Source organism: Rhinolophus sinicus, linkage group LG03 (assembly GCF_036562045.2).
Source record: "Rhinolophus sinicus isolate RSC01 linkage group LG03, ASM3656204v1, whole genome shotgun sequence".
Lineage (NCBI taxonomy): Eukaryota > Metazoa > Chordata > Mammalia > Chiroptera > Rhinolophidae > Rhinolophus > Rhinolophus sinicus.
The window spans coordinates 109,844,794-109,916,817 of record NC_133753.1 but is presented as its reverse complement, the minus strand read 5'-3'; the positions used below and the strand labels follow the sequence as shown (position 1 = coordinate 109,916,817).

At 39.7% G+C, this 72,024-nt stretch overlaps 1 protein-coding gene across 2 annotated transcripts; it reads left to right on the top strand.

Annotated features, from left to right (window-relative positions):
• Window positions 1-14,894: 14,894 nt before the first annotated feature.
• LOC109438051 (cytochrome P450 3A12) lies at window positions 14,895-70,046 on the top strand. 2 transcript variants are annotated; one of them, XM_074328512.1, is made up of 13 exons: window positions 14,895-15,091; window positions 18,618-18,711; window positions 20,764-20,816; window positions 24,621-24,720; window positions 35,033-35,146; window positions 39,201-39,289; window positions 40,799-40,947; window positions 47,279-47,406; window positions 48,488-48,554; window positions 53,456-53,616; window positions 57,025-57,251; window positions 61,030-61,192; window positions 69,717-70,046. In XM_074328512.1, exons 1-13 carry the CDS (start codon window positions 15,015-15,017, stop codon window positions 69,810-69,812), a joined length of 1,518 nt encoding a protein of 505 aa, XP_074184613.1. In that variant the 5' UTR covers window positions 14,895-15,014; the 3' UTR covers window positions 69,813-70,046. The 2 variants fall into 2 exon arrangements, with proteins under 2 accessions (XP_074184613.1, XP_074184612.1); XM_074328511.1 differs by having other exon boundaries at window positions 48,488-48,563.
• Window positions 70,047-72,024: the final 1,978 nt, after the last annotated feature.

The window sequence follows — 72,024 nt, the reverse complement described above, 5'->3', positions numbered from 1 at the left end:
TTTGTAAACCATCTTCATCTCCCAACTGTCTTAACACAATGAACATGAGATAAAAGTTGGTTGATTAGTCAATTGATTGGACAGAAAAGCTGCAAGCATTCATCAGTTTCAATTGGCATCAGAAGCTGCACAGGTTCTTAATTTTCTTTCTCTGTCCCTTCCCTCCCATTTATGTCCCTTCCCTTTCCTTCTCCCCTATATTCTACCTGCCTTGCCTCGCCTTGCTTTGCCTTTCCTACCCTACCCCTTCCTTTCCCTTCCTGGATAATTCAGACCTAAAGCAAATCGCTGGGACAGCATTGTGGGTAAACATACACTGGTAGCGGGGAGACAGGGGCAGAGAAGGGTGTCACAGTGACTCCAAGTCAGAGACCAAGAAGGGTGGGAGGGTGTCCACATGGGGGAGCAGACTGACATGTGCCTGGGAACCCATGCAGAGCGTGTCATGGTGAGAGTGGCGAGAGCTTAATAGGGTTTGGAGAATCTAAGTAGAGCAAGGTGGGCACCCGTGTGTGTCAAGTGATGGTGCGGGGTTTGTCTATATTAAGGGGAAGTTGATCAAATAAGTAAATGTATTATGGATAATGGCAGCCAAGTTTCACACTGTTGGAGAAGGGAGTCATTCAGAAAGGGAGAAACTAGAATGAATCCTGTGGACTCAGCAATGGGAACAAAATGTATTGTGTAAATTCATGCTTTTGATGATAGCTAGCTAGGTGTGTGTGTGTTTGTGTGTGTGTCTGTGTGTTTGTGTGTGTGTACACATGTGATTTAAACTTAATTAACACTTTAAAGGCCCAATCTCCAACTGCAGTGCATTCTGAGGTGCTGGAAGTTAGGAACACAACATGAATTGGGGGTAGGGGGGCATAATTCAGCCTATAACAGGATTTGAGGAGAGCCCATGGGTCTGCACGTAGCTGACACAGGAGGGCTAAGGGCTCCTACACAGCACTGAACATGTACTCTCACCAAGTCTGGGTGGAGGCTGGGGGCAGAGCCTGGATGCCAGTGAGAAGTGCCCAGGGCAGACTCTCAGGTCTAATAGAGCCACGAATGCAGCAGCGGACCCTCTAGGAGCCTCTGCAGAAGACGGCAGGGAGCAGACGTGGCCTACCAGGCCCCGGGGGAGGGTGAAGGTCTGAGGCTCACTTTCCCATTCCATAGTTCATACCCCTCAATATCCTGACCTCATCCTGGAAGGAGCAAAAAAAGGAAGGGCTCGAAAGTCCAACTCAGAGAAGCTCTTTACGCAAATGAGACCGCAAAGTTGTTTTATGGTAACCAAAAAATTCTCCCTTCCCAATCCTGCCTCAGGTATGGTCCCATGGGGATGATGATCTCATTTATGAAAACTTAAAACACTGCATTTTCTTTGAGCATCTGTGTACATTTTCAAAAGTGCTATATCTCTCATTTCTACAGTTGGTACAATAACACAGATGATTCATAGACAAGGATGAAATGAAAGAATCAGATAGAAGTCATCTCAGAGGTCAAGCCAAAGCTTAAGTTTTACAGATTTCTCACTTATTCCTCCTAACAGCCCTCAGAGGAGACTGAGGCACAGAGAGATGAATGACTTGCCCAAGGTGAGAGCTGGGAAAGGCAGAGCCTTTCAGACCTGTGGCCTTAACCATATGCGGTGCTGTTGCCAAACAGCCTCCTGAGTCTCACTGCTGGGATAAACCCCAGGAGACCCCAAAGTTAGACTCATGAACAGATTAATTTACTATAGTGGGAGGTAAGCCTAGTGCTTTTGGAGCACAGAGAAGGGCACTTAGCCCCAGAGTAGGTTTGGAGGAGGTGACATCGGATCTGACACTTTTAAAAATTCATTTAAAAAATAAAATTTATAGATGTACATGCTTTAATTTTTCAATATTTTTATTAAACCATAGCTAACATACAATATTATATTATTTTCAGGTGTACACCATAGTTAGTCAACATTTATATACCTAAAGAAGTGATCACCGTGATAAGTCCAAAACCATCTGCCACCATAACACGCTATCACAATATTATTGATTGTTACACCACCATAACTTAATTGTTTTATACCTGGAAATTTGGACCTCTTATTCCCCTTCACCTTTCCCCCACTTTTTAATTTTCAATTACAGTTGACATTCAATGTTATTTTATATTAATTCCAGGTGTACAGCACAGTGGATACACATTTATATAATTTAAGAAATGATCCCTCTAACTAGTCTAGTACTCAGCTGGCACTATATATAGTTATTACCATATTATTGACGATATTCCCTGTGCTTTACTTTTTATCCCCATGACTACTGAATAACTACATATTTGTTCTTTTTAATCCCTTCCACTTTTCACCCTGTCCTCAACTCCTCTCTCATCTGGCAAGCATCAATATGATCTCTGTATCTATGAGTTTCTTTCTGTTTTGTTTGTTTATTTTGTTCTTTAGATTCCACATACTTATAAGGGAAATCATATTATATTTGTCTTTGTCTTACGCTCCACTTAGCACAGTATCCTCCAGATCGCTCTAAGCCCCTGCAGATGGCAAGAATCCATTCCGTTTCACGGCCAAGCAATATTCCATTGTATGTAAGTTCCACCTCCTCTTTATTCATTCTTCCATAGACGGAAACCCAGGTTGCCTCCACATCTTGGCCATTATAAGCAATGCTGCAATGAACATATAAATGCACATGTTCCCTTGTAATACCATTTGGTTTCTTCAGACAAATGCCCAGAAGTGGGATTACAGCGTCCTTCCTTGTCTCTTGTTATAGTCTTTGTCCTAAAGTCTATTTTGTCTCATAAGTACTAATATCCTGGCTTTTTTTTTTTTCCATTTCCATTTTCATGAAATATCTTTTTCCATCCCTTTACTTTTCATGTGTGTGTGTCTTTCAATCTGAAGTGATTCTCTTGTAGGCAGCATATGTAAGGGTTTTATTTTCTTATCCATTCAGCCCTCCTATGTTTTTTGATTGGAGCATTTAATCCATTTACATTGAAACTACTTGTTGATACATATGTAGCGATTGTCATTTTATTCATAGTAGTAATCTTTTTCCCCCCCTATCTTATAGAAGTTCCTATACTGGTTTGGTGGTGGTGAACTCCTTCAGCTTTTTCTTGTCTGGGAAGCTCTTTTTCTGTCCTTCAATTCTAAATGATAGCCTTGCTGGGTGGAGTAATCTTGGTTCTAGGCCCTTGCTTTCCATTACATTGAATATTTTATGCCAATCCCTTCTGGCCTGCAAAGTTTCTGTTGAGAAATCAGCTGACAATCTTATGAGCGCTCCCTTGTAAGTTACTAGTTGCCTTTCTCTTGCTGCTCTTAGGATTCTCTATTTGTCTTTAACTTTGCTATTCTAATTATAATGTGTAATGGTGTGGGCCTCTTTGGGTTCATCTTCCTTGGGACTCTCTGTGCTCCTGGATTTGTATGTCTATTACTTCACCAGGTTTGGCAAGGTTTCAGTTATGATTTCTTCAAATAGGTTCTCAATCCCTTGCTTTCTCTCTTCTCCTTATGATACCCCTATGATGTGAATGTTGCTATACTGGATATTGTCCCAGAGGTCACTTAAGCTATCCTCATTTTAAAATTCTTTTTGATGTTCTGACTGGGTGATCTCTGCTACCTTCTCTTCCAAATCACTGAATCGATCCTCTGCTTTATCTAGACTGCTAGTGATTCCTTCTAGTGCATTCTTCATTTCAGTTATTGTATTCTTCACTTCAGACTGGTTCTCATTTATGGTTTCTATGTACATTTTTATGCTTGCTATCTCTTTGTTGAAGTTCTCTAAGTTTCTTGAGCATCCTTATAACCATTGTTTTGAACTCTGTCTCTGGTAGTTTGCTTGCCTCTTTTTTGTTTAGTTCTGTTTCTGGAGTTTTTTCCTGTTCTTTCATTTGTGATGTGTTTCTTTGTTTTCTCATTTTTTTTTATGCCTCTCTGAGTGTTTTGATGTATTAGTTAGATCTGCTATGTCTCCTAGACTTAGCTGGGTGGCCTTATGTAGCAGGTGCCCTATGGGGCTGTGGGGACAGAGACAGGAGTGTAATTTCTAGGCTCTTGCCCTCACATGGAAAGGTGCTGGCTCAGGTAGTAAATGGCCATTAATTGTGGCTAGTTGGCCGTCAGCTATAACCAGTGAGTCATTGGCCACTAATATAACTGCCGTGGCTACGCTAGCAGAAAATGGGGGCTAGCAAGAAGATGGTGGCTGAGCTAGCAAGAGTGGAGTGCGACGGAGTGTGGATTGCAGATTCTGTGGCTCCTGCTTCCTGTGTCTCCAACCCAGCCGCCAGTGAAAATATAGTGGTATGACTCCCCTACCTGTGGCTCCGTGGGTGTTCCTTTTTGGCCTCACCATGTCCTGCATTCTTATGTGGGGAGTGGGAGCTGAGACCCCGCCTGGCACCCTGCACAACAGTGCTCCAGGAATGTCCCTTGTGGGGGGTTGTGTGTGCCCTCCTGTTATAGTAGAGCCTTTTTTGCTATTGGCATGTCAGTGGGTAGGATTGAACTTCAGGCTGATTGGCTGTGGGCTTTAACCATGTCCACAGCTTATGGGCTGCTGTGTGGGAGGCTGACTCCACTGAGTAAGATTTGCCCCAGTGGGCTCCGGTGCCTGTTGACACTGCCCTTTGTGTGCACTTGTGGGGATAATCAGGTGGTGCTCTACTGTGATCTGAAGCCAACCTCCAGGTACGTTGGTTTGGAGGTCTTTTTGGAGTGGCTTCAGTGCAGGCCCAGGTCACCCACTGACTGTGATTGGTCAGGGGCTACCTGGGAGGAGCTACAAAGTGATCCATGGTTGTTCACTGCCTGTGGTGCATGGGAGAGGTCACACTGCAAACCAAGGATGTCTGCCACCAGTACCAGGCCTGGGGTAGCTCTGCAAAATACCAGGATACCCTGAGATGTGCTGCCACCTGCCAGCTCCCATAAAGTTCAGCCACTGATAAAGCTTCATGTGGTATGCACTTTGGGTGATGCAGGGACTCAGGGAGTCATTAGAGTGGAAGAGTTTTTACCAGGTTAATGTATATTCTGGTTGTTACCAGTGCTGAGCCTGGAGCAACTCAGCAAAAGTCTCAGAGCACACCAGGGTCAATTGCTGTCTGCCTGGGGTCTGTTGGAATCTGATAGTTTTCCAAGAAAGAGTGCAATTCAAGCTGGGCAGGTTGCTCTCATCATTAAGGTAATTGGGTTGGGTAGGGTCCGAGTGAGTCAAAGGGCAGAGCTGTGGATCTCACCAGATGAATCCAATTCACATTTGGTCATAAGCATACAACATGGGCTCAACACAGGAAAGATGGTTCCAGACTACTGGACCCCACACAGGGTAGATGGCGACTGTCCTCCAGCCATCCCACTGAGCTCACACAACTCAGTCTGTCCCCTGTATGCCCCTGACACTCCTCGTGTCACGGTGCCTCCTCTGGAGCCCAAGGTAAGTGCCTGTAGTGAGTGAGTTTGTGCGCAAGCCCTTTAAGAGGACACCCGGGTTTCCCGCCGCCTGTGCATTCAGTTCCTGAGTCTTTGTGGGCCTGGTGGCCTCTTTCTGCTTTGTCTGGTCTCCCCAGTGTTGCGGGCTCAGCTCCAGCTTTCTGTTCTGCACAGTGAGTGACCTTTCATGGCAGAAATACAGTGGTCATGGGCGTAAATTTTGGAGCCAGAACCCCTAGGTTTAAATCCTGACTCTGTAGTTGTGTGACCTTGCAAAAGTGAGTTAACTTCTCTGTGCCTCAGTTTGCTCATTCATAAAAGGAGGTTGTTAATAAAAGTACCTACTGCATACAGTTATTCTGAGGAATAAGGGGAGTGTTTAGAAGGGTGTCCGGCAGGAAGAGCTTGTGATGATTCTTGGCTGCTTCTACTTCTAGGTTTCAAACATTTGGAGGCAGTTGTTTGCTCTGGTCTTCTTTGTCACTGTGGATTTATGTCTTTTAAGAAAGCACTTCAGTGTATTTTACGGGGCTTCTGGAAGCTTCAGAAGTAAATGCATGTGTTCAATCACCATGTTTAAGTTTCTGAGAGGAATCTTAAAGATGAGGAGGTGATTGAGAGAGAAGAGGCAAACGGAGTAATATGAGCAAATGTGAGGAGATGTGAGCACCAGGGCGTATGCAGGGACCTGTAACGACTCCAGGGTGACACAGCGTGAGGTCTGAGGACAGGCACTGGGAACACAGCAGGTGCAGTGAGTCACCTCTCACCTGGGCGTGGCACAGGCAGCGCCCAAGGTGAGGGATCAATTCTGGGAGCGCCCTGACTGATGTGCAAAGGTCACCCTCTGACAAGAGATCAGCCAGGAGGCTGTGGTTATGGTCTAGGCCAGAGATGACGATGTCTGACTAAGGCAGGGGGTGGGGAAGGAGAAAGGGGGAAGTTTGAAAGATATTTAAACTCTTAGAAAGTACTGCTAATAATGTCTTCCCGAATTTTTAGAATGATAATTTTCAAATACAGAAAATTTCAACAGAAAGATGGGGAAAAAATTGTGTAGTAAACCATCATATACCCACCACCTAGATTCTGCAATCAGCATTTCTTTACTTGGTTTGTCATTTATCTGTTCACGCCTCTATCCATTCATCAACCCTTTATTTTTTGATGCATTTCAATGTAAGTTGCAGAATGAGAACACTGTGCCCCTGAACACAGCAGCATGAGTGTAATTACCTACATGAACCTTGCTGTGTAAATAAAATTAACCTACTAATCCTCCCTTTATTGAAAATTTTGATATTTTGTTCCCCATGTTTTTTATATTACTATTGATTTTTTAAAATACTGCATTAAAATGTAATTAATAATTATTACTAAGGAGGCAATCTTGTACTGAAGTAGAATGATTCACTCGATTCATCCTCGTCTCAGCCCTGCCAAGAAGTCCCCACTGACTTTTATAGATACCCTGTGTTGGCAAAGACGGAATCAGCTCGCCCTATTCCTTTATATGGTTCCTTTGGGTTTTGCCTTTTCTCTGCCTACAAAGTAAAGTGCTCAACTTTGGGAACTGTTTAAAACAAGCTCTGCCACACCTGAGGAGGGTGAGAGGGATTTCAACCCATGGGGGCTTCAAGATCACACAAGAGTGGGAAAAGGTGGGGTGTCGTGGGCCTGCTCCAGGCCCGGTGCTCACATAGTTGGGCAGACAGTTCCAGCCCTAATTAGAATCCAGGAAATTGTCTCAACATTTGTGAGCTCAGCAGCTCCTCACCCAGCAAGTGGTAAAAAGAGCCATTTATTTTATTTATCTTTAAAATTAAATTTATCAGGTAACAGTGGTTAATAACATTATATAATTTTATCTAATTATATAATACAAGATCATAACTGGACATCTGCGTACCCTGTGGCATGCTCTGCAACCCCGGTCTAGTTTCCTTCTGTTAGCATGTACTGTCCTCCTTTGCTCACTTTTCCTGCCTCCCACTGTCTTTCCCCTGTGGTTACCACCATTCAGTTGTCTGCTATCATTTTTTGTTTGTTTGTTTTGTTATTTCATTACTTTTTGTTCTGTATTCCACATATGAGTGAATTCATATGGATTTTGTCCTTTTCCATCTGACTTATTCCACTTAGCACAATACCCTCCAGATTCATCCATGTTGTCAAAAATGACAATATTTTATTTTTTTTATGGCTGAGTAGTAGTCCATTGTATATATGTACCACAACTTCTTTATTCAATAATCTGTTAAGAAGCACTTAGGTTGTTTCCATGTCTTGGCTTTTGTAAATAATGCTGAAGTGAACATAGGGGCACAAATATCGTTAGGAATAAGTGTTTTCATATTTTGGGGATAAATACCTAGAAAAGGAATTGTCAGATCATATCGTAGTTTGATTTTTTTTTAAATTTTATTTTATTAAATTTATTGGGGTGACAATTGTTAGTAAAATTACATAGATTTCAGGTGTACAATTCTGTATTACATCATCTATAAATCCCATTGTGTGTTCATCACCCAGAGTCAGTTCTCCTTCCATCACCATATATTCGATCCCCCTTACCCTCATCTCCCACCCCCACCCCCCACCCCCCTTACCCTCTGGCAACCACCAAACCATTGTCTGTGTCTATGAGTTTCTGTTTCTCATTTGTTTGTCTTGTTCTTTTGTTGCTTTTGGTTTATATACCACATCATAGTTTGATTTTTAATCTTTTGAAAAACCACCATACTGTTTTCCATAGTGACTATACTAATTTGCACTCCTACCAACAGTGTGTGAAGGTTTCCCTTCCTTCACATCCTCTCCCACACTTGTTATTTTATGTCTTTTTGATGATAGCAATTCTAATGGGTGTGAGGTGGTATCTCATCATGATTTGATTTGTATTTCCCTAGTAACTAGTAACTAGATATTGAATATCTCTGCATATTTCTGTTGGCCATCTGTATGTCTTCCTTGGAAAAGTGTCTATTTAGGTCCTCTGCTCATTATTTAAATGAGATTGTTTGTTCATTTGTTTGTTTGTGTGTTGTTGAGTTGTGTAAGTTCTTTATATATTTTCAATATTAGCCCCTTATCAGAGGTATCACTTGCAAATATCTTCTACCATTTGGTAGGCTGTCTTTTTGTTTTGTTGATGGTTTCTTTTGCTGTGTAGTAGCTTTTTACTTTAATATAGTCGTATTGGTTTATTTTTTATTTTACTTCCCTTGTCTTTCGGGTCAAATTTACAAAAACACTTCTGACACCAAGATCCATAACTTTGGTACCTATGTTTTCTTCTAGGAGTTTTATGGTTTGGGGTCTTACATTTAAGTCTTTAATCCATTTTGAATTTATTCTTGTATATAATGTTAGATAGTAGTCTAGTTTCATTCTTTTACATGTTCTGCCCAATTATCCCAGGACTATTTATTGACAAAGCTGTTTTTCCCCCATTGTATATTCTTGCCTCCTTCGTCATAGATTAAATGACTATATAGGCATGGGTTTATTTCTGGGCTCTCTGTTCTGTTCCACTGATCTATATGTCTGTTTTTCTCCCAGTACCATGCTGTTTTGATTATGATGGACTTGTAGTATAGTTTGATATTCAGTATTGTGATACCTCCAACTTTGTTCTTCTTTCTCAAGATTGTTTTCTTTATCCAGGGGCTTTTTAAAAAGAGATTGTTATTGAAATATACCTAACATACAATATTATGTTAGTTTCAGGTGTACACCATAGTTATTCAACATTATATACCTAAAGAAGTGATCACCATGACAACTCTAGCACCCATCTGACACCATACCACACTATCACAATATGATTAATTATATTTCCTATACTGTACTTATATACCCATGACTTATTTGTTTTATACCTGGAAATTTAAACCTCTTATTCCCCTTCACCTTCCCCCTCCCCATTTTTAAGTTTTCAATTACTGTTGATATTCAATACTATTTTACATTAATTTCAGGTGTACAGCATAGTGGTTAAACAGTTACATAATTTAAGGAGAGATCCCCCTGACTAGCCTAGTACCCACCTGGCACTATACGTAGTTATTATCATATCATTGACTATACTCTCTATGCTTTACTTTATATCCCCATGACTGCTTTGTAACTATCAATTTGTACTTAATACCTTCACTTTTTTCACTCCCACCAATTCTGCTCCCATCTATCACCCTGATAAATCTAGTACTTATCTGACACCATACATAGTTACTACAATATAATTGACTCGATTTTTTTTGTGCTATACCCTACCTCATCATGACTGCTTTGTGACAACCAATTTGTACTTCTTAATCCCTCCCCTTTTCCAAACACCCACCAAATGCTCCCATCTGGCAACTATCAAAGTGTTCTCTGTATCTATGACTTTGTTTCTGTTTTGTTTGTTTGTTTAATTTGTTCTTTAGATTTCACATATAAGTGAAATCACATTACATCTGTCTTCCTCTCTCTGACATACTTACACGGTCATCTATTGATGGGCACTTAGGTTGCTTCAATATCTTGGCTATTTTAAGCAGTGAACATAGGGGTGCATATATCTTACAAAAGAAAAAAATAAACAAATAGACATACATCAAGCTAAAATTTTTTGCAAAGGAAACAAAACCATTCACAAGGTGAAGACATCTTACTGAATGGGAGAAGATATTTGTCAAGGATACATTTGCTAAGGATTTGATATCCGAAATTTATAAAGAACTCATAGAATTCAATACCAAAAAAATAAACAATCCAATTAGACCTGAATAGACACTTCTTCAAAGAGGACATAATGATGGCCAATAGACATATGAAAAGAAGCACAATATCACTAATCATCAGAAAATGCAAATTAAAACCACAAAAGCTATCACCTCACACCTGTCATAATGGCTATCATCAATAAATAAAAAAACAGCAAGCGCAGGAGAGGATGTGGAGAAAAGGGAAATTTATACACTGTTGGTGGGGCTGCAAATTTGTGCAGCCACTATGGAAAACAGTTTGGAAGTTCCTCAAAAAATTTAAAAGAGAACTATCTTATGACCCAGCAATTCCACTTCCACTTCTGGGTATTTATCCGAAGAAATCCAAAATACTAATTCGAAGCTTCCTCGCCTGCCTGGGGAGATACATAGGAAAAAAATTACTAAGAACCATGTCAGAGTATTTACTACCTATATTTTCTCTTAGGAGTTTAATGGTTTCAGATCTTACATTTAAGTCTTTAATCCATTTTGAGTTTATTCTTGTATATGATGTTAGATAGTAGTCTAGCTTCATTCTTTTGCATGTTATCTGTCCAGTTTTCCCAAAACCATTTATTGAATAGACTGTCTTAATCCCATTGTATATTCTAAAGCTGATATTTCCCTATTGACTTTCTTTCTGTCTGGATGATATATCCATTGCTGCAAGTTGGGTGTTCAAATCCCTTCATGTAATAATATTTTTGTCATTTTCTCCCTTCAGGTCTGTTATTAATTGCTTTATATACTAGGTGCTCACAGATTGGCTGTGTATATATTAATAAATCTTTTGATGAATTTTCCCCTTTATCATAAAATGTCCATCTTAGTCTCTTTTTACCGTTTTGGTCTTGAAATCCATTTTGTCTAATGTAAGTACTGATACACCAACTTTTCTCTGAATGTCATCAGCAGTATCATCTTCTATCCCTTCTCTTTAAGCCTATGTTTGCCTTTGGATCTCAGATGAGTCTCCTGAAAGCAGTATATAGCATTACCCTACATAACAGCACCCAGTGTGAACACCAAGAGGGGGAAGAAGTATGTTGGAATTCCTGGGACTTTCTATCCTACTTTTCCTAGGGATCATCTTTAACTTCCCCTGTCTGCCTTTTCTTGGTATTCAAGCTTGCAGCCCCTTCTTACTGACCTCTCTGTAGAGCTCCATTATCCCACACCTTGCAGAGGTAAGCACTTTCTCAGCAACATAATGTGTCTCTCTCCCTCCACTGGAGGCCACTCCCAAGGATGGGGACTGTATGGCTTGTAGCCCACAGCCTGGCACGATATGACACATAACACTGACCCACTTGTCCTTGCATTCCAAATAGGTTTATTCACTCATTACACTTTCCAGTGGCAGCTATGGAATTTGACATGTCCTCCTGGAGAAAACCTTAACCCAAAGGTGACAAACCATAATGGTAGAAATTTCAGCTGTATGACAAGCTTCCAAGTAAATGAAAGGAAGTGGGTAAGATAGTTGGGACTCACTGCACTTACCAATGAGACGTCCACCTACTCAGTCCAGTGTCAGGGAGCCCTGGGGACTTTCAGGCCAGAGGAACCTAAAGAATTGGTGACGGATGAGTATCACTTTCTGCAGAAGGGCTGAAAGTGACAAAGGATGAAAAGAGAAGGAAGTTCACAAACACAATTTAAGTGTCTCCTCTTTCTTTGTGTATTAAGAAACTTTGAGGTTTTTTTGTGATATAATCCACAGGGTCTCAGTCCAAGCAGACACAGAACGTGCATCTGAGTGATGATAATGAGCCCGTGGAAATTCCAGATGCTCAGGCCTCACATTTCTCCCATCAGGAATGTGGCAGAGGCAGAGGGGCGGCGGGGGTCTGGAGGGTGTCACAGGTGACACTGATTGCTGCTACAGGCCTTTCCTGACCAGCTCCTCAGTGTCCAGTAAAAAAGCACCCACAGGTCTGAAAGCAGGAAGCCACCTCTGCTATGACCCCTTTGCCCCAGAAAAAAATCTCATGTCATCTTTCTGGAGTCCTGTATACTGTGTGTACTACCTGTAGTGACATTTGCCATGTCAGCTGTGGCTTAGGTGATCGGGGTCCACTTGGCCATCCAGGCTGCTGTTCTCCTCTTCACACCCATTGTTCTCGGACTTGTGGTCTTTCCAGAGAGAGGGAGCCACTCTTTTGTCATGAACCTGTCTGTTTTTCTACTGTAGGACCCTCTGAGGGGCAGGAAAGGAAGCAGCATGAATTGATAAGCTTGGTGTAGACATCACCCTCTTGACCACGTGCTGCCGCTCCTTCAGGGGCCCCTTGACAATGAAATCCTAATGCATCGGCCGGAACTTGAAGTGATGGTGGCTGAGGCACAACCAGGCCTTCTTGTTGTGGTAACAGTCTAGGAAGATGGTGTAGTCACCAAAGAGCCATAAGGAAAGAATGCACAGGGCACACAGTAGCCTCACCTCTACCAAATCAACTCCACTGCTCTGTATAAAGTGCTCTTCTAGGGACTAGAAACATAATGGTAATTAATACCCAGACTGTGTCCTTGACAAGCTCTCAATGTGTTAAAGGAACTTGGTGGGAAGATCAATAGTGGTGCTGGAGGGTAGAAAGGACAAGACTTATGTACAGAGAACAGAAGTTGTCCAGAGGAGGAAGTGATTTTATCTGTTCAAGGAGTTTGGTTAAGAAAGACTCTATTTTTTCTGTCTGACTTACTTCACTTAGCATGATAATCTCAAGATCCACCCATGTTGCCGCAAATGGCAGGATTTCATCTTTGCTTATAGCCGAGTAATATTCCATTTTGTATATGTACCACTTCTTTATCCAATCATCTATTGAAGGACATTTTGGGTTTTTTCATGTCTTGGCCACCATGAATAATGCTGCAATAAACATAGGAGTACATATATCTTTACGGATAAATGTTTTCTGATTTTTTGATAGATACCCAGATTGCTGGGTCATATGGTAATTCTATTCTCAAGTTTCTGAGAAACCTCCATACTGTTTTCCATAGTGGTTGTACCAATTTATATTCTCACCAATAGATATGAGGGTTCATTTTTCTCCACAACCTCTTCAACACTTGTTATTACTTGTCTTCTTGGTAATAGCAATTTTAGCGTTTGTGAGGTAATGTCTCATTGTGGTTTTGATTTGCATTTCCCTAATAGCTGATGAGACAGAAAATATCAAGAACCATCTGACTTCATTCATATGTGGGATATAAAACTGAAAACAAGAAACAAATAAGTCAAAAATAACAAAAACTCATAGACACAGACAACAGTTTAGTGGATACCAGAGGGTAAGGGGAGAGTAGGGGTGGTAGAAGAAGGTAATATATGGTGAAGGAAGGAGAGCTGACTCTGGGTAGTGAACACATAATGCAACATATAAATGATGTATTGTAGAATTGTACACATGATACATATCTAATTTTATTAAGCAATGTCACCCCAATAAACTTGATTTTAAAAAAAGCAAAGAAAAGGGGAAGCCAGTTGGCTCAGTTGGTTAGAGTTCAGTGCTCATAACACCAACGTAGCTGTTCGATTCTCACATGGGCCAGTGAGCTGTGCCTTCCACAGCTACATTGAAAACGACTCCACAACTAGATTGAAAACAAAAACAACAACAACGACTTGACTTGGAGCTGATGGGTTCTAGAAAAACACACTGTTCCCCAATATTCCTCAATAAAAATTTTTTAAAAAAGAAAGAAAAAGAAAAGGAAAGAAAGACTTTAACAGAGAAGGTTCTGTCTGACCTGAGTTTTGAAGGATGAGTAGGAGCCTTCTAGGGGCCACACAGACATTGCTTGGCAGAGGGCACTGCATGGGTAAAGACTTGTAGACCTACCTTTTTTGAAGGAATTCAAGTATTTTTTTAATCTTTTAAGTCATGTTTATCAATGCATAAAAATGTAAGTGCCACCAACAAGAACATATACATATCCAGAGCAATCAACAACATCATCTTTATATATAATCAAAATGCAGAAAGCAAGCTACAAGTTGTCATGGGTTACTTGATTTATACTGAATAGACTCTACCTTCTCATTTTCCCTTCTTCCTGACCAACAGCTCAGTTATTGATATCTGATTTTGATGATGAAGATTATTTATTTAGTCTTCCAATATTATGAGCAATTCATCCCCATTATCATGTTTGGTCACCTAATGAGACATTTGGCTATGCAATATTTGACATGTCCTCTGAATCCTTTGAGCTTTAAAATATAGTGGGAAAGACACTCATTCAGCAATTTAAGCACCTGCCATGCAGTAGAAAATATGTTAGACACTAGGGGCATAGTTATAAGCAGTGGGTTTTGTCTTTTTTTTTTTTTCGTTGTGTAAAAAAAAACTAATGTTTTACAATATTTGTTAGAAAAGTGACAGTATTAAAGGTTATAGAAACATTTAACATTAATTCAAGTATTTTTTAGAGCAGGCAGCCATGGAGTCAAGGGCAGATGAGAGATTTTAGGCCAGTTGCTTTACTAGAGTTTCTGTAACCTTTGGACATGCTGATAAAATGGAGTGAGTTGTTTATTGATTTCCCACAGAATATGAACTCAAAGGTGGTCAAAGTGGGAGTGTCCATGATGCTTTGCCAACTTTCAAAGTGGAGAGGGCGGGTGCAGCACAGATGACCCTTCTGCTGACTGCAGCTCAAGCCCCACCCCCTTTCCCAGCACATAAACATCCAGTCTCACTGAATATCCACTGAGGAAGGGAAGCTCCGCACGCACAGGCTGGCAAAGACTAGCACACACTGCTGAAAGGGAGCCTCAGAGTGGAGGATCTTAGAAGAAAATGTCAATGGACCTGATCCCAAGCTTTTCCACAGAGACCTGGCTTCTCCTGGCTACCAGCCTGGTGCTCCTCTATCTGTGAGTAACTGTCCAAATATGTGTCCTCTGTAACCTTGGACTTGGGGAGCTAAGCAGGCCCCCCTTCCCCTTATCTGTTTTGAAGAGCAAACATTTAATAAAGGGGTAGCTGCATACATATTGGGCACACAAACACCAAGGGGGTTATTCTTGATTTTACTCTAATCTGTTGAAGGAGTGTCACCCCGCGAACCCCCAGCTCCTAATTTCTATAACACAGAAGGTTTAGTGACGTTATTTGCTCCTGGGGATGATCTTTTGATTGACTGCCAGTTTGGATGGAGCTACACTAATCAACCAGAATTCAGCAGACACAGATAAAATCACCTGGCCTCTGTTCAGTGGGCTCCTCACTCCTTTCCCAGCTTGGGGATCCTGGAGGCAGAAGGGAGTGAACAGGGCTTGTGTCCCATTACATTGACTTTCCAAGTTCTGTGTCTACTGTAGGAGATGTGTAGGGGGATTAGCGCTTGAGCAACTAGGTTGTTTCCTGCTCCCCGCCCTCCCACTGCCTGGCATCATTTATGCAAAGTACCAGAGTGCAGCCCACACTTCGTGGGGGTTGCAGACTACCCCACCATTCTCTTCACACTGGCTCTTCCCTCTTTTCTGTGTCCCTTCCCTGGCTCTCCCCTCCTAGGATTCATTCCCCCATTATGTAATAGGCAGAACTAACTATCCTTAAATGAGAAATCTTTACAGCAGTACAAACTTGGCAGAAATCTTGAAATCATATTCTTTTCTTTCACCATTTCCTTCCTGGTTTGGGGAGGGTCAGCATCAAAATAGTGATTTATGTTCCCGCAATATAAAATCTGCTAACTGCCTATTAAGCCACAAACCTACAAACCAATTGGGATTTAAATACTTTATTTCCTTTGACGTTAGAGTACAGGAGGATGAATCAAATCACCTAGCGGAGGAATTCCTTTCAAGGGTGGGATTCCGGGCATCATGGAGCAGGTTGGGAGAGGAGTTATTTTTCATGTATGGGTAGAGAAGGCCCCCTTCATTTCCCATTTTCACTTTCATGCAGAGTAGGAAATCATGATGACTTGAGTATAGAAAATATAAACTTTGTTTCATTCTTTAAATGAAATGTTATGACAACAGGGTATTGTAGCAACACATTTTGCATCTGATCACATTTTTAAATTAATTGATAATATTTAATTTTATTCTATTTAATACTAGATTATTTTACTGAGATAAAACTATTCCCAGGATGTTCTTTCTGGAGGATAAAACAGGGCTGTTGATTCAGGATCTGTGGCTACAAAAGTGTATAAATAAACTTACCCTTCTAGAATAATGACAGGAAATGAGTCTAGTGTACAAAATATACTTCTATGATACAGATTGTGTATGTGTTTTTAAATATACCTGCCCAGCTGGTTATTTTAATCTCACAGTGCAGGTGATTAAACAAGATTGTTAGCTACTGATGGTAAAAGGACATCCAGGCAGCATCTGGATGAAGTGGGAGAATATTTCCCCCATATACCCTGGGTCCTGGCCCACAGGAGGTCACTCACAGGGCAGCAGGGTAGGCATCTCATCTGCTTAAAGTCTGGGGACAGGGACACCACCTAAATCATATTATGTGACAGTATCCACTACTGTCACCAGTGGATACACAGCACTCTAGACTTAAGTAACACTGGTACAGGCAAGGGTTGGTGGCTGTAGAGAGTATCCTCTTATATCCACACAGTGTAAATGCAACAGAAATGATTGGCTTTATGTTAGCCCCTTCATTTGTACCAAAGCAGTATTACTCTACCAAAAAGAAGGAAGCTGGAAAGAAGAGTGCCCCCAGCCCACCCTCTGCCTTGATATGGAACCATGTAAGTTTAAACATTAGATCTTCCCTTGGGATCAATGTTGCTGATACTTTCATTCAATTGCTTCGCCTCACTTGAGAGTTTATGTAACATGTTGAAAGTTCAGAAGCAGAAACTGGTTTAATTGATTTGCCATGGTTGTCATGGTATAGGAAGGAACTAGGATAGCAGGAACCAAGAGTACCCCGGTTTTGACAGTCAGGCCTCACATTTCTACCAACTTTCTGTAGGAAGGATCTAAACACCCAGCTGTACTCGGCCGTACTGCCTCCATTATGCCCTTCAGCACAAGTCGTTTCATGGGATTTGGGGGGTTTGTTTAATCACATATTATAAGATTACCTAAATTTGTACAGAATTTTAGGAACCCATACTTTCTTAAAGGGTAACCACAAAAAGAAGAGGACACAATTCAACTCTCTGGAACATTTTATATTACTAATCTTATGTTTTATAACACATCTTTTGCTATCAACAGGAAGGTACCCTGTTTGCAAGGCCATCTATCCTTCAGCTGAAAGCGTTTGTAGAGTACGTAGGACCATTATACAGAGCCTGCTTTTCAGCCATAATTCCCTAATTTGCCTCTATGGGCTTAGTCTTGTAGGCCTAGAAGCTTCATGGTTGAAATGGTTGCCAACGGCCTCTTTCCTCAGCCTCTCTTCCTCCTCCCCTCTGACCTCTCTCAGTAACCCTGGAGTGGGAAAGCTTGCAAGGATCCAGAGCCCCCAGCTGAGGGACTCCACATATGACACATGAAGATCAATTTCAGGCAGGCCTGCCGGAGGAAGCACCAGCCTTAATGGGATTTTGAGATGGTTGACACACAGAGCCAGTAAACCAACTGCGTGGTGACTGGCCATCATGACAAACGGCGTGAGCCTGGCACTGCTTAGCAGGTGACCATCACAGGCTGGAGAACCAGATACCACTAAGGGAAGAATGGTCTGGAAATGGATTATTTAGTCATTGGTTCCTTCATACAGCTTCATTCAGGGCACATGTGGGACAATCACTCTTCTCTAGAGCACACGGCACCAAATTTCCTGAGAACGTGGACTTGGGTGTAGCTGAAAGGCTACGAGGACAATGGAGGCCTTGAGCCCAGTTTCATGCTATAGAGATAAGAACACTGTGGCTAGTCAAGGCCTCTCTGTGATGATATATTTAAGAAGATCCAGATCTTAAAGCAGGGTCAGGGGCTAGAGGGAAGGCAAAGCATAAAGTCACAGAGCAAACTGTAAGAACTCTATCTCTGTGGGCGCTCACTAACCCTCAGTCACTGATGGACCCAGTTATGCAAAATTCATCATTCGGAGCAGAAAAACCTTCTTCCTTTTTCTGCCTAGAATTAGAATCGCCAAAATCATAGAAGTGTCCTCTTACTAAATAGAATTCCAACCTGAGCCTCTCAGGAGCGCTCCAATCTGGAAACATTTATCAATCATTCACTCTAGGATTGGGGCCCTGAAGTCTTCAGCTCTGTTAGCTGATCACCATTAGATTTTGTGACTCTCACAGTGGCAGTGAGAAAGGAGATGACGAGTGGATGGAATTAGTGCTGTTGGAATTGCTGTTATTACTTATCGCCTACATGTTACCTCCCTAGCTTGACTCCAGTTCCAAGTCAGAGATTCGCCATCACTTATTCTATATCCCTGGCGTTCTCTTTTACTTTATAGATATGGGACCTCTACACATGGACTTTTTAAGAAGCTGGGGATTCCTGGGCCGAAACCTCTGCCTTTTTTTGGAACTGTTCTGGGTTACCGTAAGGTGAGTGGTGTTTGGGCTCCCTCTTTCTCTCTTTTATTTTAGAGTATCACCTTTGTTTATATTCTTTTTTTAAAATTAGTTTCAGGTGTACAAAACATTGTAATAGTTAGACATTTACATCCCTCACGATGCTAACCCCCCTCCCCCAATCTACTACCCCTCTGACATCTTATATTTCGGTTACAATTCCATTGACTCTGTCCCAGCTGAGTTCCATAGTCAAAGTGCCCTCCTCATGAGGATGTTCTGAGGTTTCACACTTTCCGGAAAGGGTGTCATATGCCCCACCCAGCACTGGGCCAGGTTTACCCCAAGGCCCTGTTGTCAGCTGTTAGGAGTCTCAGGTTTTGCCTCAGTCGGACAGCATCCCGCTCTGGCTGGTTCAGCACAGGACTTGCTGTTCCAGCTTGTGAGCATCGTGAGAAGCATTTTCTTGCAGCCAGGTGAAGATTCCCAGAAAGGTATAATCGTACTTAGTATTAGGTGAAAAGCATGAAGGAGGTGAGTGGCACTGCCTCATTACGGGTATACGCTAGAGTCAGACTTCCTGCTCGTAGCATAAGCTCCTGGTAGCTCTAGCTTCCGTCCTCCTGGAGAGCTTGGAAACTTCAGTGTATTTGGCAGCCCCAGTGTTCACCATCGGGGAATCCGCGTACATGCATTCTCTAAGAACTACTAAATGCCTGTAGTTATATCCATGGCCCCTACTCACGCTTTGCTCGCCTTGACGATTTTGGGGGACAAGAGAGATGGAACAAGAGCTTTCTGCTTTACTTCTCTGCCCTCAGAGGAGGCACCTATGGGTGAGTCTGAGCAGGTATAACTGAGGCAGGATGGGGGCTGTCTATCAACTTCAGATATTTAATCATTTATCTAAATGAGTTGTGTGGGGTTTTTGTAAAGGAGAGAGAATTATTTGTAAAAAAAAAAATCACTAGTAGGAGATTGTTTGACAAAATTATGAACAATTGAATTTAATGGAATGGAATATACTAGTTGACATATGGACTGTGGATTTTGGTGCGGCCTTTGTGATATATCCTGACCTTATGCTTCAACCAGGGCGTGGCCCCTGGGCAAAAGATTACCAGCTCACATCCTTAGGCCAGAAGGCAGAGCCTTGCATGCAGGCTGCTGTCTGCCAGATTTCCTTTCTCACAGACCAGAGGCTTGTTTCTCAGATCCTAATTCTCCCAACTGAGGTCTTCAGTGTTTCTATTAGTCTAAGAACTTCCCATACTTTTTCTGTCTGAAAAAACAATAATTTCCTTTCTACCTTACCCAGATCAACTCGTTATAGATACACCCTTAAACCCATACTTCTGGGAACTTCTTTTACATACGTAAAACATCTAATATCACAGTTGAAACTTAGTAATAATAGGAAGATTTGTATTTAAGTGACAGAAGTAAAAACTCAGAACAAGTGTGTTGATTTGCTCAGGCCTGGTGGAATGGTGCCATCTCCCCAGCTTTTCCCTGTTGAGCTGGAAAACCAGAGGCAAATCTACTTTGTCATTCATTCATTCATTCCCTCAGTCAGTTTCTCACTCAACAAACGTGTCTTACATTTATTCAAATCTGCTAGAATAAAAGAGTCACTGGTGTGTCAAACGTCCTAATTCTGCTGGAATTCTAGAGAGGGCTCATGAGATAAATGAAAATAATGCTTAACCAGGAGGTCAAAGAGTGCGCAGGCCACTCTTACTTTCCCTCAGCTTCAGTTCTCAGTGTCCATGGCGGTAATAATTCTGGATATTTGAGAGGTGACACATGCACAACAGAAACTTGCATAAGACAAGGAGTTAGTTAATATAGAAAAGGTCAGTCATTCAGTATGTATACTAGTCACAGAAGTTTCAAGAGTGATTTTAAATTCTCCACTTCAAATATCTCTTTCATTTTTCCTCCATTCCCCAAGCCACCTCTGAGTAAGAGCTTTCCCCTATCTGCCAGTAAGCCTGATTTCAAGGAATCCGGGCCGTTTTTGTCCCAATTAGAGATAGGGTTCAGTACATTTGGATTAATAATCTAATTTTGTTTCTCCTATAGGGTGTATGGGATTTTGACAAGAAATGTTTTAAGAAGTATGGAAATATATGGGGGTGAGTATACTGGAAACTTCCATCAGATAGCCTTGCTGATATAATGAGACCCCACCCCCACCCCATGGTGTTGAAGACAGTCTCAGCCTATAGTGTTATTGTACAGCTTTGGAGGCTTGTTCTACCAGGGATCCGCTATGTCACCAGGTGTCCAGGGCTACATTCTGAACCAGCTAGAGAGGTGCAGGTTATCACTAGTCTCCAGATTTGATGGCTTGGGGACTCCTGACATCTCTCTCTGTCCAGTGTTTTATAATTCCCATCTTCTCCATTTTTCCTTTCTTAGATTACCTTTAATCAGATAATGCATTATTTCTGAGCTTTCTAACATATGCTCATAAATGCATGTCATTCCCCCTTTCACACATGATTAATTAAAATCCAAACATTTTAAAATTTGGATTTATCTTGTCATTTTTAAAAAGGGCTGTGGGTATAGGTACACAGACAGAATGGAAAACTATCTCTGTTCAGTGTTTTTTACTTTCTCCACAAGTATGGAGTTTGGGATTTTAAATGAATTCTAAGCCAAGACTTTTCAATAGAAGTTTAGACTATACAAGTATTGCTTTATCTATCCTATTCTCCTACTTCGAGAAGATGTAGCATATTTCCAAACCATGCTGTTTCCTGGTGGGCTGGTGGACTTGAGGATTGTATAGAGTGGCCTCGGCCAGTTCCAGCAGCTGTTCCTCTTCAGAGCTGGTGAGAGCAGTGGGAGAGGTGTAACATGGTGCTTGCATGCTAGAAGCAAGTGGAAGAAGGCTTTATCTCTCTGTACTGGCATCTTCTCTCAAGTCAACAGAAACCATACAGTTCTACTGAGTTTGCGTGGCCCAGAATGTCTGCGTGATGGAGTAGAATGAATGCACAGCACTGGATCACCACTGGTCCAGCTCAAACTGCCCCTTCCAACATTTACTACTTGTGTTCTCTGGGTGGAGTCACTTTCTTTCTTTAGAAAATGGTTCTCATGCTTGGGTGTATATAAGAAGCACCTGGGAGAGCTTGTTAATAATGCAGATTCTTGGGGCCCATGCCCTAGCAACACTGAATCTGGAGGATCTGGAATGGGGCCCAAGAATCTGAATGTTAATTAGTAGTGGAAGAAATAGTAAGGCTGGTATGAGATCACGGATATAAAGGGTGACCGAAAACCACTGTCTCTCCACCCAGGTATTTTTGTAAAAATATGATGGGGAAGGGGACTTATCCAAGAAATATGATCAATTTGATCGACCCAAGTGCCACCACAATCACTTATGTCACTGCTTCAACACTAAATGTATTCAACACCTACTTAAACCTTCTGAGTTTTAGAACATTTTTTTTTTCCGGAAATTGGCAGCATTAAGGGCAGTGGTTCTCAATCATTTTTCTATTTGATCACTGTCATGCAGGAGACCCTGCTCGCTGCGCCATTTGTCGTGGAGGGAGGCCTGCGGGGTCTCTGCTCCCGCTCCCCACACAAGAACGCAGGATATGGTGAGGCCAAAAAGGAACACCCACGGAGCCATAGGTAGGGGAGTCACACCACTATATTCTCTTTGGCGGCACTATACTCTCACTGGAGGCTGGATCCACACTGTCCGCAAACCGCCATCCACACTTGCCAGCCCAGCCACCATCTTCTTGCTAGCCCCCATTCTTTCTCTCTCTTCCTCTGCTAGCGTAGCCACAGCAGTTATATTGTGGCCAATGGCTCACTGGTTACAGCTGACGGCCAATTAGCCACAGCTGATGGCCATGCAATCACAGTTGGCCATTTACTACCTGAGCCAGCACCTGTCTATGTGAGGCCGAGAGCCTGGAAACTGCTTTCTGGGGCTCTGCCCCCACAATCACAAAACCATTTGAAATTCCTCCATGAAGTCAAAGAAAGAATAGGTGAGTGTTGTGGAAAATCTTCCATTTTGTTCTAGCTAATGCAACTGATTTATTATAAACAATAAAATGCCAGAGGATGGTGTCATTAAACTTACAGCAAACCAGTCAGGAGATCAGGCCAAATCAGAGTGTATCACACAGAAAGAGTCCACTTTGCGTGGTACATATGTCAAAAGTGGGCTTGCCATGCTGCTAACAGATGTCACCTACACTGAGCTGAGGGCCCCGTTGGACCCACATATAGAATAAATATAAGCAATGAAAAGAAAATATGTTTAAATTAATTGTACATGCTCCTCTGTATTTTTTTATTCTTTGTCCTTTTGTTTTAAAATTTTCTAATCATCATTCTAACCAGGACTCCTCTTTAATAGTTAAAATAATATTTCCTTAAAGAAATTGTAAACAACTAAACAAATTTTGGAAAATAGGGTAAAGAAATCATTCATATTCCTACTAGATCTTTTTGAGTGTTTCAAGTCTTTTTCATTTGCAGACACATTTTTACATATTTGTGATCAGCATGTCTGTACTTTTCATCTAATATGATGTTATATGCATTTTGCATGCTTTTGATGTATCTTCAAAAGTATATTTTTAAATGACTGAGTGGGTGGACTCTCATTTTTTCTTCTCTTCCCAGATAATTTACTTTCCTTCAACTATTTACTAGCCTAACTTCCTTTTTTACTAGTAAAAGTAATTAACACCCTCTTGCTATGTCCCATTCACTGTTCTAAGTGCTTTAGACACCAACTCACGTGTTGAATAACACACTTCTTTGTGTATAATAGGATAATAAAGTGATCACACTCTCATATGTTGCTAGTGGATATGTAAAGTGGATATAATTCCTAAAGAGGGCAATATGGTAATATCTAGTAAGATTACAAATGTAGATACCCTTTGATCCAGGAGGAACATTTCTGAGAATTCATTATTCAAATATGCTTGTACACAGGCAAAATAATGTGACTAAAAGGTTAATCATTGTCTCATTGTTTGCTTTAGTAAAAGATTGAGGATAAATCTAAATGTCCATCAGTAGCTAAATACATTGCAGTAAATTTATACCAAGAAATATTTTGCAGCTGTAAAAATAATGAGAAAATTCTCTGTGCTGATATAGAAAGATTTCCAAAATACAAATAAAAAGAGCAAGATTTTTTTTAAAAGAAATATTTTAAACATACAAAAAATTATGGAGAATTGTATAGAAAATAACCATGTACACACCACCCGGATTTAACAAGTGCTCTTATGTTATTTCTAACCATGATCTCTAGGAATATGGATTATGTAACATCAAAGGAAAAGCTGGACTTCCAGGAGTGGAATTTAATCTGTAATACATAATCTATATATTTTTATCTGTAATACATCATCTATATAAATTTAATCTGTATGAGAAAAAAAACTCATAGACATAGACAATAGTTTAGTGGTTACCAGAGGCTAAGGGGGGTGGGGGTGGAAGATGAGGGTAAGGGGGATCAAATATATGGTGATGAAAGGAGAACTGACTCTGGGTGGTGAACACACAATGGGATTTATAGATGATGTAATACAGAATTGTACACCTGAAATCTATGTAATTTTACTAACAATTGTCACCCAATAAATTTAAAAAAATGTTTACAATAAAAAAGAAAAAATATTTAATCTGTAATACATCCTCTATATATTAGAGAGTTGATTAAATTTTACAAGACAATGTCTGCAGACGGAACCACTCCTGGAAGCCCAGACTGTCCTTTGATGTTAGGTACTCTGTATTACAGAATTGTACACTTGAAACCTATGTAATTTTACTAACCATTGTCACCCAATAAAGTTTTTTTTTTCAATAAATTTTAATTAAAAAAAAAGTAACTCCACTAAAAAGAAAAATTAATTAACTCTATTTTCCCCACACAGGTTTTATGATGGTCAACAGCCTGTGTTGGCTATCACAGATCCAGATATGATCAAAACAGTACTTGTGAAAGAATGTTATTCTGTGTTCACAAACCGGCGGGTAGGCATCCATTATTTTTTTTACTTTAAATTTTATTTATTAAATTTTAATTTTGAAATAATAATGGATAAACAGAAAATTGCCTAAAAATCCAGGAAGGTCCCATGTCACGTACCCTTCATTCTGTCTCCCCCATTGGTAATATCTTGTATGACTATAGTACAATATCAAAGCACGAAATTGAAATTTGTACTAGCCATAGAGCTTATTCAGATTCATCAGTTTCTATACTTTATTTGTGTAGTTGTTTGTGTCTCTATAAAAATTTTCATATGTGAAGATTTGTGTAACCACCACCACAATGAAGATACAAAACTGTTCCATCACCATAAGTTTCCCTCTTACTATTTTTTTTGGTCACAGTGTGTAGCTTATCTTTTCCTCTTATCAGGGTCTTTAGCAGAGCAAACATTGATTTTGGTGAAACCAATTTATCAGTTTTTCCTTTTATGGGCTGTGCCTTTGGTGCCAAGTCTGAAAACTCTTCACTGAGCCCTGGGTCCTGAATAATTTCTCCTACTTTTTTCTAAATGTTATAAAGTTTTATGGTTTACATTTAAATCTATGATCCATTTAATTCTAATTTTTATATAAGGTATGAAGTTTAGGTCAAAGTTTGTTTGTTTGTTTGTTTGTTTGTTTGTTTATTCATTGCCTATGGGTGCCTAATTGCTGCAGCACCATTTGTGAAAAGGCTAGCCTTCCTCCTTGAATGGCTTTTGCACTATTGTCAAAAATCATTGGGCCTATTTGTGTGGGTCTGTTTCTCATTCTCTGCTCTGCTCATTGATCTATGTATCTACACTCTACCAGTTCCACACAATCTTGATTACTGTACCTATGTAGTAAGTCTCAGCATGGAAAATGAATTATCGTCCCACCTTTTTTTCAGAATTGTTTTAACTATTCTATGTCTTTGCCTTTCCATACAAAGTTAAACTAAGCTAATCTATGTTTACAAAGAAAACAATTGCTGAGATTTTCATAAGAATTGAAAGTAATCACATAGATCAATTTGGAGAAAATCTATATCGTTACAAGGTCAAGTCTTTCAATCCATGAAAACACAGTATGTCTCTCGATTTATTTAGGCTTTCTTTGATCCCTTTCTCCAATAGAAATTCTATCCATGTTTTGTTAAATTTACACCTAAAGTATTTCATTTTCTTTGGATTGTAAATGGTAGTGTTTTCCGATATCATTGTTATTATATAGAAATGGGGTTGATTTTTCTGTTGATCTCGTATCCTACAATCTTGCTGAGCTCATTTATTAGTTCTAGAGGTTTTCTTTTTATATTTTTTGAGATTTTCACGTTGACAATTATGTTACCTGAAAACAGGGATGCTTCAATTTTTTGCTTTCCAATCTGTATGCCTTTTATTTCTTCTTTTTGTCTTACTGCCCTAGCTAGGACTTCCAGTATGATATTATATAATAGTGCTTTGAGTGGACATTTTTGCCTTGTTCCTAATCTAAGGGGGAAGCATTCTGTTTTCACCATTTTTAAATTTTTATATATTTATTTTGACAAATAAAAATGTATGTATTGAAGACATGCAGTGTGATATTTTGATATATGCATACATTGTAAAATGATTACCACAAATGAATTAACATATCCATCACTTCTCATAATTAGCTTTTTTGGTGTGTGGTAAGAACACTTAAGATCTACTATTCTTAGCAAATTTCAAGTATACAATACAGAATTGTTAACTATATTCACCATGCCGTACATTGGGTCTCCAGAACTTTTTCATCTTATAACTAAAAGTTTGTATCCTTTGATCAATATCTTTCCTTCCCCTCACACTCAGATAATCACCATTCTATTCTGTTACTATGAGTTTTGTTATTTTTTTCTCTTTTTTCAGATTCTGTATGTGAGATTATGTGATATATGTCCTTCTGTATCTGACTTAATTCACTTAGCATATTCTCCAGGTTTATCCATGTTGTCCCAAATGGCAGGATTTCCTTCTTTTTAAGCTTGAATTAAATTCCAGTGGGTGTGCCATATATACAAGTGAGTGTGTGTGTGTGTGTGTGTGTGTACACACACACAATTGTATATATGAGCGTGCAGGCACACACACACACACATACACACTACATTTTCTTTATCCATTCATCTCTCCACTTATATAGAAAGTGATTATTGATAGATAATGACTTACTATTGCCATTTTGTTAATCCAGGTGTGTCATAGATCCCTGTTCCTTCTTCCTATTGTCTTGTTTTCTTTTGGGATTTCATAATTTTCTATAGTAGTGTGCTTTGATTCATTTTTCTTTTCTGTATCTACTACAGATTTTTGCTTTGTAGTTACCAGGGACTTACATGAAATATTTCATAGATATAACAGTCTATTTTAAGCTGATAACAATTTGTTCCCATTTTATGTTTTGATGTTATTCTTACATCTTTTTCTATTAGATATCCATTAACAAATTATTTTAGCTATAGTCATTTTTAACCTTTGCACTAGAGTTATAGTTGATTGCCCACCACCATTATAATATTACTGTATTTTGAATTTGACTATATATTTACACTTGCCAGTGAGTTTTATACTTTGATATGATTTTATCTTATTTATTAGTGTCCTTTCTTTCCATCTTAAGATCTTCCTTTAGTGTTTCTTATAAGGCAGTTCCGGTGGTGATGAACTCTTTCCACATTTGTTTGTCTGGAAATGTCTTTATCTCTCACTTATTGCTGAAGGACCACTTTTCTGGGCTAAGTGTTCTTGGTTGGTAGGGGTTTTATTGTTTTTGTTTTTATCTTTCAGCTTTATTTATTTATTTATTTATTTATTTATTTTAGTTTCAGCTGTACAAGACAATGTAATAGATATTTACACCCTTCACAAAGTGATAACCCCCCTCCCCCAATCTACTACCCCTCTGGCATTGTATATAGCTGTTACAATTCCATTGATTCTATGCTGTACTCCACATCCTGTGACTATATACATACATATATTAAATTATAGTTGACATTCATTATTATTCAGCTTCAGCTTCAGGTGTACACTGCAGTAGACAGGCACCTACACCATCCCTGAGGTGGTCTCCCTAATAAGACAAGTGTCCATCGGATACCCTACAAAATCTTTACAACATTATTGATTATATTCCCCAAACTGTCTTTCGTATCCCCGTGGTAATCTTGTGGTTAAAAATTTGTGCTTTCTAATCTCCTCACCTTCTCCCTCATCCCCAACCTCCTCCTATCTAGCAACCCTTAGTTTGTTTCTCTATGTCTCTGAGACTGTTTCTGATTAGTTTGCTCATTTATGCTATTCTTTAGATTCCATATATAAGTGAGATCAAATAAGTCTGTCTGACTTATTTCACTTAGCATAATGTTCTCTAGGTCCATCCATATCTTTGCAAATGGTAAGATTTCCTTCTTCTTTATGGCCCAGTAATACTCCATTGTACCATGGTTTCTTAATCCAGTTGTCTAGTGGACATTTAGCTGATGGACATTTAGTTGATGTCCATCCAGTTGATGGACATATTGGTTTTTTCCATTTCTTGGCTATTGTGAATAGTGCTGCAATAAACATATGTGATTGCATCAAATTGAAAAGTTTTTTCACAGCAAAGGAAACCATCAATAAAACAAAAAGACATCCTACTAAATGGGAGAAGATATTTGTCAGTGATACATCAGATAAGGGGTTAATATCAAATTAAAAAAAAAAACCACCTCATTCAACTCAACACCAAAGAAACAAACAATCCAATTAAAAACGGGCAAACGACATGAGACATTTTTCTAAACAGGACATACAGATGGGCAGTAGACATATGAAAACATGCTGAACCTCACTAATCATTAGAGAAATGTAAATAAAAACCACAATGAGATACCACCTCACCCCAGTCAGAATGGCTGTCACCAATAAATCAATAAACAACAAGTGCTTGCGAAGATGTGGAGAAAAAGGAACCCTTGTGCACTGTTGGTGGGATTGCAGATTGGTGCAGCCACTACGGAAATCACTATGGAGGTATCTCAAAAACCTGGAAATGGAACTATCTTATGACCCTGCAATTCCACTCTTAGGTATCTATCCAGAGAAATCCAAAACGCTAATTCAAAAAAAACATATGCACCCCTGTGTTTACTTCAGCACTTTGAATATATCATCTTACTGTCTCTGGCCTTGAAGATTTCTTCTGAGAAATCTGCTAATAGCCTTATGAGGGTTCCCTTGTACGTGATGAGCTCCTTTTCTCTTGCTGTTTTCAAGGTTCTCTGTCTTTGATTTTTGACAGTTTTATTATAATGTGTCTGAGTAAGGTATTTTTAGATCAATCTGTTCATGAAATAACTTTTTCCATCCCTTTACTTTTCATCTGTGTGTGTCTTTCAATCTGAAGTGCATCTCTTGTAAGCAGCATATGTAAGCGTTTTGTTTTTTTATCCATTCAGCATTTCTGTGTCTTTTGATGAGAGCATTTAATTCATTTACATTTTTAAAAATTGTTAATAGATATGTTGCTATTGCCATTTTATTATTCATAATTTTGATCATTTTTCCCCTATCTTCAAGAAGTCCCTCTAAGACTTTATGTAATACTGGCTTGGTGGTGATGAACACTTTCAGCTTTTTCTTGTATAGGAAGCTCTGTATCCCTCCTTCAATTTTAAATGATAGCTTTGCTGGATAGAGTAGTCTTAGTTGGAGGCCCTTATTTTTCATCACTTTGAGTATTTCCTGCCACTTCCTTCTGGCCTGCAAAGTTTCTATGGAGAAATTAGCTGATAGACTTATGGGAGCTAACTTGTAAGTAACTACTTGTCTTTCTCTTGCTGTTTTTTGGATTTTCTCTTTGTCTTTAACCTTTGCCATTCTAATTATGATGTGTCGCAGTGTTGGCCTGTTTGGGTTCATCTTGTTTGAGACTCTCTGCACTTCCTGGGCTTGTATGTCTACTTCCTTCACCAGGTTAGGGAAGTTTTTGGTCATTATTTCTTGAAATAGGTTCCCAATCCTTTGCTCCCTCTCTTCTCCTTATGGTACTCCTATGATGTGAATGTTGTTATGCTTGATGTTGTCCCACAGGTCCCTTAAATTATCTTGTTTTTTCATTCTTTTTTCTTTTTGTTGTTCTGATTGGTTGTTTTCTGCTACCTTGCTTCTGAATCACTTATTCAACACTATGTGTCATCAAATCTGTTGTTGATTCCTTCTAGTGTATTCTTCATTTCAGTTTTTGTATTCTTTGTTGTATTCAGTTATTGTATGCTTACTATCTCTTTGTTGAAATTTTCACTAAGTGAAATTTTCTTATAATCAGTATTTTAAACTCTGTCTCTAGTAGGTTGGTCTCTAGTAGGTTGGTTGCCTCCATTTCATTTAGTTCTATTTCTGGAGATTTCTCCCTTCTTTGATTTGGGACATGTTCTTTGTTTCCTCATTCTGTTTGTCTCTCTGTATTTACTTCTATGTATTCTGTAGATCTCCTATGTCTCTCAGTCTTTGCCAGGTGACTTTATATAGTAGGTGTCCTGTGTGGTCCAATGGCACAGTCTCCCTGACCTCCTGTGCGTATGTTCCAGGAATGTCCCTTGTGTGTGTTGTGTGTATTCTCCTGTTGTAATTGAGCGTTGATTGTTTTTGGTATGTCAGTGGGCGGGATTGACTCCCAGGCTGACTGACTGTGAGGATTGGCTACACCAACAGTGTACAAGCTGCTGTGTGGGGGCTGACCCTTCAGAGGGGTATTCGCTCCTGTGGAATTTTGTGCCTCTTGAGACCACTTTTGGGGTATGCTGCTTGTAAGGGTAACCAGGTAGTGCTCTGGTATGGTCTGAAGCCAGCCTCTGGGTGTGTTGTTTCTGGTGTCTCTTGGGAGGGGCTCCCCTGAAGGCCACTTTCAGCTTTGCCTGTGACCGGCCAAGGGCTACCTCGGAGGTACATCATATGTGCTTGGTTGCTGTTTGTACTAGACCTGGAGACCTAGACTGTAATGAGGCCAGCTGCCACCAGTATTGGGCCCGGGGTAGCTTGGCCAAAGGCCCAGAGCCCCATAGGTTTGTTGCCATCTGCTGGCTGCCTGTAAGGCCCAGCCATTGAAAGAGTATCCTTAGATGTGTGGGCTGGGTTGGTTGGCGCAGTATGCAAGTGGCACCAGCAATGTGGCACTAGGTGGGCAGGGTAGTGTCTAGGGATTTCCAAGGCATGACTGGTGGTTTTTACAAAGTTAATGCAGATTCAGTTTTTGCACCAGTGCCTGGACTGTGACCACTCTGCAAAATGTCCCAAGCTACTGCTGGCCTGGGCCCACAGATCCCTGGGGGCTGCCCAAGAGTGGCTGCAGCACAAGTTGTAGCTCACTGCTCACCACCAAAAGTTCCCTGAGGAGCTGTGGGCCACCCACTGCTGTAAAAGGCTACTGCAGTTTGTGGCATGCAGCTGGCCACCCAAAGGCTGAGAGGGCCCATGGAAATGCAGCCCTACATGGATAGGGTGGGGTTTCAGAGAGCCTGGGGTATGGGAAGTGGTTTCTACAAAATTAATGCAGTTTTGGTTCTTGCACCAGTACCAGGCCAGTGACCAATTTGCAAAAATACTCTGAGAACACCACAACTAGTCACCACTGGGTCAGGCCCACAGATTCCCAAGAGCCACCCCAGAGAGGCTGCAGTGTATGTTGTGGCTCAGTGCCCACCACCAAAAGTTCTCCAGGCCTCCACAGACTCTCCACTGCTGTAAAACTCTTCTGCAGCTTGTGGGGCAGGGCAGGCCACTCAAAAGCCAAGAGTGTCCCAGGTGATGCAGTATTAGCTGTGTGGGGTTGGGACCCAGGGCATCACCAAAGTGGTGTGCATGCATAGATTTTACCAGACCAATGTGGTCTTAGATTTGGCCCTTCAGGGGAGAGTTCAACATACGCATGATGGATCCCTGCTGTAGGCTACCTGTGAAGCAAGCTACACACAGAAAAAATGGCAGCTGTCCCTCCAGCCCTCACCCAAAAGCCATACAACTCAGTCTTTCCCCATATGTCTCTGGCACCTCTTGCATTGCCACCCCCCCACCAGACACCAGGTGAGTGTTTGCAAGTGAATGATTCTATGTGCTGGGACTTTAAGAGGGCATCAGGGTTTCCAGCTGCCTTCTGTCCCACCGGGACAAACAGATAGAGTCCTCACTGATTTTCACTGCCAGACATTTTGGGAACTCCTCTTCCCAGCACAGGACACCTGGGGAGCCTGATATGGGGCTGACACCCCTCCCTCTTCTGGGGGGATATCTACTACTGAGATGTCCCTCCCAGTGTGCAACCACTACCTGTGGGTTTGGGGTCAGCCCATTTTGCATCTCTGCCCCTCCTACCAATCTCAATATGGTTTGTTCATTATATCTTTAATTATATGTGTTGTGTTCAGCTAGTCTTCAAATGATTCTTGAGGTTGATTGTTCTATAATTTAGCTGTAATTTTGGTGTGAACCCTGGAGGTAATAGGCATAGCATTTACCTCACCCACCATCTTCCCAAAATCCTTTGGCAGTTGTCTCAGCCATTATTTTTTAAAATAAGCTTTCTGTCCCTTTGTCTCTTCTCCTTCTAGGACTCCAATAATGAGAATATTGTTTCATTTAATGATATCCCATAATCCTGTAAGCTTTCTTCATTCCTTTGCATTCTAAAAAAAGATCTGTCTTTGAGTTCACTGACTGTTGTTCTGCTTGATTGAATGTGCTCTTGCAGCTCTCTGTTGCATTTATTAAATTCAATCATATAGTCTTCAGCATCAAAATATCTTTTTGTAATTTTTTATGTTTCATATCTCTTTGTAGTACTTCTTATTGTGTTTCTGTAATTTTCCTATTTTGTTAAATTTTTTAAATTAAGTTTATTGAAGTAACATTGATTAATACTTATGCACAGACACCATTGCAACATATAGGGGTCACAAACAATCACAGAAAATGACACCAAATGATCTTGTTAAATTTTTGTTAATCTGTGTTTCTTGTACCTCTCTGAGCTTCTTTGGAACAATTATTTTGAATCCCTTTCAGGCAATTTGTGATCTCCATTTTTTTGAGGTCAGTTACTATAAATATATTGTTTTCCTTTGGTGGTATCATCTCTTGCTGATTCTTCATGATCCCTGTATCTTGAAATAATGTCTGTTCATTTGAAGAAGCAGTCACCTTTTCCAGACTTTATGAACTAACTTCAGTAATGAAAGACCTTTACTTTTGGGTTGGGGCACAATCGAGTGTGCTGTGACCCTCAGTGTAGTGGTGTGTTGCTATTGTGGGGAGTAGGGTGGCTCCAGGTTAGTGAAGCATTGTTGACCTATGCTGCTGGGGTTCACCACATCACCAACTGCATGATCCTTGGCAGCAAGAGCTGTTGAGTGTCCACGGTAGCAAAAAAGTGTCTTAAGCAGCATCAACAGCTCTAGCAGTGAGGGACTTAGTCAGACAGCCAAGGTTGGTGGTTTGCAAATGCTTATCAGTGGGGGCTGACTGCAGGCATATGCCCCATGGTAAGGGCCAGGGCTGGTGGCAGGGGCTGGGGCTAAATGTGGGCACAGAGGTAGAGTAAAGTGCTCAGGCTGTCACTGTGAACTCACATGGCTGCAGGGGCGAGCTGCAGGCGCGAGTTACAGGTGCATGCACAGCAGTGGGGGCTGCTGAATGGAGTTGAGGCTGACAGTGTCTAGGTGTGCAGCTGCAAGGATTAGCTGTGGACGCATGTGGCAGTTTAGTCAACTGACAGGAGTCAGCGTTATCTCTAGGCACCTGAACAGCTGCAGGGGACTAGGCTGGAGTTATGCACATGCCCAGCCACATATACCAGTGCTGGTTGCTGGTGCAGATCCTGGGGCTCAGGGTGGAGGCACTACATGGGGTAGCTCTGGTGAGGATGGAGTGTGATAGGGCAGGTCTCAGTCTGTTGCAGTGTGCAAATGTGAAAACCTGTGTGGTAATCAGCAGCAAAACCTGCAGGGTGTTCATAACAGCTGTGCTGGCTGTTGCTTTCTTCAGCAGAAAAGTCTGTCGGGGTCTTCTGTGGAGCAAGAGAAATAAAAGCACAGTGAATCCTGTCACAAGCTGATCCTGGCAGTCCTTCCTCTTCTTCTTTGTTCTTAGCAGCCTCTAGACTTCTCATCTGTGCTAATATATTGGGCATAGTGAAACCAAAGTTGGTCAAAACTGGGGGAAATTGTCTCTCACCCTGTTCTTTTCTCAGCAAGGCAAAGTCTCTCAGGCTGGGGAGTTCCCTCTTGGAACTGAGCTGTACTGGCTGGAGGATGAGATGATGCAGGCAAAGTGAAACCATCCTCTCTATCCATTTTGTACAGTCATTCTCAGGTTTTTTTGCTCTACTATGTTGCTCAAGCTTCTTAAGTGAACTTCTGCTCTCTCACTGACTTATTTTTGTTTCTGGACAGCTGTCTAATTGTTGTTCTTTGTGGGGCAACAGAGGCTACAGTCTCCTACTCCATAGTCTTGGTGATGTTACTCCAGGTTTTCATCATTAAGTGTGATGTTAGCTGTAGGTTTTTTTGTAGGTGTTATTTATCAAGTTGAGAAAGTTTTCTTCTCTTCATAGTTGATGAGTTTTTATCATGAATGGATATTGGAAATATTCATTTTAAAACAAAATATAGTGTTAGAAGTTGGAAGAGTCTTAAGCAGGTTGGCTTGATAGGCCAGTCCCAAGCTGACAAATAGAATTATCTCTTTTTTTCCCCCTTCCATCTCTGGTGGAAAAATGTAAAGGAAAAGGATCTCCATGTAATTGTATCATTTTTTTCAGGATAGCCAATAGATTCCTTATCTGTAAAGTTTAACTACTATTTTATAAAAAGTTACCATGTTAACACATCACTTTTTCAAGTTGTTCATGCTGTAGACATAAGTAAAGCTAGAACTGGTCTGAAGCAACACAGAGTTTGCCTAGGCTATCTGGCTATCTGTCAACAATCCCTTTCTATTCTATTCAGCCCTGGAGGATGTACTATATCTTATTCCTATCTATTCCCCCTGGAAGAGCAGTGTCCTTACCTTATGGGTCATTTGAAATAAAAAAGAGATTGGACTAAAAATGCTGAATACCATATCAGGTAGTTGGATGTCTCCTCTACCCTTACAGGACGCTACACATTTGGGATAAATGTATATTGAGTATCTAGTGTAGGGTCTGCTACTAAGTAGACAGCCACTAAATATTTGTTGAATAATGGATGCCCATTTAACAAATTTCCACAACTGTTGAGACCTCCAAAACTTATATAGGGCAAAACCTCTTTTTCTTTTGCCTCTAGTCTGTTGGTCCAGCCGGATTTATGAGAAGTGCCGTCACTCTGTCTGAGGATGAAGATTGGAAGAGAATACGAACATTGCTGTCTCCAACGTTCACCAGTGGAAAGCTCAAGGAGGTAAGAAAATAGAGGACTTTTAATTAGAAAGTTAAAGAATGCATCTGAGGATAGGTAGGAAATAAGGTTGTTTCTTTCCAAAGGGTAGCCTGCTGAATTTGAGCTTCGTAAAAATAGTGACATTGAAAGATTCATCATAGGAGTTCCAGTCAGGATGGTGGAATAAGTAAACATGTGCTTGCTCTTCTTGCAACCATTCAAAGTTACAACTAACCTACAGAACAACCATCACTGAGAATCAACTGAAGTCTAGCTGAATAGAAGTCCTATAACTAAGGATATACAGCAGAAGCCATGTCTGGTAAGAGGGGCCGAGACATGGAATGGGCTGGTCGCACATCCACATGTGGTGGTTGTGTTAAGGCCTGGAATCGTCCACCCCTCAGACAGACAGAGGACACACGATAATGCAAGTCACACAACGAGGTTTATTTCCAGCCAGCTGGGGTCCCAGTCTCTGCCCGACGCAGCGGGTTTTAACAAGGACCCCAAACCCTTAAAGCTAAGGGTTTTTATAGCATTCTTAAGGCACTCAGTAATTTTCCATAGTCTTAGGGAGTGCAAGATAAACTACAGGACTTACATAGCTTTAAGGAGTATAAGATAAACTACAGGACTTACATAGCTTCAAAGAGTATAAGATAAGCTACAGGACTTCTGGTCTCTGTGCTGCAACTGCCCACATCCTGGAATTTACAATTAGGTTGTTTTAAGCTAAGGGCTGTTAACCCTGACCTTAAGGTAGCAGTTCTCGTGCTAACGGTCTCTTACAGTTGAAAATCAAGAGGAATGTCTCAGCTGCAGCGGTCCACTTAAGGAGCAAGGGCTCCTTAAACCCCAAACCAGGCTCTCCGGCCTGGGGTTCCAGTGCTGGGAAGAGAAGTCCCCACAATTTGGCTATGAAATCTCGTGGAGATTGCAGCTGAGTAAAATGGAAGGCTGATGGAGTCCCAGGCCTTCCTCTTAAAGGGCCAATACATGGACTTACTCGCTGACAGACTCACTCATTCTGAGCTCCAGTGCTGGGGCAGCAGCTCAAAAGCACCAGGAATATACTAGGAGGAATTCGATTATCTGATGTCAGGGCAAGGGATGGAGGGGCAACTTTCTCCCAGGCAGAAGTGATGACAGAGGCCATTGTTCCTTTGTTGAGTCCTCACTCCACCCAGTATGTAGATGGAGGTAGGCACCATATAAGTTCCCTCAATCTGGCTAACATCATTCACCCAGGCCTGGTAATTCCCGAAGATCCTGCCCTCCTCCCACCCAGACCAATTTCAGTGGATTTGCCATAAAAATGGCCTATCTTGGCTCATGCTGAGGACTTTCCTAAAATCTCCCAGGAGTTCACAAACCCCAAACAAGCAGCATCAGACATTAGTCTGTTATGCATCTCTTGGTAAACAGCCCCAAGCCCAACAAGCAAAAGCTGTCCTCTGTTCTCAGCTTAGCCTCTCCCAGGCACCTCCAAGGCCAGCACACTGGCAACCATCTTCACATCATTTTGTAGCTCATGCCAAGTGGACCTGAGCGGGATACAGGCAATGACTGACTATGACCTGTAACAGAGCTGCACCCAAGTGACCCAGAACCAACACACCCAGGGGGTTGGCTTTGGACAATTTTGGAGCATCACCCAACCACTTCCACAGGCAAAACACCCAAAAGGCAGACTGGGCAGGCACCCAAGTCCTGCTAAAGCAAATCCTGCTCTGTAGTGTAAGCCCCTGCACAATAGCTTTTCCATTGTAGTCATAGACAATCCTCACAACCAATAATCCAGAGGGCCAATAACACCCATTGATGTACAAAGAGTAATCAAGGTTCAACTACAACAGGAGGGCACACACAAAGAACACACCTGGAGCACCCGGCTCAGGTGACCAGGGAGACTGCAGCACTGGGCCCCACAGGACACCTACTACATAAGGTCACTCTACGAAGACTGGGAGACATAGCAGCTCAACCTAATACATAGAAACAAGCATACGGAGGCAACCAAATGGGGAGACAAAGAAACATTTTCCAAATGAAAGAACAAAACAAACTGCAGAAAAAGAACTAAACAAAATGGAGAAAAACAACCCACCAGATGCAGCATTCAAAACACTACAAGGATGTCCAATGATCTCAGTGAGAGCATCAACAAAGAGAAAGGAAACATAAAAATGGAAATAAAAAGCATAATAAAAAAGAACCAGTCAGAAATGAAGAATTCAATAACTGAAATAAAGAATACATTAGAGAGAATCAACAGTAGATTACATGATGCAGAGGACTGAATAAGCAATTTGGAAGAGAATGTAGCAGAAAACATCCAATCAGAACAGAAACAAAAAAAAATCCAAAAAATGAGAGTAGTTTAAGGGGCCTCTGTGATAACATCAAGCTTACCAACATTCACATCATAGGGGTGCCAGAAGGACAAGAGAGAGAGCAAGGAATTGAAAACCTATTTGAAGAAATAATAACGGAAAACTTCCCTAACCTGGTGAAGGAAACAGACATACAAGCCCAGGAAGTACAGAGAGTCCCAAACAAGATGAACCCAAAGAGGCTAATACCAAGACACATCAAAATTAAAATGCCAAAGCTTAACGACAAAGAGAGAATCTTAACATGTTGCGTACGGCGGGGTTTAAATCCCTCGTGAAGATTCTCATGATCCGTATGCAACGTGTTAAAAGCAGCAAGAGAAAAGCTGTTAGTTACCTACAAGGGAGCTCCCACAAGACTGTCAGTTGATTTCTCAACAGAAACTTCATAGGCCAGAAGTGATTGGCAGGAAATGTTCAGACTGATAAAAAGTAAGGACCTGTGACTATGACTACTCTACCCAGCAAAGCTATCATTTAGAATCGAAGGACAAATAAAGAGCTTCCCAGACAAGACAAAGTTACAGGAGTTCATCAGCGCTGGACCAGTATTACAAGAAATGTTAAAGGGACGTCTTTAAAGAGAAGAAGAAACAAAAGATCAATAATATGAATAATAAAATGGCAATAACTGCAAATCTATCAACAATAACTTTCAGTGTAAATGGATCAAGTGCTCCAATCAAAAGACATAGGGTGGCTGAATGGATAAGAAAACAAAATTCTTACACATGCTGCCTACAAGAGACTCACTTCAGGTCAAAAGACAGACACAGACTGAAATTAAACAGATGGAAAAGGATAGTTCATGAAAATGGAAACAAACAAACAAACAAAAACAGCTTAGGTAGCAATACTTATTCCAGACAAAATAGACTTTAAAACAAAGGTTAGATAACAAGAGACAAAGAGGGACCCAGTATTCCCACTTCTGTTTATCTATCCAAAGAAACGCGAAATACTACTTTGAAGGGACATGTGCATCCATATGTTAATTGCAGCATTATGTACAATAGCCAAGATATGGAGAGAACTTGGGTGTACACCAATGAATGAGTTGATAAACAGGTGGTACATATATACAATGGAATATTACTCAGCCATATAAAAGAATGAAATCTTGTCATCTGCAACAACATGGATGGACATAGATGGTACTGTGATGAGTGAAGTAAGTCAAACAGAGAAAGACAAATGACATATGATTTCACTTCTATGTGGAATCTAAAGAACAAAACAAAAAACAAACAGAAAACCAGAAACAGACTTATAAATATAGAGAACATTTTGATGATTCCCAGATGGGAGGTACATTGGGGGTAAGCGAAATAGGGGAAGGGATTAAGAAGTACCACTTTGTTGTTACAAAGTAGTCATGAGGATGTAGGGTGTAGCATAGGAATATAGTCAGCAATATTATAATAACTAAGTATAAAGTCAGGTGGATACTAGATTTATCAGGGTGATCACCTCATAAATTATATAAATGTCTAATCACTATTTTGTACACCTGAAACTAATATAATATTGTGTGAAGTGTAATTGAAATTTTGAAAAAATAGTTAGGGAAAAGATTCATTATAAAATCTCACTTACTGCTGTATGCTTGTGAAAGCCAGGTCCTTCTAGGACTTGAGTCTTGCCATTTATCTTCGGTTGGTATTGTACTTTGCAACTAGATGTTCCCCATCATTGGCCAGTATGGAGATGTGTTGGTGAGAAACCTGAGGAAGGAAGCAGATAAAGGCAAGCCTGTCACCCTAAAAGAGTAAGTATGAGTGCAGCTGCTGGGATTCTGAGCTCTGCCCCGACACCCTCCAGCTTCCTGACACAGAGCTGACATTTCCACTGTGGATTTATTCTCATAACCAGACAGAAATACGTGCATAGAGTTACAATCCAACAGGCCACCCAAAAAGAAATAGCTTACCCCTAAAAGCAGAACAGCCAGGAGAACAAGTCTTCTCCTGTATACATGAACCAGGATTACTTTATCTGCCTAATTGTCACCTTGGATATTCTGAAAGACAAAAATATATAGTTTAGAAAGAAGAAACATAACCGTACCCAAGTTTTGAGTGTAGAAGTATGGAATAGCGTCAGGAGAAGACTCTTGGTACACATTGGTGGGGAGAGTAGGAAAGTTACAATGTGGGACTTACAGCGACTTAAAAACCGCTTCATGATTTTCTGAGTATACCAACAAAATACTACATATTACATTTTATCACCACTTCTCCTTGCTTCAGTTTCAAAAGAGAAAAGGTCCTGTATAGACTATGATGGGTAGGGTATCTTTTCTTGTCTAAACTAAGGTATTTTTTAATTATGCAGGAATAATGGGTGTAAACTGGGGCTGATCTGGGATAAGTGAAAAGTGATCATATGTCCACTTACCTATGGGATTCCCCCAAATCAATTTTGGAGTGATCTATTATATATTTTTTTAAACTAGGAATATTCCTTTTTTTTAACTTTTATTTATTTAAGTGTGTTTTTCCAGGACCCATCAGCTCCAAGTCAAGTAGTTGTTTCAATCTAGTAGTGGAGGGCGCAGCTCACAATGGCCCATGCGGGGATCGAACCGGCAACCTTGGCGCTATGAGCATCATGCTCTAACCAACTGAGCCAACCGGCTGCCCAAACTAGGAGCATTCTTAATTCTTACATTTATACAGAAATGAGTCTGCCTTCAGGGGAACCTCAGCTCACTGGAGTTGAGAGCGGGTCTTTCAGGAGCCTTAGCGGGGTGTAGAAAAGGAAGGATGACATTCCTGGCAACTCAGACCAGGGTGCTGTTGCTCTGTAATGTGCTGAAGAGGAATCAGCTCAGCATAGACTCTGTGGTGACACAAGACCCAGATCAATGTCGCCTTTTTTGACTCCACGAGGAAGAGTTACTTTTTCTACCCTTTGTCCCCCTCAAACACAGAGCAGCTACTATTGCTCGCACTCAAAACACACTACTGTCATTTGATTATGGTCTCCATCCTCATGTGACTGATCTCCTTGAGCTCACAAGGGGTGTAACTTGTCGTAGTGACCCCATCACCCCCAGCACAGGGCCAGCTACATCAGTGCCACACGATAAACACCTCATGTGTGAGTGTGGCAAGAGCATAGACTCTTCAGATGGTCCAGCCGATGGTTTTGACAGCATGTGGCTCTTTACCTGTCTGCCTGAGCATATGCTCTTACATGCTCTTCTTGCTGCAGCTGTTGGATAAGGAAAGCAAAGAGGTGCTGATGTTAACTTCCCATGTCTGTCTTTATGCAGCATCTTTGGCGCCTACAGCATGGATGTGATCACCAGCACATCATTTGGAGTGAACATCGATTCCCTCAACAACCCACAAGATCCCTTTGTGCAAAACATCAAATTGCTGTTAAAATTTCATTTATTTGATCCACTCATTATCTCAATAAGTATGTAGACTACTATATTTATTTTTCTTCCTCCCTTTCTCCTTCCCGCCTCCTTCCCTCTTTCCCTCCCTCCATCCACCTCTCTCTCTCCCTCTTTCTATATAAGCTTTATTGAGATATGTCATATACTATATAACTCATCCATTTCAAATGTACAATTCAATCACTTTTACAACCTAGTGTCCATCAACAGATAAATGGATAAAGAAAATATGATATATATTCATATACACACAATGGAATACTATTCAGCCAAAAAAGAAAGGAAATCTTCCCATTTGAGACAACATGGATGGATCTTGAGGGCAATATGAAGTAATTCAGACAAAGAAAGATCAGTACTGTATGATCTCACTTATATGTGGAATCTAAAAGAATACACAAACTCATAGAAAAACAAGAAATGATTTTTGGTTATCAGATGCAGGGGTTGAAGGTGCAGGAATTGGGTGAAGTTGGTCAATAGGTACTAACTTTCAGTTAGAAGATAAATAAGAGTGTAGATTCTAAAAGTTCCTATAATGGGAGAAAAAACTTTTTATCTCTATGAGAATATTTATATTAACTAAACTAACTGTGGTAATTATTTAGCAATTAGGTATGTCAAGTCATTATGCTGTACACATCTTAAACATACAGAACTATATGTCAACTATAACTCAATAAAACTGAAAAAATAGTTTTACTACATTCAAAGATATGTTCAGCCATCACAATATCAATTATTAGAATATTTTTATCAACTTAGAAACCCTGTACCTTTTAACTTTCACCTCCCACTCCCTAAGCAACCACTAATCTATTTTCTGTCTCTATAAATTTTCATATAGATAGAGACACATAATATGTAATCTTTTGTGGCTAGCTTCTTTCATTTAGCATAATGATTTCAAGGCTCATTCATGTTATACTGTGTTTCCCCAAAAATAAGATCTAGCTGGACCATCAGCTCTAATGTGTTTTTTGGAGCAAAAATTAATACAAGACCTGGTCTTATAAGACTGGGTATAATATAATATAATATAATATAATATAATATAATATAATATAATACTGGAACACAATGGAATATTATTTGGCTGTAAAAAAGAATGAAATCTTACTATTTGTGACAACATTGGTGAACCTAGACAGTATTATGCTTAGTGAAACAAGTCAGACACAGAAAGATAGATACCATATGATTCCACTTATATGTGAAATCTAAAAAACAAAATAAACAAACAAATAAAACAGAAACAAACTCATAGATACAGAGAACAAATTGATGGTTGCCAGATAGAAAGCATACTGGGGGAATGGGTGAAAAAGTTGAAAGGGATTAAAAAGTACAAATTGCTTTTGTAGCCGGCAACTTTACTGTATTCGTTGATTGTTTCTAATAGCTTTTTGGTGGAGTCTTAAGGGTTTTCTATATATAGCATCATGTCATCTGCAAAGAGTGATAATTTAACTTCTTCATTCCCAATTTGGATGCCTTTTATTTCTTTCTCTTGCCTGATTGCTCTGGCAAGGACTTCCAACACTATGTTGAAAAGCAGAGGTGATAGGGGACATCCCTGTCGTGTTCCTGAACGTAGAGCAAAGGGCTTCAGTTTTTCTCCATTAATTATGAGATTAGCAGAGGGCTTGTCATATATGGCCTTTATTATGTTAAGGTATTTTCCTTCTATACCCATTTTATTAAGTGTTTTAATCATAAATGGATGTTGTATCTTGTCAAATGCTTTTTCTGCATCAATTGATATAATCATATGATTTTTGTCCTTTATTTTGTTTATGTGATGTATCACATTGATGGATTTACGTATGTTGAACCATCCTTGTGCCCCGGGGATGAACCCCACTTGATCGTGATGAATAATCTTTTGAATGCATTGTTGTATTCGATTTGCTAGAATTTTATTTAGGATTTTTGCATCGGTATTCATCAGAGATATTGGTCTGTAGTTTTCTTTTTTTGTGCTGTCCTTACCAGGTTTTGGTATCAGGGTAATGTTGGCCTCATAAAATGAGTTCGGAAGTACTGTCTCTTCTTCAATTTTTTGAAAGAGTTTGAGCAGGATTGGTATTAGATCCTCTTTGAAGGTTTGGTAGAATTCACTAGTGAAGCCATCTGGTCCCGGACTTTTGCTTTTGGGAAGGTTTTGGATGACTGATTCAATTTCGTTACTGGTGATCGGTCTGTTTAGATTTTCCAGTTCTTCATGGTTCAGCCTTGGAAGGCTATATATTTCTAAGAACTTGTCCATTTCTTCTAGGTTGTTGAATTTGGTGGCATATAGTCCTTCATAGTATTCTTGGATGATCCTTTGTATTTCTGTGGTGTCCGTGATAACTTCCCTTTTACGTTTCTGATTTTGTTAATCAGTGTCTTCTCTCTTTTATCTTAGTAAGTCTAGCCAAGGGTTTGTCAATTTTGTTAATCTTTTCAAAGAACCAGCTCTTTGTCACATTAATTTTTCTATTGTCTTTTTGTTCTCTATTTCATTTAGTTCTGCTCTAATTTTTGTTATTTCCTTTCTTCTGCTGACCTTGGGTTTTACTTGTTCTTCTTTTTCTAGTTCTTTAAGGTGTAACATGAGGTTATTTATTTGGGAGTTTTCTTGTTTCTTGAGATAGGCCTGTAATGAGATAAATTTCCCTCTTAAAACTGCTTTCGCTGCATCCCAAAAATTTTGGTAGGATGTATTTTCATTGTCATTTGTTTCTATGTATCTTTTGATCTCTCCTCTAATTTCTTCTTTGACCCAGTCCTTCTTTAAAAGTATGTTGTTTAATCTCCATGTATTTGTGTTTTTTCCCGCTTTCTTTTTACAGTTAATATCCAATTTCAAAGCCTTGTGATCAGAGAATATGCATGGTATGATTTCAATCTTCTTAAATTTGTTGAGACTGATTTTATGTCCCAATATATGGTCTATCCTTGAGAATGTTCCATGTACACTAGAAAAGAATGTATAGTCTGATGTTTTAGGATGAAGTGCTCTATAAATGTCAATTATGTCCATTTCATCTAATGTGTCATTTAGGGCTACTATTTCGTTATTTATTTTCTGTTTGGATGATCTATCCATAGCTGTCAATGATGTATTTAAGTCCCCTAGTATAATTGTGTTTTGGTCAATTTCTCCCTTTAGTTCTGTTAGTAGTTGCTTGGTGTATTTCGGTGCTCCCTGATTGGAGGCATAAATATTGATGACTGTTATGTCTTCTTGTTGTACAGTCCCCTTCACCATTATGAAATGTCCATCTTTGTCTCTTGTTATCTTTTTCACCTTGAAGTCTGTTTCATCTGATATCATTATGGCTACACCTGATTTTCTCTGGGTACCATTTGCTTGGAGTGTCAATTTCCACCCTTTCACTTTGAGTCTATGCTTGTCCTTGTAGCTGAGATGTGTCTCTTGGAGACAGCATATGGTTGGGTTTAGTTTTTTGATCCAATCTGCTACTCTGTGCCTTTTTATTGGTGCGTTCAGTCCATTTACATTTAGGGTGATTGTTGATATGTGAGGATTTCCTGTCATTCTATCTTTAGTTTTCTGGTAAGGCTGTGTCTCCATTGTTTCTTTGCCTTTTGTTGTTGTCTATTATTTCTGTGTGGTGGTATTCTATGATGTTTCCCTCTGTTTCTTCTTTTATTTCAGTATATATTTCAGTTCTGGATTTATTTTGAGTGGTTACTATTAAGTTTATGTAAAAGAAAGTTTGATATTTAGAGTATTCCATTATCTTCAGCATGCTTACTTTCTCCATTCCCATATTCCGGTTCAGGCCTTTACTCTCCCCCTTTTTGAGTTTTGGTTGCCACAAATTGTCCCTGTTGATGGTGGTCGAATAGCCTCCTTTAGTATTTCTTGTAGTGCAGGTCGTGTATTAGAAAATTCCCTCAGCTTCTGTATGTCTGGAAAGGTCTTTATTCCTCCTTCATATCTAAAGGATATCTTTGCTGGATATATTATTCTTGGCTCATGGTTTCTCTCTTTCAATAGTTTGAATATTTGGTTCCACTCCCTCCTGGCTTGTAGAGTTTCTGCTGAAAAATCTGATGATAATCTAATGGGCTTTCCTTTGTAAGTTACCGTCTTCTTTTCCCTGGCTGCCTTGAGGATTCTTTCTTTGTCGTTGATTTTAGACAGCTTCAATACAATGTGCCTTGGAGAAGGCCTGTTGGGATTGAGGTAACTAGGTGTTCTATTTGCTTCTTGGATTCGAGGGTCCAGTTCTGTCCACAAATTTGGGAAGTTCTCATCGACAATTTGTTTGAATATATTCTCTGTTCCCTTCTCTCTTTCTTCTCCTTCTGGTATGCTCATTATTCTTATATTGCTCTTTCTGATGGAGTCAGAAAGTTCTTGTAGAGTTCTTTCATTTCTTTTAAGTCTCAAGTCTCTTTCTTCTTCTATCTGTGTCATTTCCAGGTTTCTATCTTCGATGTCACTGATTCTTTCCTCCATCTGGTCAACTCTACTACCTAAGCTGGTTATTTCATTCTTAATTTCTTCTATTGAGTTCTTAATCTCCAGAAATTCTATTTGGTTCTTTTTAAGATTTCAATCTCTTTCGTAAAATGCTCATGCTGTTCTTTGATTGAGTTTCTGAGTTCCTTTAACTGCCTATCTGTGTTTTCTTGTATCTCGTTGAGTTTTTTCAGAACTGCAATCTTGAATTCTCTGTCATTTAAGTCACATATTTCTGTATCTTTAAGTGCCTTCTCTGGAGATTTTTCACTTTCTTTCTGAGGTATCTTGTTGCCTTGGTTATTCATGGCGATTACTGGTTTACTATTTCTCTTCCTAGACATCTACAGGAGTGACTTCTGCAACAGGTTGATAGGAAGAGGTCTTTCTTTTGTTTTCCAGTACTTGTTGGTAGAATGTTTTATTATTTCTCCAACTGCAATTTATTTTTCTTCTCCCACATGGTGGTGCTATGTTTTCTCTGCACTATTCCTGCTTCTCACACAATGGGGGGATTCCCTGGGAGACGGGCCTCTCCTCTGTTAATCGTTCGTCTAGGTCACAGGGTGCAGTGTCCCGGTGGGTATGCGAAGAGCTTTTGATGTTCCAAAGCTCTTACAGCTCCTGATTCAGGGCCCATATGTTTCAGCAGTTCTGTTTACTCCTTCAGGGATCCACCCAGATAGGTGGGGCCAGGGGCGGGGTGAGCTGTGAGAGGTGGCCCAGAGCAATGGCGGCGACCACCACCACAGCCGGTCCTGCTTCCACAGCTCTCTCCCCTTTGCCAGAACTAGTTGGGCTGTGAATTTGTGTTTGCGGTCCACAGTTCTCAAAACAGCAAATTTTCTGTTGTTTTGATCTGACACTGCTACTGTTTCATTTCTAGCACCACGAGGTGGGGGCCGGGCGAGCTCTGGGAGGGGAGGAAGGGGGCGGCTAGTCTCAGTGCCTAAGGCTCCGTTCTCTGCTCGGCAGTGAGGGCTTAAACCACCGTTTTCAGCCTTTTTCCCTCAGTCTTTTCTCCGAGGTCTCTGCCGTGAGCGTTGGGTTTAGCCGTGGTATATGCTGTCCCCTCAGCCCTGTGGAGCCCTGGCGGAGCCCTAGCAGTCCGAGTTCTTCCCTCTCCCGCAGCTGCGGTAGTTCCGGGAAGCAGTGAGCTCGGCGCACTGAGCTAGGTCTGCGTCCTGCGCCCACGCGGCTCCGTCTCCGCACTTCTCCCTTCCCTCCTCCCTCCCTCGCGCGAATCTCCCACCTGTAGGTGATTTCGGTAGTGGGCCTCTTCGTCTTGCCTGTCTGCTGTGCAGGGAGTCCTTTGTGGAGTTTTGTTGTTCGATTCTTTGTAAATTCCAGGGGAGCTTTACAGAGGCTCACCTCACGCCGCCATTTTTCCGGAAATGAATCAGCCTAAGGGTATTGTTTAATAGCTACATATTTGCAAATTTTCCAATTTTCTTTCTGTTATTGAATTCTAATTTCCTATCATTGTGGTTGAAAGTCATACACTGCATTATTTCTATTCTGACTATTTCTTGAAAAGAACCGTTAATTAAAGTAGTAAACTATGGTGCAGTTTATCCAGAATAATGCTAGTCCAATAAGCAAAGAGCTAAGAGGTCTGTGGATTTGATCCTGTTCCTTTGGTCACTTCAAAGATGTGGAAGTTGCCAGTGATCTCATTGCTATAGGGAAGGCCCTATGGGTGGACTTACTCTTGCCTAGCCATGGACTTGGAAGTCTGAGCAAAGGTCATGAAAGGAATGGCTCCTGGTGAGAAGCTTGGTGTGTTTTACTCTTTTGATTGGTAGAGAAAATTATAATTGCTCCAGGTACATTTTGTATTTTCATTGTGCTTTCCTTTTTCCCTACAGTACTCTTTCCATTCCTTGTCCCAGTTTTTGAAGCATTAAATATCCTTGTATTTCCAAAACGTCTTACTGATTTTTTCACAAAATCAATAAAAAGGATAAAAGAAAGTCGCCTCCATGATAAACAAAAGGTAAAATCTGGTGGTGGTTACACGGGTGTGTTCACTTCTTGATAATTTATTGAGCTGTATGCATATGATGTGTGCATTTCCCTTTTTTCTTAATGTAGCTAGAGAACTCTAGGGTTTAGAGTAAGAGTGTTATAAAATTTTGTGGGGAGTGAAGAAGACGGAGGTTAGGAAAGGAAACAAAAATGAATCAGAGAGACAATGTTTAAAATGCAATAATAGGCAAAATGATTATTATGCCATGGCATCAATATTGTTGAGATAAAAGTATACCACTTCCCTTTAGTAAATTGTCAAAGTACAAAAATTACTGTTTAAAAATTATTTTCCTTGTATTATAATTTCTCCAGATTAAATTGGCAAAGATCACTCAAATACCAAGACTCTTATTTTACACATTCTGCAAAGGAATGCCCCATGAGACACCTGGTGGAGTATAGTTTATGTTATATTGGAGCCCATTCAGACACTGGAGAGGACAGGAGTCTTCTCTGGGCATTGAGGCTGCAAGCTAGCTAACACAGATTTGCCTTCCTGAGGCTTGGAGGCCAGCTCAAGAATGTCTGCATATCAGGGGGACAGGGCTGGGTACCCCAGGGTGTCACTGACGATTGTTCAGCATTCTGGGAGGGTGGGCATTTCAAACTGCTCATGGAAAAGCTGCCAATAAACTCTGCAAATGTCAGGGGGTTCAGATATGTGGCCACTGGTTAAGAATTAAGGCATGAAAATAAAAAGGATTGAAGTCTGGGACTTCCTCCTGAGCAAACAGGCATGATAAGAAAGGGAGCAGACAAGTCTTTAGCCGGGAAGCTGTGTTTAAAACCAGAGAATTTGAAGATCAAAGACAGTTAAGACCAAAAATCAGTTGGACATGATTGCTGGATTTCCCTCAGGGAGACAGCCTGCTCTCCAAGATTTGTAGATGGATGTTTTCATTCACTGATGATCCGGGCAGCACTAGTCAAACTTCCGGACTAAAACGGGCCATACTTTCAGGGAAGAGGTGAAGTACTGCACTCCTGATTTATTTCCAACTTCACAAGTGACTTTCTGTCATTGAACTTTCTCCTTCTGCTTCCAGCACCGAGTGGATTTGCTTCAGCTGATGATGAACACCCAGAATTCTACAGAAATGGACAACCATAAAGGTTACCAAGGTGAGCTTCAGAGGGCCAGTGATGGGAAGACTAAGAGGTAGTGGTGGTTCTGAAAATGTGCAGGAAGATTCCCAGGCAAATAAGAATTTCCTCCAAATTGAAGAAAGGCACATGGTCAGAGACAGAAGGTAGGCAGTTGCACTTTCTAGAAGTATGCAGACATGACTTTGTTCAAAGCTTAAATGACAGCCATAAATAAGTATTTTATGTCCTGAAATCAGTCAGTGGTCTGTACATCAGAACCTCTGGGGAGCTTATTTCCAATGTCGATTCTCCAGCCTCATCTGCCCCACTGAATCAGACTCTCTGCCTGGAAGTTTGCTTTAAGACTCCATCACATCAGGGGGCACGTTGCCCCAGTGTGGGTGACCTTAACTTGGAACACTTGGTTGAAATTGTGTTCACTAGCTTATCTACTGTAAACTTTTATTTTTCCTTTGTAACTAATAAGTAAGTTGTGTGGAAGCCTTTGAGACTAAGGAAATATTCTATTTTCTCTTCAAACTTTCCCCTACTAGTTTTATCATCCATGAATGGTTTTTGACTGAAATCATTATTACTGTGATGGTTGCAAAATGATGACTTCCTAATTCCATCATTTCTTCTACATTTATAGTTGTTCTAGTGTAAGGGAGAGCTCTCCATTTTCCCTCATTTATTTATTTGTTTATTTATCTATATCAGTATGATTTCATATATTGCAAATTTACTCTTACATCAGTCTTATTTTTGATGGTCATATTCTCTCAGCTTTGTCTACGGGAGCCCTTTCAAGTGGGCTCTGGGGTCATATTTTTCTTTTTCTTGCTTTTTAATTTTTTTACTTTGTCAATAGACTTTATCTTTCAGGGAAGTTTTAGGTTCACAGCACAATTGAGTGTAATGGACAGAGATTGCCCTTCGAACTTTCCCCCTTTGCCATCTATACTCAGCCTCCCCAACTATCAAAATTCTTTACAGGTGTGTATCATTTGTTTTAATCAATGAACATACATTGATGCATGATTATTACCCAAAGTCCGTAGTTTCCACTAGTGTCCACTATTGGTGTACATTCTATGGGTTTTGACAAATGTATAATGACATATATCCACCATTATAGTATACAGCGTGTCCTGTATCCTTTTCACCCATCATTTTGTGAGTACTTCCTTGTTTTCTGGTTGAGAAAATTCTAGGATTCTCTATATTTCCCCTGATCAACCCTGGAATCAGTCATTTCTCCAAGGAGCTATGGTTCATTTTAGTGAAAAATAGTATTTAGAAACCAAAATATGGGATTTGGAATGCTCATTGCTACTTGGATTTCTTTGCTTCTAGATCACCATAGGGGACAAGCTAATAACATCAAATATATTTACATAGATATGATAAATATAAATATACCCATAATCAGACTAGTGGTGTAAAGATATCTCTCTTTCTCTCAAAAAAAATCTTTTATTTACAGTTTATTTTCATAATATAAATAATCCCATCATGGTTAATTTCAAACTACCAATGGTTTGACAACTATCTCACAAAATTTCTGAATATTTAATAGTTGGTTCTAGAGAGCAGGGATGAGATGACTCTAATACACCAGCATAAATATATCTATATCTATGTCTATACCTACATATTTCTTTCCTTTTTCCTTTTTTTATTAGTTTCAAGTGTACAGAACAATGTAATAGTTAGACATTTACACCCCTCATAAAGTGAGAACCACCTCCCCCAATCTACTACCTTTCTGACATCATATATAGCTGTTACCGTTCCACTGACTCTATTCCTATGCTGTACTCCACATCCTGTGACCATATATATATGTTAAATTGTAGTTGACATTCAATATTATTCAGCTTCAGGTGTACAATGCAGTAGTCAGGCATCTACACTGCCAATGAAGTGGTCTCCCTAATAGGACAAGTGTCCATCTGACTCTTCTTTATTTCTTTACCTTTTATCTATCTATCTATCTATCTATCTATCTATCTATCTATCTATCTATCTATGTATTTATCGACCTATCAATCATCAATCTGGTCCAAATTTCTGGAATGGAGGAAATATTCTATATCTACATTGTTCAATACCGTAACCACTAGACCCTTGTGTCATTTGAGCACTTGACATGTGACCAGTGTAACTGAAAACTGAATCTTATATTTATTAATTTTAATTAATTAAAATTTAAATTTAAACTGTCACATGTGGCTGGTGGCTACCATATTGGACAGCACAACTCTAAACTTTGGATAACATGGGGTATATACTAACTGGAGGTTAAAAAAATTTATAGTTGACTTTACCCCCAACAGCATCATAAAAATCATCATTGGAAAATCAGAACTCTGTAGATATTTCTTACACTTATTTTGTATTGTTTTTGCTTGTGAATTACATGGTTGGGTGGGTACCATGTTTATTTCAGAGGTCTAAGTATCTAAAGGTCCTAGTCTAGTCCCAGTCAAATAAATTAGAATATGCTCAGTTTCTCTCAGGAGAAAATTAAAAAGGAGGCCAATTTGACCATAAGTACTGTTTGCTGAGCATACAGTAGAGGAAAGAGAAGGTACATGTGCTGAGAAAGATGACATTCAGGCAATGATTGAATAAGCATTGATAATTCCACTCACTGGTACCTGTTTTATTATATTTCATGCTGGTCAATGCCCTTGTATTGACACATTCCTCTGCTATTTTTTAATATTAAAATGGAATGTTTATAGAATACAGAGGACAATGAACTATGGATCCTGGTTGTCACACATATATTTCACTGTTCTATCAACTGACAAGGCCTAGAAGCAACAACACCTCAGTATCAAGAGCACATCTAGCACCCAGATCTTGTTTCCTTAATAACATTAAAGAATAAAGGAATCAGGGCTCCTTGAAAGAATGATTGACTCAGAGATTGGGACAGGAACAATATAAAATGAACCCAGAGCATCTTATAGATCCATAAAGTGAGACATGCTTAAAAACAATATTAACCCCACAATGATGGGAGTGTACAGAAGGGACACAGAAGCCAACTGAAAGAGCTCCCAATGGCCAAAGGTGGAACACTTTGAACAAGATAAAGTATTATTGCATTATTTCCCAAAGTATAAAATCAATATCCATGCGTTCATAGTGGTATAAATAAATTGAATAAATGGGGGAGAAAAGACCAATTTCTTTCTGAAAAATTCCAAGTAACTTATGTAGACATTCCACCTTTAAGGAGAGCACAACTCCCCTCTCCTAAGGGGTGGGCAGCACATAATGACTTCATTGCAAAGTGTGCAGTATTGTGTGGAGGGGAGGAACTTTACAGTGGAGAAACCTGGCAAATAAGACCTCAGCCAGGTGACCATGTCTAACATCAACAGTCATAAATCATGTTGTTATCATGTACTCTTGATATGTGATGGGAATAGCACTTTACCTCTGTGGTCTTCCTCTCAAAATTCCTTAAGCCCAACCTAATCATGAGAAGAACTCAATCCTAACTGAGGGACTTTTTACAAAATACCTGACTCAAAAACTCAAGGTCATCAAAAACAAGGAAAATCTAAGAAGTTGTCACAACTAAGAGGAGCCTATGGAAACATGATGACTAAATGTAATATCCTCAGTGAGATATTTTGTGTGAATTCTCTTTTGTGTGAATTCCTAGGCACCGAGCCTCCTATTAGTGTCTCTTTGGGGCATGTAGATTTATTCCTCTGGGGTTTGTTTCCCTGATTAAAATTTGAGATGTGACCCAAATTTTCAGCACAAAAGTCTATTGACAATAATTTCTTTCAACCTAGTAGTTTCTTTCAATAAGTGGTTATTTATCTTGGTGTCACACAGGGCTAGCTGTCAGACATCTGAGGTCATGATGGAGGCAGGTTTCTCACTCAGGTGAAGGCATCTGAAAACTCCGTACACAGACTGTCCACCTGCCACTAATTTCCTCTCTTCAGAAGAGCCAAGGATGCCCTACTTTCAAGTCATCCTGGCTCTGCATCTGACCAAAGTCTACAAGTGGCCCCTCTGCACATGTCTGGAACTCTGCTGGGGTACGCCAACCCTGGCAGAACCACAGGGAAAAGACTCTGCTACTGTTTTAATGCTATCGATTATAATAGGATAGTGCACCACTCCTCTAGCTTTGTGTCTATCTCTGTAGTTTCCGTACACATCTGAGATCATCCATGTTGAAGACATGTGCCCAGGTCTTCTAGTCCCTGATGCCTCTTAAAGGTGTAATCCATACTTCTCGACCTCAGTTGTGCTCACAAATCACCACATCTCTTGAAAATTCAGATTGTGATTCAATCGTTCTAGTGTGGGGTTTGAGATTCTGCATTTCTAATAACCTCCCGGATGCTGCTGATCCAGGGACAGTGCTTTGAGTAACAAGTATCTGTAGCCCAACTGTTCTCTTAAGTTTCTGCAAAATGTTTAAATAAAAGATCCTTTAATGTTTCCCTGCATAAGCCGTAGTATTGCAAACTCTCTCAAAATGTTTCCAAGTATAATGTAGCTAGAATAATGTAAATGTTTCCTGAGGGAGAATGCTAACCCATATTACTTGTAGCTATACTACTTTTGGGTTCTCCAAGAAACATATGAATCACACTGTGTGTGTTACATAAAAATACAATCTCTGAAATTACACATCTGTGTTAGTAGTGATAGTGGCATAACCAGTAACAGATGGCCAAGAATAGGAAAAGCTGGATTAAGACAATTTTTGCCCTTTTCTGGCTCTGTCTGATGTACATCAGCGTACAAACCACTCCCAGTTTGACTGAATTGCTTTTCCAATTTTTCCACTAGGGCTTTGGGAGTTGAATTTAGATTTTTCATCATTGAAACTGTGATAATGTACATTGACCTGCTTATATAAAATGTCTTTCCTTTCCTTTTAGCTTTGTCTGATCTGGAGCTTGTGGCCCAATCTATTGTCTTTATTTTTGCTGGCTATGAGACCACTAGCACTGCTCTTTCCTTCCTGATGTATATTTTGGCCACTCACCCTGAAGTGCAGCAGAAACTGCAGGAGGAGATTGATACAACTTTCCCCAATAAGGTGAGTAGGTGATACCTGGAGAAGGAGGGAGAAAGTGAAGCCTTAGCAGGAATGCCTCCTAACCAGTTACTAGAAGAATTTTCGCAAAGAGCGTACGAGATCTGACAATTAAGTTCGCAAACTTGTTGCAATGATGTTGCTAACCTTTTTTGATATCAGAGGGATTATTCATTATGAATTTGTACCAAGTGGACAAACGGTTAACCAAGCTTACTATTTGGAAGTACTAAAAGGCTGCGTGAAAAAAGTTAGACAACCTGAACTTTTCACCAATAATTCATGGCTCTTGTATCATGACAGTGCACCGGCTCACACGACACTGTCTGTGAGGGAGTTTTTAGCCAGTAAACAAATAACAGCATTGGAACACCCTCCCTACTCACCTGATCTGTCCCAATGACTTCTTTCTTTATCCAAAGATAAAGGAAATATTGAAAGGAAGACATTTTTATGACATTCAGGACATCAAGGGTAATATGATGACAGCTCTGATGGCCATTTCAGAAAGAGTTCCAAAATCGCTTTGAAGGGTGGATTAGGTGCTAGCATCGGTGCATAGCTTCCCAAGGGTTGTATTTTGAAGGTGACAGTAGTGATATTCAGCAATGAGGTATGTAGCAATTTTTCTAGGATGAGTTCGCGACCTTAATTGTCTGACCTCGTGAGCATCAGCTCTTTCAGCTGGACTATTTAGGAAAAGTGTAAAGAAACAAAAGCAAATGGAAAAACACAGGTAATGTATGCTTTTCACAGATATATAAGATCTTTGAAAGAATTGCTTATCATGGCATATCAGTTATCTGTTACCACAATAATGTTAATTAAAAATTTTTTAAAAACCTCAGTGGCAATTTCTTGCCCAAGTGTATTGATAGATATCTCTGATGATATTGGTGGGACTTGCTTTATTCTGGCTATTGGCTGGTCCAGACTAAACTTGGCTAAGCTGGCTGGGCTGACTAACATACACACATGCTCCACGTGACTCCCATACTCCAGAAAGTTAGCCTGCGTGTGTTTTTCTAAGGTCATGGCAGAGGGCAGGAGCAAGAAACTCAATCATAGAGGTACCTTTCAGAATCTGCCTGCATCACATGTAGCCAACATTCCTTTGGTTCAAAACAAACCACATGGCCAAGCCCAGCATCATAAGGGAAGAGTCCACAGAGTTAGACGGCAAAGGACATGGACATAAAGGGGTGGAGAATTGGCACTAGTAGTGCTATGTAGCACCCTGGGCAAACTTTGCAGACTAGGAGAAGCCTGATATACAGGAAAGAGCATAGAGTAGGAAGTAGGAGACATGAATTTGAGTTCAGACTGTGGTTTTGGATAAGTCTTATGACCTTTCTGAGTTATAGATCCTTCAGATATAGTGTAAAGATTTTAAGGCCTATCTAAATTAGAGATTATTTTTCTTCTCTGGGAAAGCTCATATTAGGATTCTTTTGATTGCAATAAGACGGAAAAATCACTAAGAGACACAGACTACCTAAAGCATTGTATCCTGCCTTTTGTATAGTAGTAATTGCAAAGAAATAAAAACACTAGAGGTAAAATTTGCTTCTTACTGTATATGTCTATTCTAAATGCCTTGTATTTATAAATGAAATTAATCTTCAAATATTCTGTATTAGTCAGTATAGTCTAGGCTCTGTAACAGATTGGCCCTCACATCTGAATTGCTTTATGTAACAAAAGTTTACTTCTAACTCACATTTGCATGTCCAACGTGGCTTGTTAGTGGAGGATAGGAGGGGGCCTCTCTGTTCCACATTGTTACCCGAAAATATACCATGTTTCCCTGAAAATAAGACCGGGTCTTATATTACTTTTTGCTCCATTAGGCCTTATTTTCAGAAGATGTCTTTATTTTTTCATGTACAACAATCTATGTTTATTCAAATACAGTCATGTCATCTTCTTCTGGAACATCCTCATAGTATCCTAAATGCATCCGTCTGGCTGAGATGTTAACTTAAGCTTATTTTCAGGGTAGGTCTTATTTTTGGGGAAACACGGTAGGTAAAAGAGGTTCCACTTTATTGCAGATGCACTGTCTGGAACACGATGCCTTCATGTGGCTGGGAAATGAAAAACTAGCGTGTTGCTCATTGGAGTTTCAAATGTTTTGGCCTCCAACTGACATATACCACTTCGGCTCACAGCCCGTTCACAAAGTTGGTTTCCCTAACTTCATGTGTCCTTGGAGATATGGGAGACTACAAGGCTATTGGGTGAGCAGTGAGTGTCTCTGCCACACAAGCCTATGAAGAGCCAGCTCTAACTATCTCCACGTAACATATCAGAACACTGAGCTATGGAGAGATGAAGTCGTTTTCATCCACTAGTCACACAGCTAGAGGTTAAGACCAGTATATGAACCAGGGTGTCTAGCTCCTGAGTCCAACTCTTATCCTCTACAATATTGCCTCTTCAGTGTGACACCAAGTGATAACCACCTATTGCCCACAGAGTTTTCAGATCTCTGCTGAAACTGGAATGCTTTGTGGTGTGAAGAGACTGGCCTCTGGGGCTGGAGAGGCTTATTTGAGGTCTTCCAAGCTTGCAGTCAAGCCCTGAAGTGACAATTAGGAGATGTGGGGCTGGCCTGGTGGCTCAGGCAGTTGGAGCTCTGTGCTCCTAATGCTGAAGGTTGCCGGTTCGACTTCTTGAATCCCGCAAGGGATGGTGGGCTGCGCCCCCTGCAACTGACAACAGCAACTGGACCTGGAGCTGAGCTGTGCCCTCCACAACTACAATTGAAAGGACAACAACTTGACATGGAAAAATCCTGGAAATACACACTGTTCCCCAATAAAGTCCTGTTCTCCTTCCCCAATAAAATCTTTAAAAAAAAAAAAAAACACTAAAAAAAAACCAATCAGGAGATTGTTCCAGTGAGACAGCATGGGGCTGAGTGGGGTCCATCTCTTTATAACTTTCCCTAGAATGAAATTGTGGACCTTGGTAGCATCCAGCTAAACCCTCCTTTTGTCAAATAGGGAATTTCTTATTTTATACATCCTCTTTCCTTGTACACATGTGAAGCCTCTCTTTTGAAAGGAAACAGTGACTGGCACATTTCACCAAGAGTAAGGGCCATAGTTTATTAGTTACACTTGTTCACCCGTGAAGGAAAATTGCTACATGGTCATGTGTAATGATTTTGGGTCCTGTTTAGGGAATTGTCCAAATAGTCCCATAGTCATAACTACTCCACACATGTCAGTGGGCCATTGAGTAGGTCAAAGGACATAACAGATATTAAAATGCCTGTAAATCCTAAGTTTCTTTACCAAAATAAGTTGTTATTTGGAGCTCCTAACAGTTCAGGAGTACTGCATAGAGTGACTTGAAAGTTGATCCCAAATCTCCATTTATCAAAATCTGTTTCTTTCTTCCCAGGCACCTCCCATGTATGATGCCCTGATACAGATGGAATATCTTGACATGGTGTTGAATGAAACTCTCAGATTATTCCCAATTCTTGGAAGAATTGAGAGGGTCTGTAAAAAGGATGTAGAAATCAAGGGGGTGCTCATTCCCAAAGGGACAGTGGTGATGGTGCCAAACTTTGTTCTGCAACGAGACTCAACATTCTGGCCAGAGCCTGAGGAATTCCATCCTGAAAGGTACTGGGCTTCATGGAGAGAGAACCCACCCTGACGCAGGCTGGTTGGAGCATGTTCTGATGTCTGTTAGTAAGATGACAATGTGTGCTTGTACAATAATTGATTTCTACTTCTTTTTATTTTAACAAGTTTGTTTACTTATTGTAAGTGTGATTATTGTTTGTGGTCAAAATTTTACAAACTCTAGGCTAGAAGAAACCTGTGTCTGTCCACAGTCCCACCACCCTAAGACAGGCCTCATTAAGAATGTGGTGTATATCATATTGACATTTTTCTGAGCATATATTTTTTAAGTTAAAATGGTCATATATTTTCTTTTATTTTGAACTGCTTACTTTATTTAACAGTAAAGTAAAAACAGCATCCTGTTATATATACAATCATATATAGGTATATATAAACCATCATATACATATTTGTGTATGTGATTATATGCATAGGCCATAATTTACTTAACCACCATCTGATTTTAGGAACATAGGTTTTTTTTCTTTAAGTTTTTCTGTGCTGGACTCTTTAGCTCTCTGAGTTTACCACAATTTTCCCACATTCTATTTTTTTACACACTGGCCATCGTTCCTGTAGCATTATTGTGAGAGTGCAGGCTGAGAACCTGACAGGTCCTCATCCCTGATGGTTTAAGCCGCCTCATTGAGGGTGGAGGGGAACACAGGTCCCCCGGTACCTCTGTGGCTACTGTCCTGTGGCAGCTCCCTCCTACTCTCAGTAAATGTGACTCTTCAAAGCAAACTCATCTATTCTCTATACGTCTGAGACACTCTTTGGGAGGACAGAGGGAGTCTTTAGCAGGCTCTCCTGGGAATTCAGAACCAAGGTCTGGCTTTGGGTACAGCTTGAACTCTGGAAAGAGCTGATATTTCCCATTTATTGTATTGGTGAGCAAAATTGGAATGAACTAATAGAGGCACTAGCTGGGATCCAGACTTTTATCAGCTCGACTGTACCATCCCTAATGGCAGGGACCTTGTCTCGTTTGCCATAATGTCCTCAGCTCCAGCGTAGAGCCGACACATGATACTTATTGAAAGAAGAAGCTAGAATTGACCAAGTGCTCCGTTTCCTGGACCAGGGCCACTCTGTGCTTCCTCCAAGCTCAGCACTTTTGCTCACTGTAGTTTTATGAACATGAAACCAGAGATCCTTACTGTACTTCTCTTTTTTATTAAATGTATTGAGCTAACTTAGTATATAAATTTAAGGGGTACATCTTTATAATACATCTGTAGACTCTATTGTGTGCTCTCTATCTGAAGGTTAGTCTCCTTCTGTCACTTTGTATCTCACCCTTTTTACCCTTTTATTCCTCCCCCCATTCTACTTCCCTTCTGGTAACCACCATTTTGTTAACTGTATCTTTTTGTTTGTTTGTCTTGTTCATTCGTTTGTTGCTTTTGTTTCATACCCACATATGAGTGAAATCATGCTGTTCTTGTCCTTTACTGTCTGATTGATTTCACTTAGCCTAATACACTCAAGATCCATCATATTGTCATAAATAGCAACATTTCATCTTTTTTATGGCTTAGTTTATTCCATTGTATATAAGTACCACATCTTTATCCAATAATCCATTAAAGGATACACGGGTTGTTTCAATGTCTTGGTTATTGCAAATAATGATGCAATGAACATAGGGGATTCACATATCTTTATGAATAAGTGTTTACAAATTATTCAGGTAGATACCCAGAAGAGAGATTGCCGGGTCATATGGTAGCTCTATTCTTAATTTATTTAGGAGCCTCCATATTGTTTTCCATAGTGGTTGCACAAGTCTATATTCACACAGGGAGTGTACAAGGGTTCTCTTTTCTTCACATCTTCTCCAACATTTCTTGTGGTTGTTTTTTTGTCTTATTGATAGCCTTCTAACAGGAGTGACGTAGTGTATCACCATACTTTTTTTTTTTGGCATATATTTCTTTTATTTAGATATACATAGAAGAACACGTCCTCCCATTTTACAAAAAAAAAAAAATCCTGTTTTTTGTTTATTTTATTTTATTAGTTTCAGGTGTACAAAGCAGCATAATAATTAGACATTTACACCCCTCACAAAATAACACCCCTCCCCCAAGTTCCTACCCCTCTGACATCTTATATACCTGTTATAATACCATTGACTATTTTCCTTATGCTATACTCCACCTCCCGTGACTGTGTGTATATATATATATTTCAGCTTCCATTGTACAGTGTATTGGTCAGGCATCTACACAGTCTATGAAGTGATCCCCTTGATAAGTTCAGTACCTACCATCTGGCACCTTACATAATCTTTACAACATTGTTGATTATATTCCTCATACTATATTTTATATCCCCATGACTATGTTGTGTCTACTAATTTGCTCTTTCTAATCCCTTCATCCTATCATTATACTTTTCATTTACATTTCCCTTACAGCTAGTGATGTTGAGCATTTTTTCATACATCTGTTGGCAATCTTGTACCTCTCTTTGATTCATTCAATCATCAAACAGAGAATAACTGCTTACCTGTGTCAGAAAGTGGGCCAGGCAGTGAGAAATCCAAATGTTAAAAAAAAGATGCCTAATATGGAGTATTTTTGACATATACACAAGTATGTGTGTATTTGACATATATAGAAGCATTTTTTTATAGACAGAAGTCTCTGGAAGATTTTTAACACATCTATGTGTACCATTGCATTCCTAACAGACTTCAACCCATGTCCACTACCCCATCCACATGTCATTGCCACCCTCCTCCTGAACCAATGTTATTTTTTTTAATTAAAGTTTATTGGGGTGACAATGGTTAGTAGAGTTACACGATTTTCAGGTGTGCAATTCTGTAATACATCTGTATACCACATTGTGTGTTCACCATCCAGAGTCAGTTCTCTTTCCATCACCAAGAAACAAAAACTCATAGGCACAGACAATAGTTTAGTGGTTACTAGAAGGTAAAGGGGAAGCAGGGTAGTAGATGAGGGTAAAAGGGATGCGATGTTTTTTAAACACCATCTGTAAATATTCCAATGCCTCCAAAATATAAGGACTTTTTAAAAAATACATAACTACAAGCCATGATCACTTTCCAAAATCCACATTTTTCCTTATTCAAATATTGAGGAATCAAATTTGAATAGAACATAGGTTTAACATTCGAGGAATTTATAGCCCAGCGGAACAGACAGACAAGGAAATCGGTGATTAGAGTAGAGTAGCATCATATGCCCATGAAAATCATCTGATTTATGCTATTTTATGGGACAGAGAGGGACAGAAGCTGAGAGACCAGGGGAGGGGAAGGGAAGAAAGTGAAGAAAAAGGAAGGAAAGTGGAGAGAAGGGAAAGAAAAAAATAACAATTTAACTAATGAGAAGCATTATTCCTGCTTCCTTCCTCCCTGAGCATGTGACCAACATGAGTTTGAGTGGAGGCAGGAACCCACTTTTCCTTCCATCAGTCTCATTTCCTCCTTGCGGTTTAGAGTGTGAACATGTCACCACACTGAATGTAATTTTAGTGTTTAAAGATAAATTTTCCTTTAAATAACACTCATTTCATGTCTTCAATGAGACTGAAAGCTCCTATAGCCTAAGGAGAATGGGAAGGACCTGTAGCTTACAATTCTCACTGCAAAATAATCACAGCAGCATCTCAATGACTAGCCCCCGGAAGCATCCTGTGTACCTCTGGTTAAGGAGTCTGAGCGAGAACCCCAAACATGTGAGGGTTGTGGTGTTATATTTCATTAACTTGTTTCCATCTACTGTTGTGGAACCAGGTTCAGTAAGGAGAACAAGGACAGCATAAATCCTTACATATACCTGCCCTTTGGAACTGGACCCCGAAACTGCATCGGCATGAGGTTCGCTCTCATGAACATGAAACTTGCTGTCGTCAGAGTCCTGCAGAATTTCTCCTTCAAACCTTGCAAAGAAACACAGGTCAGACAGTTAACTTTCTGCGTGCATAGTGCTGTATTGGGAGAGTTTTCTTACTGGGGGATATATATGCATATGTATTATGAATGTGCTCATTCACTGTTTGGTAACTTAGTCTCATGTGCAGCCAAAGTTGAGAATCACTGATTAAAGCCTTTTTGCCAGATGTGAAGGATTCCCACAGTCCAAGGCCATTCTGGCTACTTAACCCCACCTCCTGGGAGCCCCCTTGCACTCAAGCTGGGCTCCTTTTATATCTGAATAAAAACTCTGTGATGTTCTTCTCTCTCTCCTCCCCATTCTGTTCTCACCCTTCAAGTCCTAGTTCAAATCCCCAAGCCCCTCTAGGAGCCGTCCCCATCTAGTCCAGAGCCCGTTCTCTCCTCTGCTCTGTTATTGCTCACTGCAGGCTGGTATCGTTAGTTGTATCACCTCACCTAATACTTTGTCGTTAAATCATCCAGTCTGGTTCTCTATTTCTTTCTACCTAAGAAAGGTACAAAGCACCTCATTTTGTTCCTTACATAAATTCCCTTGCACTCATGCAAGAGATGCTTAAGGAATGATTTGCAGTTCATGTAGAGCTCTTGGATATAAATTTAAAAACTTATTTTGAAAACTTTAACAAATAATATTTGCAATGTGCATTTTGTATGAGTGTTGGTGTGTTTACAGGGGAAATATGTACATGCAATTTTTTAATAAATTAAAGTTTATTGGGGTAACAATGGTTAGTAAAGTTACATAGGTTTCAGGTGTACAATTCTGTATTACATCATCTATATAACACATTTTGTGTTCACCACCCAGAGTCAGTTCTCTTTCCATCACCATATATTTGATCCCTTTTACCCTCATCTACCACACCTCTCCCCCTTTACCCTCTGGTAACCACTAAACTATTGTCTGTGTCTGTGAGTTTTTGTTTCTTCATCTGTTTCTCTTGTTCTTTTGTTGCTTTCAGTTTTATATCCCACATATCAGTAAAATCATACGGTTCTTGACTTTTTCTGTCTGACTTATTTTGCTTAGCATTATAATCTCAAGATCCATCCATGTTGTCACAAATGGCACTATTTCATCTTTTCTTAGGGCAGAATATATACCACATCTTCTTTATCCAATCACTTATGAAAGGACACTTTGTTTCCATGTCTTGGCCACCAAAAATAAAGTTGCAATGAACATCGGAACACATATATATTTATGAATAAATGTTTTCAGATTTTTGGGGTTTATACCCAGGAGAGGGATTGCTGGGTCATACGGTAATTCTATTAATTTTTTTAGGAACTCCACACTTCCTTCCATAGCAGCTGCACCAATCTACATTCCCACCAACAGTGTATGAGGGTTCTTTTTTCTCCACAGCCTCTCCAATATTTGTTGTTATTTGCCTTGTTGATGATAGCCATTCTAGCTGGTGTGAGGTGATATCTCATTGTGGTTTTTATCTGCATTTCTCTGATGATTAGTGATGTTGAGCTTTTTTTCATATGTCTATTTGCCATTTGTATGTCCTCTTTGGAGGAATTTCTATTTCGGTCCTCTGCCCATTTTTTAATTGGATTGTTTGAGGGTTTTTGTTGTTGTTGTTGAGTTGTATGAGTTCCTTATATATTTTGGATATTAGCCCCTATCAGAGGCATTGTTTGCAAATATCTTCTCCCACTCAGTTGGTTTCCTCTTTATTTTGTCGATGATTTTTTTGCTGTGCAGAAGCTTTTTAGTTTGATATAATCCCATTCATTTATTTTAACCTTTACTTCCCTTGCCTTGAGGTCAAATTCATAAAATCCTCTTTGACCCCAAAGTCCATAAGTTTAGTACCTATGTTTTCTTCTATGCAGTTTATTGTTTCAGGTCTTATGTTCAGGTTTTTGATCCATTTTGAGTTAATTTTGGTATACAGTGACAGCAGTCTAGATTCATTCTTTTGCACATGGCTTTCCAATTCTCCCAGCACCATTTATTGAAGAGGCTGTCCTTTCTCCATTGTATGTTTTCGGCTTTTTTGTCAAAAATTATGTGTCCATATTTATGTGGGTTTATTTCTGGGTCTTCAGTTCTATTCCATTGGTCTGTGTGGCTGCTTTTCTGCCAATACCACACTGTTTTGATTATTGTTGCCCTGTAGTACAAGCTGAAGTCAGGGAGTGTGATACCTCCAGCATTATTCTTTTTCCTTAGGATTGCTTTGGTTATTTGGAGTCTTTTGTGGTTTCATGCAAATCTGATGATTTTTTTTGTTCTCTTTTGATTTTGATGGGAATTGCATTAAATCTGTATATTGCTTTGGGTGATATGGCCATTTTAATTATGTTGATTCTTCCAATCCATGAAAATAGAATATCTTTCTATTTCTTTGTGTGTTCTTCAATTTCTTTTAAAAATGTCTTGTAGTTTTCAGCATATAGGTCTTTCACATCCTTGGTTAAGTTTATTCCTAGGTATTTTATTATTTTTGTTGCAATTGCAAAAGGAATTATTTTTTTTATTTCTTTTTCGGGAAGTTCATTGTTAGTATATAGGAATGCAATGGATTTTTGTGTGTTGATTTTATAGTCAGCAACTTTACTGTATTTGTTTATTGTTTCTAATAGCTTTTGGTGTAGTCTTTAGGGTTTTCTATGTATAGCATCATGTCGTCTGCAAAAAGTGACAATTTAACTTCTTCATTCCCCATTTGGATGCCTTTTACAGTGGCACCTCAGTTTTCGAACATAATCCGTTCCGGAAGACCGTTTGAGTTCTGAAACGTTCGAAAACCGAGGCACAGTTTCCCCATAGAAAGTAATGCAAAATGGATTAATCCATTCCAGACCTTTAAAATCAACTCCTAAAACTGCAAATTTAGCATGAATTTTACTATCTAAATGATACTATAGATCCATAAAATTTACGGTGTTCGTAAACTGAAATGTTTGTCAATGGAGACGTTCAAAAACTGAGGTACCGCTGTATTTTTTTCTCTTGCCTGATTGCTCTGGCTAGGACTTCCAACACTATGTTGAAAAACAGAGGTGATATGAGACAGCCCTGTCTTGTTCCTGAACATAGAGCAAAGTGCTACAGTTTTTCACTGTTAATTATGACATTAGCTGAGGTTTGGTCACATATGGCCTCTATACCTATTTTATTAAGTGTTTTAATTATAAATGGATGTTGTGTCTTGTCAAATGTTTTTTCTGCATTTATTGATATAATCATGTGATTTTTGTCCTTTATTGTTTATGTGGTGTATCATATTGCGTATGTTGAACAATTCTTGTGCCCCTAGGATGAACCCCACTTGGTCATGATGTATAATCTTTTTAATGCATTGTTACATTCAATTTGCTAGAATTTCGTTTAGGATTTTTGCATCTGTATTCATCAGAAATATTGGTCTGTAATTTTCTTTTTTTGTGTTATCCTTACCAGGTTTTGGCATCAGGGTAATGTTGGCCTCGTAAAATGAGTTAGGAAGTATTTTCTCTTCTTCAATTTTTTGGAACAGTTTGAGCAGGATTGGTATTAGATCCTCTTTGAATGTTTGGTAGGATTCACTAGTGAAGCCATCTGGTCCCGAACTTTTGCTTTTGGGAAGGTTTAAGATCACTGATTTAATTTCCTTACTGTTTATCAATCTATTTAGATTTTCTTATTCTTTGTGATTCAGCCGAGGAAGGCTATATGTTTCTAAGAACATGTCCATTTCTTCTAGGTTATTGAATTTTGTGGCTTATAGTCCTTCATAGTATTCTTGGATGATCCTTTGTATTTCTGTGGCATCCATGGTAACTTCCCCACTTCATTTCTGATTTTGTTTGTCTTTTCTCTTTTTATCTTAGTGAGTCTAGCCAAGGGTTTGTTAATTTTATTAATCTTTTCAAAGAACCAGCTCTTTGTTGCATTAATTTTTTCCTACAGTCTTTTTGTTCTCTATTTCATTTAGTTCTGCTCTGATTTTTATTATTTTCTTCCTTCTGCTGACTTTGGGTTTCATTTGTTCTTCCTTTTCCAGTTCTTTAAGGTGTAATGTGAGGTTATTTATCTAGGATTTTTCGTCTTTCTTGAGATAGGCCTGTAGTGATATAAATTTCCCTCTAAAAACTGCTTTCACTGCATCCCAAAAATTTTGGTAGGATGTGTTTTCAATTCTCATTTGTTTCTATGCATATTTTGATCTCTCCTCTTATTTCTTCTTTGACCCAGTTATTCTTTAAAAGTATGATGTTTAATCTCCACATATTTGTGTTTTTCCCTGCTTTCTTTTTGTAGTTGATATCTAATTTCAAGGCCTTGCAATCAGAGAATATGCTTGGTATGATTTCAATATCCTTAAACTTGCTGAGGCTAATTTTATGTCCCAATATATGGTCTATCCTTGAGAATGTTCCGTGTACACTAGAAAAAAATGTACATTCTGATGTTCTAGGATGAAGTGCTCTATAAATGTCAATTATGTCCATTTCATCTAATGTGTCATTTAGAGCTGATATTTATTTAGTTTCTATTTGGATGACCTATCTATAGCTGTCAATTATATAGTATGTCCCCTATGATAATTGCATTTTGGTCAATTTCTCCCTTTAGTTCTGTTACTAGTTGCTTTGTATATTTCGGTGCTCTCTGATTAGGGGCGTAAATATTGATGACTGTTATGTCTTCTTGTTGTATAGTCCCCTTTATCATTATGAAATGTCCATCTTTGTCTCTTGTTACCTTTTTTATCCTGAAGTCTGTTTCATCTGATATAAGTATGTTATGCCAGCTTTTCTCTGAATACCATTTGCTTAGAGTGTAAATTTCCATCCTCTCACATTGAGTCTATATATTTGTCCTTGTAGCTGAGATGTGTCTCTTGGAGGCAGCATACTGTTGGATTTAGTTTTTTTATTTAATCTGCTACTCTGTGCTTTTTATTGGTGAGTTCAGTCCATTTACATTTAGGGTGATTATTGAGGATTTTCTATCATTGTACCTTTTGTTTTCTGGTAGGACAGTGTCCCCATTGTTTCTTTGCCTTTTTGTTGATGTCTGTTATTTTGGTGTGGTGGTATTCTATGATTTTTCCCTCTGTTTATTCTTTTTTTATGTTATATATTTCATTCTGGATTTTTATTAGTGGTTACAATTAAGTTTATGTAAAACAAAGTTTCATACTTAGAGTATTCTATTTTCTTCAACAGGCTCCGTTCTCCCTTCCCCTTTCCTGGTTCAGACCTTTACTCTCTCCCCTTTTATGTTTTTGTTGTCACAAATTGTCCCTATTTATGTTGTGAGCTGATTTCTACATTGCAGTAGCAAGTTGTCTTTTTGCTTTTTTTTTAAGTGTTTTTTTTCTTCTTTGCCCTGTATGTTGTGTTTAAGTGTATAGTGTCCTATTTGGTGTCAGGGTTGCCATTTCCTGCATCTGTCTGTCTGTTCATAATACTACTCATGGTTTTGTATTCTTTTGCTTTTTTGTTTTAGGTCAAATAGCCTCCTTCAGTATTTCTTGTAGTGCAAGTCGTATGTTAGAAAATTCCCTCAGCTTCTTTATTCCTCCTTCATATCTAAAGGATATATTTGCTGGATATATTATTCTTGGCTCATAATTTCTCATTTTTAATAGTTTGAATATTTGATTCCACTTTCTCCTGGCTTGTAGAGTGTCTGCTGAAATATCTGATGATAACCGAATGGGCTTTCCTTTGTAAGTTACTGTCTTCTTTTCCCTGACTGCCTTGAGGAGTCTTTCTTTGTTGTTAATTGTTGACACCTTCAATACAATATGTTTTAAAGAAGGCCTGTTGGGGTTGAAGTAATTAGGAGTTCCATTTGCTTCTTGGATTCAAGGATCCAGTTTTTTTCACCGTTTGGGAAAGTCCCGTCAACTATTTGTTTGAATATACTCTCTGTTACCTTCTCCCTTTTTTCTCCTTCTGGTATATCCATTATTCTTATGTTACTCTTTCTGATGGTGTCAGAAAGTTCTTGTAGAGTTCTTTCATTTCTTTTAACTCTCAAGTCTTTCTTTTCTTCCATCTGTGTCATTTCCAGATTTCTATCTTCAATGTCACTGATTCTTTCCTCCATCTGGTCATTTCTGTTACCTAAGCTGGGCCATTTCATTCTTCATTTCTTTTACTGAGTTCTTAATCTCCAGAAATTCTCTTTGGTTCTTTTTTAAAATTTCACTCTTTTTGGTAAAATGTTCATTTTGTTCTTTGATTGTGTTTTTGAGTTCATTAAACTGCCTGTCTGTGTTTTCTTGCATCTCATTGAGTTCTTCAGAACTGAAATCTTGAATTCTCTGTCATAAGTTATATATTTCCATGTCTTTAAGTTCATTTTCTGGAAACTTCTCATTTTCTTTCTGAGCTGCCTTGTTACTTTGGTTATTCATGGCAATTAATGATTTATTATTTCTCTTCCTAGGCATCTACAGGAATGAGTTCTTCAATGGGTTGATAGGGAAAGGTCTTTCTTTTTCTTTCCAGTAGGTGTTGGTGGAATGTTTTATTTTCTCTCCTGCTGCAGCCTTTTATTGTCTCTCATATTGTAGCACTATATTTTCTCTTGCACTGTTCTGGCTTCTCACATGATGGGGGGCAGGGGTGTTCCCTAGAAGATGGGCTTTTCCTCTGTGAGAAGGTCACCTGGGTCTCAGGGCACCGCCTCCATGAGGAGGATGTGGAGAGCTTCTGAAGTCCCAAAGCTCTTCCTGCAACCAGATTCAGAGCCTGTGTGTTTCTGCAGCTCTGTTTACCCCTGCAGAGATCCACCCAGATAAGTGGGAGTGGGAACAGGGTGGGTTGTGAGCGGTAGGTCTGAGCAATGGCAGCGAGTACCAGCACAGTTATCTTGCCCCTACAGTTTCTGCCTTTCACTAGAATTAGTTGCACTGTGAGTCTGTGGCTATGGAGCTGCAGTTCTCAGAGCTGTAAATATTCTGTTCTTTTTATCTGACACTGCTACCATTCTGCTTCTGTCACTGGGAGGGTGGGTTGGGGCGAACTCTGGGAGGGTGGGAAGGAGTCAGCTAGGCTCCGTGCCTCTGCCTATGTCTTCCCTCCTCTGCTTGGCAGTGAGGGCCTAAACCACCGCTCTCACCCTTCTTCCCTCAGTCTTTCCTCTGATGTCTCTGCCATGAGCATTGGGTTCAGCCGTGGTATATGCTGATTCCTCAGGCGGGAATATGGGTCATAAGGAGAGTACCAGCAATCTAAATATTCCCTCTCCTGTGACTGCGGTAGCTCTGGAATACAAGGAGCTGGTAGCTCCTGTCTGCGTCCTGGGGACCGCAATCCACATCTCTGTACTTCCCCCTTCCCTTCTCACCCACTTGCCCAATTTGCCCACCTTTAGATGATTTCAATTGTGTGACTCTCAGGCTTGCCTGTGTGCTGTGCAGGGAGTCCTTTGTGGAATTATAGCTGTTCAATTTGTTGTAAATTCCAGGGGAGATTTTGAGAGGCTCTCCTCACGTCACCATTTCTGTGACACAATCTACATGCAATTTTTAAATTGTAAAATATAAAGATCTGTAATCTCTCCTCTGAAGAACATAGAGAATATTTGCCATTGATTGATATCAGGCAAGGCAGTATAAGGCTTATTTCTAGGCCTCATGCATTTAATATTCATCTACTCCCCTTAAGTAGGCTTTCTCAGAAATAGGAGGAGGGTGAAGATGGTTTTCATCTAAATGGTGGCTTTGGGCAGCTGTATAGCAGTCTTGTAAATGTGTGCAAATGGGGAACTCAGCCCTGAGAGGAAGTGGGCCTCTGGCACAACTGGGTGGGGCAGACACTCCTGCAAACTCCCAGTCATCCACAGCTGGTGCTTCTCAAGCTCCATGACAATTTGCTTGCCCTTCTCTCAACTGAGATCAGAAGTTATCATGTTGGTGGCACTTCCAACACTGAAGGAGCGACTGGGTGAGAATGGAGCTAATAGTATTAGTTAAAACACTATATAGGCCTTCAGAAGTTCACCATTTACATTACACTTGGGAGCCAGGAGATGTTAGAATACAGGCATAATGCTTCACAAAGAAGTTTTCCCATCATGAAACTGGAAGGGTCCCACTGGGAGAGGTGACTGGACTCTAGAAGTCTAGAATGTCCACACTATTAAAATGTGTAATATGTACTCAGGATTACCTTGCAAGTTTCAACATGCACAAAGTTAATTCTATATTGTTTTTCAAAATACTTTGCCATGATGCCTAAGAATCTGGCTTAAATTTTAAAAATGCATTCTTTTTATTTAAAATTTAAACCAAAACAAACACAAACCAACATGATTTTGTCTCTGGCCTGGTGTAAAATGGGTGCTGTATAGCTATTTTGTTGAATGAATGGATGGGTGCATGCTTTCACTACCCAGTCTTGACACAGCTTATGGAATAAGTATTAGGAATCAAAGATATATGATGCTAAAGGTAGTTTTTATATGTTTGTAAGTCATTATTGTTTTTAACATATCTTGTCTACTTTGCTTCTGTTGTTGACAATGCTTCATTAATCGATTCTCATGTGCTGTTTAACCTTTGCAGATCCCTCTGGAATTAAATACTCTAGCACTTACTCAACCACAAAAACCAATTGTTCTAAAGGTTGAGTTGAGAGATGGGACCATAAGTGGAGCCTGACTTTCCCTAAGGATTTCCGCTTTGTTCTTCAAGGGAGCTGTATCCCATGACACCCAAGACCTCAATTTACTTTGTGAATAAAACCCAGAAATGAAGATGAACTCTACCTACTGCACTTGATGGATAACCAGGGGGTCTGTACATTCACTTAGCTTTCTCAGTAGCTACAAAGTGTATTCTACACTGTGTAATATAAAAGATGTGACTAAATAAGTGCCAGATATGTAGACCCAACTTATTTGGGGTTCTCATAGTACTATTTCCATCCACGCCCATTTAGTACCATCTACTCTTCCTGAGCACTGATTAAGAATACAAATTTCTCAACAATTTTACCACAAACTTTAATGAAAACAAAAATTGTGGTAACTGTAGTAGTGACATTTAAGTCACATGTTTAATTTTGAATATTCTGTATTGCATATCAAGCAAGTCAAGAAACTTCTCTTTACAATAGTATTATCTGCTGCATTCGTGTACAGTAATGGGAATCTATAGAATCAAATCAGTGAGAGCCAGTGACTAAATGTTTTTGACCCTCACAATCAAGGGTTGGGTGCTACCTTTTTCAGAACTCCAGTTTGATATATTAGTATAGGTAAGAGTTAATCCCCTGTGACTTGGCCCATTGTTTAGAAAGTATATTCATAATTTAATTCTATCTTTTTTGGAACACATATTTTTTGTGACACCCAGCTGATGCACTTATGTTATTAGTTTTTATTTATGTTTTATCTCATCTCCATTGATGTTCCTGGAAGGCAGGAAACAATTTTTTTATGCCTCTTTGTATGTCATGCTCAACTCTCAGCTATCTTAACACAATCAACATGGAATAAAAGATGTTTGACTGGTTTGTTGATTGAGCCTGTAGAAAATCTACAAGCATTCATCAGTTTCATTGGCTTCAGAAGCTGCATAGAGTTCTTCATTTTTCTCTTTTGCCCATCCCATCTTCTTTATTTCCCTTTCCTTGCCTTCTTTTCCTTTCCTTTCCCTTCCCTTCCTTTCTTTTCTCTTCCCTTCTCTTCCGTTCCATTCCCTTCCCTTCCTTAGCCTTCCCTTCCTGGATAATTCTGTCCTAAAGGCAATAGGTGGAGCACAACATTGGGGGCAGACACACATTGTGGGGTGGGGGCAGAGAAGGGAGTCACAGTGGCTCCAAATCAGAGACTGAGTAACACGGGAGTGTGTCCACATGGAAGCACAGCATGGTATGAGTGTGGGAACCCAAACAAGGTGAGAAGGATGTCCTTGCAGAGGGTGGCCTGGTGAGAGCAGCCAGAGCCTAAATACTCTTGGAGAATCTGAGTAAGGAGGGCATGGAAATGGATGGAGCAGGTATTGGCTTTCTAAAGGTGGCTTGATCAAATAAGTAAATATATGAAAGATAATGGAAGCCTGGTTTCTCACTGTTGGAGAAGGGAGTCACTGATTCAGAAAGAGAGAAAACCAGAATAAACCCTGTGGACTCAGAGACTGGAACTGAATGTATCAGTGTAAATTCATGCTTTACTATAGAGATAGATGATAGATAGATAGATAGATAGATAGATAGATAGATAGATAGATAGATAGATAGATAGATGATAGATAGATAATGTTACCGGAGATGCCAAAAATATGTATACACTTGACTTGTATTTATCTTTTGTTATTGATATATATTGAGTATTACAATTTTAATACAGTTTTTTTTTTTCCTTTCTGAAAATGTGTATACATTTTTTTGGCACCCTCTGTATATGTATACACACACACACACACACACAAATGCTCTATTTCTCTCCACTGATAGGGCTTAGAAACAGTGACACTCTATAGTAAGGAGCACACCTCATGCCAAGATCTTGGCTTATAAATATCATTTTCTACTGAATGGAACCCAGGATCCTTAGAGAAATAGCTGACTTGAGGGCCAGGGCTGAAAAAGTGCAAGATGAGGCTGAAACATCTTATGCTAAAAAGGAAGAAAATGCTAAATACTGCAGGGAACATAGCAAAAGGACACAGAAGCCAGACTAAGGGACCTCCACTGACAAAACGAGGGACAATTTCAGCATCATAATAATGATAAGAAATTATACCACATTGAATAAAATAGGAAAAGATGAGTATATACAGACATAAAAAAAGGATGAATTGCAACTGGGTGAGGATACTTACACAGTTTCAAAGTACTGCTGCTCAAAATACTTATTAATTACAGGGG

Coding starts and splice junctions, on each gene's coding strand:
- LOC109438051 (XM_074328511.1), top strand. CDS start 15,015: ATGTCAATGGACCTGATCCCAAGCTTTTCCACAGAGACCTGGCTTCTC. Junction 39,290..40,798: donor AAGCCTGTCACCCTAAAAGA/GTAAGTATGAGT, acceptor GTCTTTATGCAG/CATCTTTGGCGCCTACAGCA. Junction 53,617..57,024: donor ATACAACTTTCCCCAATAAG/GTGAGTAGGTGA, acceptor CTTTCTTCCCAG/GCACCTCCCATGTATGATGC.